This window comes from Spermophilus citellus (genome assembly GCF_964194105.1).
Source record: "Spermophilus citellus genome assembly, chromosome: 2".
In the NCBI taxonomy this organism is placed as follows: Eukaryota; Metazoa; Chordata; class Mammalia; order Rodentia; family Sciuridae; genus Spermophilus; species Spermophilus citellus.
Genome location: NC_138183.1, coordinates 239,312,751 through 239,384,839, shown reverse-complemented (window position 1 = coordinate 239,384,839; position 72,089 = coordinate 239,312,751). Strand labels below are relative to the sequence as shown.

Sequence of the window (72,089 nt, the reverse complement as noted above, 5' to 3'; positions counted from 1 at the left end):
AAAGATTCCCTGAAAATTCTAATGATGACCACCCCGTAATCTCTGTAGAGAAAATTTCATGCAGTGGTGGCCACAATGTGAAAGTTGTTGCCCGTTCTTCCTTGTATATGTAAGGTGTGGGGGAACATGCTCTCTGGCAGTCAAGCTGGTAATGTTCTCAGTGACTCACAATTGTGGTCTTGAACATGGACTCAGGAAAAAGAAAAATGAATAAGAAGGTAACCTCCTTGATCTCTAACTGGAATTTAAAGAGGTTTCCCTGAGAGCTCATGAATCTGGAGAATTGCTTCTCAGTTTTCCCTGGGGATTGGAAATTGGTTTTCCATTTGCTCACTTGTGTTTAAAATTTTATGTCCACCACCAATTAAAAGACTCCCCTGCCATTTTAAACTGCTCTTGGGTTTTTATGGGGAAATGTGCTCACTTTCCTTGATGCTCAGGAATGAAACACTGTGCACGTGGGGATGAAATGTAGGGTCTGATTGTAAAAGTGGGGCAAGATGCCAGTGTCCTTATTAAATGCAAGAACTAAGATCTAGAACAAGACAGCATTAATCCACGAGGACAATGTGTGTTGTACTGGGACTGGGCAGCAACATGTGCTTATTAAAGAGAAATATTTCTGTAAACATATGGAAACTTTTGTGTTAATCTAATTGCTTTTTTTCCTCTCAGAAATTGATTCTGAGATTCTGTAACTTTCAAACTAAAAGCACAATTTCTGAAGAATAAAATAATTATCTCTTTTCATTTTATTTGAAAAGAAGGTAGGATAGTTCTATTGGATGAAAATGAACATAGCTTTTAAAACTGAAGCTTCAGGGGAAAATGGTACCTAGCTCCTCAGGTCCCTTTGGGTTGGACCACACTAACACAATGGCTTCTTTGTATAGTCTTTGTATGAACATCCTACCTTTAAGAATATCCCTCTTTCATTTTTGTTTCAACATCTTTCATTTATTCTATTTTACCATGTTTTGTGACACAAGATGGTATCATTTCTATTTGTGTGTTTCAGCCTAAACTAGGAGACAGAGGCTGGCAGAGAGAAAGATTCCAGAACCAGAATCCAAGATTCTATACAACAGGGAAATCTCTAACACTCTGCCCCACACTGGCATGCAAAGTGTCACACTGCCACCTTCCAGGTGGAGCCAACCTAAACCCAAGAACCCACAGACAGACAATGAAGGAAAGCACTGACTTGTTCAGAACACCTACTGCATACCATGATGCAAGCTTCAGGATGAGTCAGCCTGACCAGCACGTCATATGTATATTTGACAACAATAACAAGGAAGACATAGGAATATTAAATAACAGTGGGAGAATTCAGAGCCAAAAGGGAAAAAATGTTATTTTCAGTGAAAGGAAGACAATGAAAAAATAATCAGGGAATAAAATAAAGAAAACCCCACAGTGCAAGGATGGGCAAAAGATTCATGGTAGGAATAAGAGTAATTTGAGATTAGAGAACACTATGAGACTTTTAGCAAAATTATGATTTTATCTGACTTGTGATGTGACACAATATAATTCCTAAGTAATTTCATTGCTTAAACTTGAAATACCAAATAAATTAAAATATTATCTTGTTTTAAAGTTCTTTTTACTCTCTGTTGCCTCTGAATTTCCTCTTTAGAATGGAGAGGAGTCAGCTCTCTATATCCACAGTCGCTCCTGGTTTTGTTGGCTGTGCCCTTCGTCAATTCCCTTCTATTGAACTTGAATAAGAAATACTCATTGCTGAGACCCCATGACATCTGCCACATCTTGCTCTCTGAAGTTGATTTAACATGAAGTTGTGCTGAACAAAGAGACACTCATCCATGGTAGGCAGCTCTGGGCCATGAGGGTCTATCTGTTATGAAATTCAAGAATGATTAAACCAGTAGAGATGGTAATGGACCCACCTTAAAGAACGTGGTCACAGCATACAGGAAATCCACAATGAAGGTTCCACTAATGTTCTTATGGATGCCTCTCCTGAGTTCTTGTTGGTTTTTCTCCAGCATCACTGAGATCAATATCCTAAATCAAAATTTCTTTGCACTTGAAATACTTTAAGTATCTGTCTCTAAGATACTTTTTTTAAAAAAATCCATGCATAAGTTTTATCAAACATGGAGTCAGCAGCCTGCAATCTGACACGTATTTTTTATTTCCATTTAAAAAATATTAGATTCTAAGTAAGCATAAAATTCAAATTACACAATAGGATGTTGACTTGCCAACTTGAGTAGATACCTGAAAAGATAGTGAACAACATTATCTCTGACCCCACAGTACTTATATTTTTATAGAATTGTGTTACCACTTTCAAGATAATGAGGGTCCCATTAAGTTTTTTGTTTAAGCCTATTTTGAATTTGTTACTCATTATATTATTATTTGTGAAGTTTAATAATTATGTTTTTCATCAGAAACCACCACTAATCTCTTCCACTTTCCTCTAGCATTTTTCATTTCCATTTTTCTAAAAGTATAAGTCAAAGGATTGAGCAAGGAGTATAATATGGTGTAAAATATTGCCACCATTTTGTCAAATGTAAAAGTAGAAGGAGGTCTTGCATATGTAGATATTCATAGGACAAAGAACAAAATCACAACAGCAAAATGAGCTTCACAGGTGAATAGGGCTTCCCTCTTCCCTTCAGAATCAAGGGTTCTCAGAGACAGTAAGATTATACCACAGGAGACAAGCAACATGGTGAATATTATAATGCAGATAAACCCACTGTTAGCAACCACAAAAAGTCCAAAGATGTGTCCGTGCAGTCCAGCTCCAGTAATGAGTACAAGTCACAGAAGAAATGATCAATGTCATTGGGGTCACTAAAGGGCAGCTGGAATGTAAAGAGAATCTGTATGATGGAATGCAAGAAGCCCCCTGTCCAGGTCATCCCAACCAGAATGCCACAGAGCGTTCAGTTTATAATGGAAGAGTAATGCAAAAGCTTGAAAATCCACATAGCAGTCATAGATTGTGGACATGAGGACAATCACCTCTGCTCCAGCAAGAAAGTGCTCAGCAAAAAGTTGAATCATGCGTCTTTTGTAAGAGATGGTTTTCCTCTCACACAGGGAGTCCACGATCATCTTTGATGTGTGACACAGGAGAAGCAGGCATCCAGAAAGGACAGGAATGTCTAGAAGAAGTACACTGCGGAGCCCAGCAGTTCAGGGATGAAGAGGATCGACACTACATTAAGCATTTTGCCCGCAACAGTTGTAATGTAGACCAACATAAACACAACAAATACTATTTTCTGAATTCTTGGATTATTCAAAAGCCCCAGGAGGACAAACTCAGTTACAGTGCTCTGGTTTTGCATGATTTCCAAGGAAAAGGTAAAGGTAAAACTGTGATCGTGTTAACCCACAATTAGCTATTTATAGTATTATTGTCATCAACTAGTTGGTGCAGGATTATGTGAACCTATTTGAGTGCTTTATTATCACTTAGAACATGATATTAGACATTTATTGAAGGCTGTTGTAGATCAGGCAAAGTTGAGTGGAGTCAAATTATTGTACACTTTAAGAAAGCCAGATTTTCAACATGGTGGAGGTTACATTTTATTTCAAAGTCAAGCTTTAACCATTGTGTAGTAGCTGCCTAGTGAATTATTGAAAGGCTTTCTGAAGCCACACTCAAGTTACCAACAAAGAAAGACTATTATTTGTATATTACACCTTCCATAGGCATGGAATGAGGCAGGGATGAGTAGACTACAATGTTAGATCAGAGAACTGCCTCATTTACCATTAGAAGAAGAAATAAGAGGCAGTTGAGGTGGTTCCTGAAAACCATGGCTACTCCTCAAAAATTTATTAAAAACTTTGGAAGGAATTGGTCCTGTGAATGATATGATTCATTCTTTATAAAACAAAAAGATGTATGAAAAAGTGTGTAGCTCTACTATCCTTGATGCATAAATATATACAATGTGTTGAGATTTTACTTGCAATTTATCATTTAAAAATGTGAACAAAAGTTAATAGAAATAATACCTGTTTTATGATGAATAAATGGAACAATGCAGGGAAAGCAATTGCTTGGGATCCACAATCTGTGTGAGGTCTTGTTATCCTTATTTATCGGAGAAGAATATATAATTAGAAATATCAATTTGAAGCAAACAACAGATGCTTGACTTAGAATTTTAACATAAAATCTTTAGCTCCAAAGTGCAATTCTTTTCAAGAAGGTCAACAGAGAAAGGAATAGGATGTTTTCTTTTCCAGCAGGAAGTACAGGGCCTCCATGGTCTCTCTACAGTTTCAATCCACGTTTAAGTTTAAAACATATTATTCCTTTGCTCATGTTTGAATAAGGAATCTTGATAAAGCAAACAGAGCACATCATGGAGCGTCAGCAGGCAAGCATCAGCAAGGCATATTGGCACCCTGCTAACCTTTCCTATGTAAGGAAAAAAAAATAACTGGGTGAATATAATTTAGAGTCTGCAGACTTTATTGTATGTTTATTATTTATACAATGAAACCCTATCTTAGCAGATAGAATCCTCCAAAACATATAGTTTCAAATTTATCTGACTTTATTGTAAGATAGAAATGGTCACAGTTTATGTACTAATTTCCAAGGATTAGAATGATGGTCACATTTGGAAATATTAAATTATAAATGTTAAAATGCCCTTCCTTGCAAAGCAGGTGGCCTCACCCACAGGAAGCTTTTCCATGAATTCTCCAGATAAATACTTCCAACTCTTGAAATCATTTGCCTCCATTTGACACAGCTTCAAAAAGTGACTGTGTCATTACCTGTGCATATGACAGAAATGCAAATAGCATTTGTGTCTGTGAATATTTATATGTACATATATGCATACATAAGGATTTTTGTTGTTAAAATAAGGGAACAAAACAATAATTGGGTATATTCAAGAATGAAAAATGGGCCAATTTTTATGACTTCCCTTTAGAGCCAACAGAAACAACTTGAAATATTAATAAAGCTGACATGCACATGTCCTCTGCTGACTTGACAGCAGCCACTGTCACTGTGCTTTCGTTTCATTCCTCACTGAGGTCTGTACAGTGAGCTCTGTGTCCACCACTCACATGGTATCACCCAGGAAACGAGAGTATAAAGCAAACGCCATGAGGTCACTGGATCAGACAACAGCCCTAGAAGATCAATATATAATTGAGCAGGGATCAGTTTGGCCAAGAACCAAAGCAGGAAAGGCAAAGGATGAGGAAGAACATCTGTTCCACTCTTGCAAAGACTTGGCTTTCAGACTTTCTGAGACTCAGACTAGGTTATTTATAGCTCTCAAAAAAATCTAAAAGCCTCAAGTTTATGCTTTGTGAATGAATTTAATAGGAAGGACTATCTGCCCAGTTCTTGTGAGAGTCTAATGAGGCCATCTGCTAGAAATATCAATGCAGTCAGAAATGCAGAATGTCCTGCCACAGCCAGGAACACAGAGCACAAATGACAACCTGAGTGGCAGAGATTACAGATATACATCACCATTCTCTGCAAAGTCTTGAATTATTTCACTTGGTAACATAAGAAAACAGTATTTAAGGAAATAAAGTGAGTAACATAGAACCCTCTACACCATCTTATTTCTGTTAATTTAAAAATATTCCAAGTAAATAATTAAGCAAAGGAAAAAATTTGTTCATTTTTTAAATAAAAAATGTAGCAATCCCAGTTTCATGGTTAATAGGAATGACCTACCATGCCTAAACTTTCTGATCTAAAAAAGAGAAGAGTAAACCAAAGGAAGAAGTGAGCTTTTATGTCAGCAATATTTTAAGAAGTGTTTGCATAAATAAAATGAGATAAAACTGAACAAGTCAAAACAATAAAACATCTTTGTAAAATCATCCTTTAAAAACTGACTCCTCAGGGCTGGGATTGTGACTGAGCAGGATAGCATTTGCCTAGCATGTGTGAGGCACTGGGTTCTATCCTTAGCACCACACAAAAATAAATAAACAAAATAAAGGCATTGTGTGCATCTTAAAAAAAAAAAAATGACCCCTCACTGGGTGTGGCTCACTCACAGTGTCTCAGGGCGGGTGAAGCAGGAGAATTGCAAGTTCAAACCAGCCTCAGCAAAAGTGAGGTATAAGCAACTCAGTGAGATCCTGTTCCTAAATAAAATGCAAAATAGGGCTAGGGATGTGACTCAGTGGCAGAGTGCCCTGAGTTACATTCCTGGTACACACCCCACAAAAAATGATTCCTGCTCTAAAATGGAAACGAAACTGATTCATTAATGTAATACTTCTGAAAAATATATTAATAAATGATTCAGAATCATAAGTATGCCTGCATTGCTTATACTAGTAGCCCCAGGCAGATAAATTTATTCGAATAACAAAAAGAGAAGGGGAAATTTTCCATTACAGTGTTAATATTGGAAATAGAGAAATATCTAAAATATTCAGCAATTAAGATGTTCATATAAATATGGCTATTACAAATTGTCATCATAGGATACTGTCAATAAAACATTCATAACATGAGGACATAAAATATGAAGTATTTTATAACATGAGAAATGCAGAAGAAAAAAATCACTGACAATTTATAAATATTTTAAATATATCTTATAATTTAGAAGGGAACCTATAACAATGGCAGACTCTATTTAAAATATGTTTTGTTACTATTATAGTAATATTTAGAGTTAAACATCAAGATTAAAAACCTAAACATCAATTTTCCTCAAAGTTCAGAAATAAAGTGTGAGCTTTATGGTTAATTTATTTGCAAAGGTGGAACTAACAAGCTAAAATAACACAGAGTCTTAAACTAAAATTTTAAACTACTGAAAACTTTCTATAAATGATCACACCATGGACCCAACCTTCTCTAACCTCCATATATTCTTCAATATCAATTTTAGGTATATTATAATGTAGGTCAAATTTTCATACATTTTATTAAATAATTATTTTTTACAAATTAACAATAAATTAAGATCCTACTTGTAATTAACATTTATGTTAAATTTCTTAAATTTAGCATATATTTGATCTAGGATTCTTCTTCTCCAATTAAATATTTATCAATTGTCCTGCCTAATCAAGCATGTCCTGTCTAATTAAGCATATTCCCTTTCCTGGATATCTAAGGTATACATTATTTTTGGATAGCTGCTTCTTTCCTTTCTCCTCAGTGTAGTTGTGCTGATTTCCCTGGATGTCTCAACATTTATAATTAATGTAGGTGAGAAAATATCCATTGTCTCTGGTTTCCTTCTTAACAGATGCCTGAACCTCTTTTTCTGTTGTCTGAGTGATTTAGCTAATTTCAAGGGTGAGACCAACCTATGACAAATAGTCTTGAAGCAGTTCTGAAATTCAGCCACTTGGATTTTACTGAACAATTCTGCAACAAGAGCCCAATGCAATCTATGACATCAAGCACACTTAGCAAATTACATAGTTAAATCAGAAGCTTCCAAACGAGTCCCTTTTTCTCATGTTTAATGTCCTTCCCTGTGCCATTTGTTAGTCTGTGGTTATGGCAATAGTGAGTTTCATATTTTCTCTATCAGTATCTATGGTTGGCACAGTAGTACTTAAATTTATCATGCTCCTACATCTGTACTTTGATACAGATTCATAATATTCACCTTATAATCTAAAGCATTAGGATGGAGGTATCCCTAGAGGATAAATGAGAATTATTTAGAAGGAACAAATAAAAGTTTATTGGAGAAGTAGCAGAAAAACATTCACTTGAAATCCTAAGTTATTCAGTTTTTACTCAAAGATCAAAAGCTGAGTATGAATTTAATTTCATAGGAGCTCAGAAAGCAAAGGAACGAAGAGGAGAAAGGTTTGAATTCTGTAACAACTGCTGTCTCTTGGGTTCTTTCAGATGTCAAGTGCTGTCCTCTCAGCTCCACCTGCAGTGTTTCATCCCCTGCCGCACCCCTTCATCTTGGAAGAATCCTCACTAAACATGAGGCATTTGGGGGCCACAGATGTTATACAGCTAACTCAAGTGCACACAGTTATTAAGCAACAGGACAGTGCATGACATTAACCATGAGAACATGACCACAACACCTGCACTTTGAAACACCTGCACATCACCACTGAAAAACCTTTCTGAAAACTCAGAACTGTGAATTAGAAATCTCACCCTGCATCAGTCCCTCAAACATTCTGGTAATGGCCAAAGAGTGATGCTCTTTTTTCCCAACTCTTCCTTCTACATTTAAGAGAGGAAGAACACCTCTGGCAGTCGAAGTGGAGAAGGTTCCCAGTGCTGCTAAAGTGCAGCCTTGAAACAAAGCAATATCTTAAAACAAAAGAAAAATGAAGTAAATTTTCTGCCTTGGCTTCTGACTGGAATTTAAAGAGACTCCCTGAGAGGCCATGAGCCTTCAGAATACCTTCTCAGTCTCCCAAGGGAATGAAATTTTCCCATTAGCCTGATTAACACAATTTTATGTGGCTTTTCACTTGCTCAAGCATTTACAAAATTTTTGTGCCCCTGCATAACAGGGTTTTTTTTTTCTTTTTTTGTTTTTAATTCTCTTGGGCTAATAAAAGCTGTTTTCATGTCCTATCTTACTCAGGAATAGAGTAGAGTGTTTAAGAGGATGGGACATAGTACTTCTTTGCAGTATTCAGGCAAAGAACTCTTATATTAATAAGTATAAGAGTTGAGTTCTGAATCGGAAATCCTTTCTTCAGTCCATGAAGAAAATGCATACTGTTGATGCAGTAATGTAGCAAGGAGTGCTTATTAGAGAAAAGCATTTCACAAAGAATATAAAAGGTATACATTAATTCAAATTTTTTCTTAAAAGCAAATCTGGAGAATCCATAATTTTAAAACTAAAAACATGATTTCTGGAGTATAAGGATTTTTTTCTCTTTGAATCTGGATGATAATAAGGCAGATCTGTGTGGTGTAAGGGAATACAGCGTGGAGACTAATGCTCAAGGGAAAACTCAGAAGCAGCTCCTCAGGCCCTTTAGGAGGACCCATGACAAACCATTTGCTACTTTATACAGTTTTAATCATTGTGTCCTATTTTTATTTCTGTTCGTTCCCCAAAGGGAAAAAAAATATAGAATCAAAGTGATTTATGAAAAAAAGTTAAGGCTCAGAAGCACCATTGTCAATCATTCATACAATTAAGAAGCAAGTGTTACTTTCTTTTAATTGAAATTCTACATGTGAGTACTGATATGGAAGAATTTCCTGACATGGATCACACTCCTGGTCAGGGTGATATTTCAAAAATGCCAGTCAGTGATGAGATGCTACCTACACATCTGGACTTCCACATGCCACTTCCACTGTAGTCTTTGCCCTGCTTTGCTTAATCCTTTATTTGTTTTTGTTAGAAAAATAGAGTTGGATAAAAGGGAAATTAGATCACAAAAATAGAATAGTGCAAGTCATGTAATGAACATTATTTGCCCAATTGTGAAAATAGGGTGATTTTTTTTTTAGTTTGACTCAGAAAAGAAACAGAGACAGAGGGAGGCACAGAGAAAGAAATGTGAATAAAAGGAGGTGTGGGGTAGCAATTTGCTCTTCCATGATTTAGCCAATATTTCATTCTTCCCCATGCATTTTATGCTCATTGGCAATAGATTTTATGAGTTAGATCATTCTGACATTCTTTTTTCTTTTTATGCTTTTGTTAGTACACTGTATTTAGATATACTAGTGGAGTTCATTCTGACATAATCATAAATGCATATGATCTAGTTTGCTCAACTTCAATCACAGTACTGCCCCTTTCCCTTCCTTCTTCTGTCTCCCTCATCCTCTTCTTCTATCTCACTGGTCTTTCTTCCATTTATTTATCATTTTTCAATTCCACCTTCAGCATAAAATTTGAAAATGATAAAAGATTTCTTCAGAAGAATTATTTAATTTGGGGGAAAATCTCTTCTTAAGAATTCTTTATGACTTACTTTATAGCAATAAGTAAGCAGTAAACTAGGTTCTGACATTAAATAGACTCAGTCCCTTCATTTCTTCTGACAATTTTTTTTTCTTTAATTACCAAGGCCATTTTTTCAAACACAGGCACACATCCAAAAATATTTTAGGACTGCCTGATCACTTTTTGTGAAAAGATGCTTTGTCGTTATGAGGGGGATGAATGGGTGCTACCAATTCATTAGAAAATGATTGTTGGTAAAATAGGGCCTCTCTTACCAACAATAAAAAAAATAAATAAAATAAAATAAAAAATAGGGCGTCTCTTGTGATGTGCAGGGTCAGCCAAATGTTCCTACAGGAGTGGTCTTTATATAATCAGCAGGATGTAAAGAATAACCAATAATGTGACTAAAGAGTGTATTTTTTAAATTCTTGAAACAGTGTCAGATGTAGTGATTTGTGGATGAACAGTGAGCAAACAGGAGGAATGAATCAGAGAATGTGAAGACTCTTCCTACTGAGCTGGCATGTCTCCATCATGTCCAGGAATCATCTCTTCTTTTTCTCTGCAGAATCAGTTTATGTTGAAATAATGACTCTGAAGCTCCTGTACAACCATTTTAAACTCCATTTTCATCACACTCAAGCATACCATCATTTATTGGGCTGCCCAAGATTACTGTCCTCCAGGGACTCTCTTACATATTATTTTTTGATAATGATCACAGACAAAAATACAATGACCACAGTATGGAAAAAGAGATGTGAACAATAACTCCTTTCTTGTTCATGTAAAATTGAGTATTTATAATTTTTTATACAAGAATAAAACTACACATTCTGGTCATATTGTTTCTTGAAATCTTTAGGCTTTTTTTTTTCTGCAACATGGTATTTTAATCACTGCATGCCATAATGCGATATTTGGTGAATGTGTCCACAGCCCTGCAGCCACACACTGCAACTAAAGCAGGAAGAAAGATTAGTCAGATAATTTAAAATCTTGAAAACTTTAATTCACATAATCAGGTTTCCAAATAGATGCTCATGTAAAAAAAATCATATTGAGAAGTATGTTATCTCAATGATCAGAATGTACTCTGAAGCCACACTTTCTCCTGTCAAACCACACTCAACTGCCCACCAAAGATCTGACATTCATCCAGCCCCTTGATCTTCACCTGTGGAACATCAATGATTCTAAAAACTACCTTTAAGGGATTCTAGGAAAGCTAGACAATTCAATATGTGCAGAGTATATAGAAGATGTGGCTGTGCACTGTGTGCAACTGGAGTCATTATGACTATTAGTACAGAAACAGTGAAACAGTGTTTTCCTAGACATAATTTTTATTTCTCAAAAAGGGTAACTTCAATTATTCACTTACCAATAATATATCTACAAAACTATTTTAAACCATGACATTCTTCTCATGAGTGACATAATTTATATTGGTACCATAGATCATCCTAGTTTTTTCACAATGATTAGAAGATACGAAAGACAGCTCCAAATACCTTTAGTAAATATAAAAAATAAAATTAATTAAAAGTGCCTGTCATCTAAATGATTGGCATGGGTAGAAAGAAAAATCATAATGCTTTCTTGAACAGATAGAGCAACATGAAAACTCTAATTAGGCAGACTCCATGGTCATAGAAGGAAAATTTGGAAATAAGTTGTCTTCTTAGCTATAGACAATGAAAACAAGGTTAGGAAATTTTTATTTATGTTCATTAGTAAAGGATAAAATTCAGAGGCATAGAAATATGTTAGAGTCTTCATCAAGATATCTGAGAGCAAAAATCAGCCTGACTTATTTAATCAAATTTTACCTTCCTTTAAAACCTAAATTATGCAAAATTGGACTTTGAGGTTATCCATAGAAAACAGCCTACCTCCTTCAGATGCCAGAGAACCACAAAGATATCCATCTTTCTGTTTCCTGCAGTTAGTAATTCAGTACAAAATACAAGCAGACTCATGGTGATCCTCATAAAATAAAGACTGGCATGCATAGCATTCCAAACATGATCCCTCAATGCCAATGTGTTTCTTATAGAAGACTCAAAAGAGCTTAATCTCAAGTCTTCTCTGTGGAGTAGATAAAAACTAATCCCTCAGCTTTAAGAGAATAGTTTATATTACTAAACACAGAAATGTTTTGTACAGTGTTAGGTAAGCATAAATTCTTTTAAAAAATGTTCACATAACTTAGTAGCAGGAAAAAACCTCTCAATTGGGGTGAGAAACCCATGTGATGTTATTGTGAAAATCAATAGATCATAAAGACCAAATATTCAAGCCAACATATCTAAATTCCAATATGATAGTCGCCAATCCTAGAATACTTTAAGTAATTCTCAGATGGCTTTGTTGAGATGCTTATTTTATTTCTCTAAACAAAGAAAAAAAAATCAGGTATTAACTATTCTCCTCTCTTTTTCCAACCATTTTTTTTTTTTTACTTCATTCCTATCATTTGAAAAAGAAAAGCGAGCTGGCACAGTAATGCACACCTGTAATCCCAAGGATTTAGGAGGCAAAGGCAAGAGGATCACAAATTCAAAGCCAGCCTCAGCAAGTTAACAAGGCCCTAAAAAAACTTAGCAAGACCCTGTTTCAAACTAAAAAAGGAAAGAAGGAAAGAGCTGAAGGTAGGGCTGATCAGAGATCCAGGACGAAAACCTGCATTTTCAAACTCCCTGAAACGACTCTCTTAATACACCACGCCTATGCCACGCATAGCCCACATTCTAAGCATCCAGGTGGGGCCAATATAAATCTAAGAAACCATAGAAAGATTAGAGAAGAAACCACTGGCCTTTTCATTCTGACTACACTATTGGATGCAACCTTCAGGATCAGTCAAAAAGAATATCAGTTTATACACATATTTGAAAAATAATGGAGAGAAAATATTTAAATGATTAGAGTACAAGGGGAGAAGTCAGAGCCAAAAGGAAAATGACATTTTTAATAAGAGCCACAGAAGAAAGATAATCTGGGAATCAGAAAGAATATTAACCACAGTGCAAGAGTGAGCCATGATCCATAGTAGACAAAGCATAGTTTAGGAGGGAAAACCTAAATAAGACATTGAACAAAGTCAAGAAGGTATCTGACTTCTGATTTCACAAAATGTCATTTCTGGAATAATATTTTAAAATTGGGATCTTGTTCTATGTGTATTGTCTTCTCTCAGATATTCAGAGACATTTTTCTTAATTCACACTTTTTACATAATCATAATGTGTTTCTGAAAACTCTTTGAATGATTACAAAAACTATTATTACTAGAATTATAATTAGCATAACATTTTAATGGTCTAAAAGTTGAAAAGATTGAAATGAGCATCACCATGCCAAAGTAATCAACATAGAAAACAAAATGGAAAACCAAAGCAACCATTGTTCAGGGGAGAATTTTGAATTACTGTTATTCAATAAACTAGTGGGAATGAAAGGGTTGGGTAGATGTCTTTCAGTATTTGTTTATTCCCCTCCTGAATATTAGTGAACTTTCACCTTGTATATAACTACAAAATCCATGATGAAATAAATGTTGGGCATTAAAATAATTTTAAAATGCTTGAATTTGAGCATATGGTGGAGCAGACATGAATTGGTGTTGGTCAGTGAAAGTGGCCAGAATAGTGTTTTATTTTATAGCTACATTTCAAATCTTGGCTTCACGGGTACCTAAAGCAATGGAGCCAATCTAGCAGATCCATGATTCTTGAGCTAGTTCTTAGGGATAAATGAAGTCAAATATGAGGAACTTGGAAGGCACAGGGCATGAAGAAGATAGTCCTACTCTGAAGACAGGCAGATATGAAGAAAGGAAAAGGTGAAGGAGAAGCACACTTGCATGTCTGAGCCTTGTCACACCCTTAGTCTCCTGCAGGACACCCACATTGTCCAGGTGAGGTTTTAGACTAACAATGTAATACTTGAAGTACATTTTCAGGGGTGATCAATGAAATTACTAATATCATTTGCATGTCTATTATGAGAAAGACTACTAATATGGTCTTTTACTTTGAGGATGGCATGAAAATTTGAGAAGAGGGAAAAAAAAGAGGTTATTTACTATTTTTACCCATAATACTAAACTGGCATGCAATGAGTGTTTTGTCCATTTTTTGTTTTTGTTTTTGTTTTCCCGGAAAAAAATAAATAAATATTAAACTCTCAATAAATTTACTACCTGTTACACTTGACAACCTGAGACTAATAAAGCATAGTAATAAAACCAAGTATTTTTATAAATTGGAATGATCTCTTTATTGATAATTGCTCAAATGAATTATTTGCACTTGGGAACATGAACTCAGGAAAATGAAAATCACCAAGTAAACTGTAGTCAATCCTCTTTTGAAAATCTGCATTTACATCTGGTTCTTCTGGTTTCTATTCCCTCTGTGGGAGTGTAGGGAAAGTGTGCCCACTACACCTGTAGCTTTGACCTGATATACCTAGTAGTGCATTATCTCAGAAGTTAACTTTGATTGTAATGCTGACCCTCCTGTGGAATATCTCCAACTTCTCTGCAGTAGCTGATTGGTATGAGGTGGTCACTTGACCCAAGCGACCACTACCATAGGCAGCAGTGGACCAATCAGATGTTATCTCTCAAATTCAAGAAGTGTCTCAACTCTAGCATATGATGCTGCATCCACATTTAAGATAAAGTGTGCCTTAAAAGAGCGTCTCTTTGATATTCTTAAATCCTGATGTTCTACATCAGAATCAATGACTTCAGTATCAGAGAACATTCTGATACTGAACATTCTTTTCACTTCAAATGTTCTAATTTCCAATATTTTCTTCCACAAATCTTTTTCTATTTTACAAAGCATAATATAAATGGAAATCATTTTTATAAATTAAATTCTTTCCAATTTTTAATAAATTTAAGAAAATATAAAATTGAACTATCTTTAATTTTCATATGACAGCTATTTAGTAGGCAACACTTACTCCCCCTCTCAGTATAATATCATCTTAGAATTATGTAATCTCTTTCCATATAAGGAATATGCCAAAAATTGTCTAACTAAATAATAACTTCTTTATACTCTACATCATACTTTTTGTACTGTAATATAATATATTTATCAGAAACCACCAAGTCTCTTCCACAATTTCCTCATGGCACTTTTCATTTCCTTGTTTCTCAGAGTATAAACCAAAGGATTGAGCAAGGGAGTAAAGACAGTGTAAAACATTTCCACTTCTTTATCAAAAGAGAAGGTAGATGGAGGCCGTGCATATATAAAGATGCATGGGACAAAGAACAAAACCACAACAGTAATGTGAGATCCACAGGTGGACAGAGCTTTCCTCCGCCCTTCAGCACTGTGTTTTCTCAGGGAGAACAAGATGACGCCATAGGAGACCAGCAACAAGGAGAAGTTGATGATGCAGATTAACCCACTGTTGGCGATCACCAGAAGGCCTAGGACACGAGTGTCAGTGCAGGCCAGCTCCAGTAATGGGTACAACTCACATATGAAATGATCGATGACATTAGAGCCACAAAAGGGAAGGTTGAAAGTGAGCAGAACCAGTGTGATGGCATGTAAGAAGCCACCTATCCAGGACACCCCCACCAGAATGCCACAGAGCCTCCAGTTCATGATGGCAGAGTAGTGCAGAGGCTTGCAAATAGCCACATAGCGGTCGTAGGCCATGGCTGAGAGGATAATCACCTCTACCCCACCAAATAAGTGTTCAGTAAAAAGTTGAATCATGCATCCTTCAAATGTGATGGTTTTCCTTTCATGAATGGAGTCCACAACCATCTTTGGTGTGATGACAGAAGAGTAGCAGGCATCCAGGAAGGACAAGATTGCCAAGAAGAAGTACATGGGAGAGCCTAGCAGTGCAGGGCTGCAGAGTATGGTCACTACAATCAACATATTGCCTACAACAGTCGCAATGTAGACCAACAAAAACACAACAAATAATATTTTCTGAATAGTAGGATTTTGTGAAAGCCCCATGAAGATAAATTCAGTTATGAAGCTTTGATTTTTCATGATCATATGAAATGGTTAACATAAAACTGATGATGTGGTTCTGCAAGTAGAATAAAAATTGCATCAAACTAGTTTTAATAGTAATAGTCACACCAACAAGCTGTTATTTACTTATGATTTATTTTTATACCAGTAATTAAACCTTGTGGTATAAAAGCACTATGACACACTGCCAGCTCTTTTTTTTAATTTTTTGAGACAAAATCTCACTAAGTGTCTTAGGGTCTTGTTAAGTTGCTAAGACCAGCTTTGAACTTGCAATCCTCTAGCCTTCACCTTCGGAGCCTCTGGGATTACAGGAGTATACCACCTGCAGACTACTTATAAGTATTTTAATATTATTGTGAGTACAGCTTATTGAGTTATTATCACTGAGAACAAAAATGTGACATTTGTTGAATGTAGTTATCAGAGGTCAGAAAAGTGAGGTGGGGATGAACTATAGAATACTTCAAAACGTCCGGCTTTTAATAAGGGGAAATGAAAGCATGCACATATGTTAAAGAAGAAGAATATTTTTTTCAAGTGACATTGAAAATTTATCAGCGATTTCCAGGGCAAATGACTGGGAAACATTCTGAAATTAGAAAAAGACAGTGATTTATTAACCATGACTGCCATAAGCATGAAACATTGGAGAACAGCATGACAATTGTTAGTATAGAAAGTCTTATCTACAAAAATAAATAGAAAAACATGCACTTTAAGAGGTACTAAAAAATGATGACTACTCCTGCTATGTTTCTTTAAAAATCCAAGTTTAATTGGCTATTAAATGAATTAACTCATTCCTTAAAAAAAAAAAAAGGAGAACTCATGGGAAATATTCTAGCTCTAAAATACCCATGAAACATATATAAGTATATTGATATTGTTATTTATTATGTTAACTCCTGAGGGTTATCATGATCCCTGAGTGAATTCAAGGCCAGCTCCAGCTCAGAACTCATTGTCTAGAAGTCAGTCTGTGTTAGGTGGTATTATCTCATTTTACCAATTGGAAACTCAAGCTTAAAGACCTTATGTTCAAGTAAACAACAGATGCTTGATATGGGATGTCACACACAGCACCTCTGTCCTCATGCCCAAACCAAGTCCTTTCCCCCGGATCAACAGGAAATGGATGGGAATTTTTCTTTTCCAGCAAGGACTTCACTGCAGGTTGATCTTTCTAGAATTTCTGTCCACTTGTAAACTTGAAACCTCTAATTCCTTGTTCAGGTTAGAATGAGGCAACTTGGTGAAGGAAATCCAACAAGTGATGAGGAAAGGCCACTCCCCTAAACATGCAAATCAGCAACAACCACCTAGGTAAGGAAGAGAAGAGGTTAACTATCAGCCAAAGTCTAGAGGCTTCATTCATCCTTTGCCAATGCTTACTACAACATGATCCATTCTCATCAGGTATGACTCAAGATAAATATTTCAAATTGATGAGACTATCTCATCAGGCAGAAATGTTCATTTATCTCACCTCCCAGGGTTATCATGAGGTCAAATTTGAAAGTGTGGAAATGTTGCTTATGATAACAGGCCTTTACCAGTTTGTAGTTACTTCTTTACGTACTTCTTACATAAAGAAGCCAGCAGCCTTGCCTGCAGAAAGTTCCTCCACAAATCCTCCAGGTAATTACCTGAATTCTTGACATCAGTCCACAAACACAACTTCAAAGAATGAATGAAAGTGTCCTCACCTGCAAGTCACTGAAATATATCAGTGAAATAGCAAATGTGTGTGTCCATATACTCTTTTCTACATATATATATATATGTAAATAAGTATGTATGTATGTATACATATATATTTCAAAAGATGAAGTATAATGGGTTTTATGCAAGAATAAAAACTCAACTGTGTTTGTGTCTCCCATTTAGAGTAAGCAGAAACAATTAAATTTTTATAATGAACTTTTTTATTGTGTAAATTAATACTTATTTGTTTGCTTTCGTTAATACCATTTTAATTGTGTTCTCAGGTCATTCCTGACCAACATCTGTACTTTCAACTTCATAGCCACTAAAAAGAGAACAATATAAATCAAAGTCTGAATGTACATTGGATCCATTGGAAACCACTTATAACACAATAAAGAATAGCAATGCCTAAACCAGGAGTGTTCATCTTACTCTAGGACCAAAGGAGGAAAGACAGAAAGGAGATGCCTAAGCACATCTGGGCCAGATTGTGTAAACCTTGGTTCAAATCCAGATCCTTCTGTTTGTTCTATGGCACAGATCAAGTTATGTAAAATGCTTAAAATTCTTTCAGGCTCAGGTTGTATTTCTTCTATTTATGAGTTTTCTATTAATAGGTTTCTTATGAAAATCAGAGAAATGCATAAGCATAAAAATATGAGTGTTCATTAGTAGGAACAAATAATATTTTGAAATGCACTGCACTTTTGAATGTCCCTAGTAGCCCCTGATTATGTTATTGTGGACTCAGACCCACCTGTATCCACACCTCCTTCAGACTGCTTCACTGAGAAAGAAAACCAAATGGAGAAAGAAGTTGAAGAAAACAACATAAAATAAACTATGAAAGTCATCTGATAATTATAGACATCTTATCTCTCCACTTCTGTTTTCTGGGTAATCTAAGAGTAATATTTCTGGGTAATCTAAAAGCATAATTGAAATGTTTTTCAAAGTAAACATACCAACAATAGTGGCAAAATTAGTGAAATTTGAATAAAATTTGGTTTTTATTTATAAAAATGTATCTATGTTCATTTCATAAATCGACAAATGCATCCATAATAATGTAAGGTAATAATATTAAGGCAAATTGTCTATTCTGCTGGAATTTTACAGAAAATTTATGAAACTTTTTGGTTTATCTAAAATTACTCCAAATGAAAAGTTAATAGAAAGAATTTATGAATTTCTTCTATCAAATCACTACAATTCCAGCCTCACTGTCTAACAGCAATGTGACATTAAACAAAACCCTGTGCCTCCAACTGCCTCACCACAGTGTCGAATACAGAGAAATTATGAACGTGGGGTTCACAGTAGAAGTCAAAATGAATACAAGAAATACTGACATCACCATTTTTCAGCAGCACAAACATAAACAAAGTGAAGTAAAAAGCTGAATAAATCACAAGAATATCAATTTTAATAAAAATTATTAAAATGTAATCTTTTTGACAACAAATTGGCAAATACTTCCAGCTTCATATATGTGTTTGTATTCTTTCTCTTAATTATCCAAACCCTAAAAATATATAATGAAAGCAAAATGATATGGGCATGTTTTATAATGGAAAATGCTGCAGTAACATAAGAAACAAAAACACAGCTCAAATATTCAATGAGAAACATCTCTGTTTACATCATACCACTGCACTCATATCACATTAAGTATTGAATAAATCCATAATTAATGATGTAAGGAAATAAAAGGTAAAACATTTTGCAACATGTTAAGGAAGAACTAAAAACATTATAATCACTCCCCTCAATTTGCATTGATAGTTTATAAATAGAGTTTTACCATCTGGAAGATTAAAAAAATTATAATGATAGAGTCTTATTTTGCAATAAATGCTTGAGTACTAAAAATGAGAATACTTACAATTGAATATAATTAACAAACACCACACAAGATTCTCCATCAGGGGCTGGGGATGTGGCTCAAGCGGTAGCGCGCTCGCCTGGCATGCGTGCGGCCCGGGTTCGATCCTCAGCACCACATACCAACAAAGATGTTGTGTCCGCCGAGAACTAAGAAATAAATATTAAAAATTCTCTCTCTCTCTCTCTCTCTCTCTCTCTCTCTCCCCTCTCTCTCTTAAAAAAAAAAAAAGACTCTCCATCATAAGAACAGTTCAGAAAGAGGACGTGAGGTTTGAGGACAATTCATTTACAAAGGTGTAAGCAACACACTTCCATAACAAGAAATCTTAAGTTAAATTTATAACGTGGTAAGGTTTACATTAATGGCCCTACCAGAGGTCCAGCATTCCCTGCCCTTTATACATTTATTGATATCAGACTTAAGTTTACATTCCTCTGTAGGTAGAAGTTTACTGTGTCTGCATTTGTCCTAGGAAATTCTGTGATCTTTCCCTTTCTCAGAAACCATATCCTCAAATATGCTGGAGCTGCACCTGAGATTGCTGAGGGCCCCTCACACATAACCTGCATGAATCATGGGCACTCCACATCTCCTGGGTAGTAACTTTAAGAAGTGTGCTTCCCTTTGCAGAACTATGCACACTGTCCACTATTTTCTTTCTATTAATTTTGACAGCAAAATATTTTTACCACGATTCAGGAAGAAATAAAATTTCTTCCTTAACTGTCAATGACATTCAGACCCCCCAAAAAAGATTAGTAGTAAGATCCTCATTAAAGTACTATTTAGTAATTACATACAAAGCAATGAATTTTATATGCACCTACATGTACATATGTGCGCATATCAGTTACATTTGAATACATTGTTCTAAATGTTGTTATTGCAAACTGAGAGAGAAAAATTCTGTTTGAAATTAGCCTCCCTGTTACTTCTTGAAATAAACCACAACTTTTTTTTGGTTCTTTTAGTTATACTTAACAATTTGATTCATTTGAGATAAATACAAAAGCATGAAATATAATTTGCTGTAATTTGGTCCCCAGTACCTTTCCTTCCCCTTCCTTTCTCCCTCCTCCACTCCTTTTCCTCTATTCTACTGATATTTCTGCTATTTACTTCTAGATAATTTTTATTGTATTTTTGATCCAGATAAATAGCCTAAGATTTTATATCTTTTTTCCCCTCAATTTTGCTCTAATGATTTTCTAAATTTTGAAACTTTTATATATCACATACAGATTAAAACACACACAGATATGTGTGTGTGTTTGTGTGTGTGTGTGTGGTGCTAATGTGTGTGTGTGTGTGTGTGTGTGTGTATAAAGGTAACCCAGTTTATATATATATATATATATATATATATATATATATATATATATGTATGTATATATATGAATGATATGCTTCTGGAATTTTAGAAAAATCTTTGTTTCCACTGGTGCCCTTCCAGATAAACCCCTGAGACTTCTTTTCTGTTGTCTCAATGCTTTAGCTTATTTTAAGGTAGAGACAAAGACACAACAGTAAACACTAAAGCAGTTCAGAGCTTAGCCATATAGATTTTTCTGAACAATTCTGAATAAAACACCTAATGCTATTTATGACATCAAATGCACATAGGGACAATTCAGCAGATGAAGTTAAAATCTAGAGGCTGCATTCTGTGGCGTACTCACTCTTTTTTAGGCTTACTGTTTTACCCTATACTTTATAATAGTGTGTTCTTGTAGAAATAGTGAATATTACATTCTTTATCAACAAATCTGTGACTGGTCTTGGGAGACTTAACATTTACCATATTAAAACATTAGTATTCTTTGTACGGCATCTGAAAAGACCACTTTTCATTCTAAACCATCACAATGGTGCAAACAAATAACCTGTGGTCACTTATATGTGGAAGCTAAATGAGTAGATCTCAAAGAAGTAGAGAGTAGAATCATAATTCCAAGTGGCTGGGAAAATTGGGGTGGGAGGAAAAAGGATGCTTAATTGGTGCACTGGCGCTGTTGGATAGAAATCATAACTTCTACTTTAGGATAATTAGGGTTGAAACCAAAATGATTTTATATTTTGCTAAGTCAAATAAATGATAAATATTTGAGTGACAGGCAAAGTCAATTACTTTGATCTGATCAAACTCTTCCCATAAATATGTACAATCCTCATGTGCCTTTAAAAGTAAATACCAAAATATTAATTAAAAGTTATGAAATAATCTACATATTTGAAGAGGTCTTCCATATTCATTGGGTGCTGCACATCTCGTGGTGTGGTCACCTCGAGAAGTGTGCTTCCCTTTACCCAACTATGGACTCAGTGAAATATAAATTCTCCCAACTACTCTCACAAAAAAAAAAAATATGTATTTGATGAGTTTCTAAGTGTTTGGATTTGCCTTGAAAATAAAAATCTGAAAATGGGTCTTATTTCGTTCATTAGAATTAACGTTATTGTGCGCCAAATCTCTCCCACGAGTAAAGATGCATTCTAAGAGCTGCTGCTCATTGGACACACGTTTTGTGTCAACAATGTACTGTCTGTTCCACATGTATTATTTTATTGACTTCCACATCCCTTAAACTTGCAAATATTATAATTCTTTTTCAACATGAAAATTCTGAGGTCATAAAGGTCACTCAGTTATAACAAGGGCACAGTTGTTGAAAGACACCTTCTGTTCACAGAGCTCAGCACCCCTACATGACCCACCATTTTAAGCACTGCATCACAATTTGAAATCATCCATGAAAATTCAAAAAGTTAAACTATAAATCTCACCATGTGTCAGTTCTTTGAGATTTCTAGTAATGGCCTCTTTTGTTCTCTATGGAGAAATTTTTACTCGTGCTCCCAAAAATGTGACGTCTATATCCAATATTTGCTCAACACCTAAGACAGAGAGGAAGAACCTCTCTGACAGTCAAAGTCCCCAGTGATCCTCCAGGGCAGTCTCAAGAACAAAGAAACAAAGAGGAGCAAAAGTTCCAGTTGGATTTCTATCTGGACTATAAAGAGGTTTCCGTCATAGGTCATGCACTTGTAGAATTACTGTTTGATTCCCCTGAGGGAGAAATTATTCTTCAGCATGATGTGCCAAGACACAATTGTGTGTGGGTTTTCAATTGCTCAAGTATTTGCAAAGCTTATGTCCCAAGCAATTAGAGATTTTGTTTTTCTGTTTTCGTGTCTTACTGCTCTTGGGTTTCTAACTGCACAAGCTTTCATTTCCCATGATACCCAGGAATAGAGAAGTGTGTATTGGGCAAAGAATATACTTTCCTTTGCAGAATTCAGACCAAATGCTTGTGTATATAGGAAATGTAAAAACAGAGTTCTGTGATAAACCATCCATCCACCAGTTCATATGGAAAACATATTTATTAAAGAAAAATAGGAGTACTTATTAAAGAAAAATATTTCACATAAAATAAGTGAAGAGGTAAGCATTATTTGAAATGTTACATTTTTATCAGGAATTGATCTTAAAAAAACAATAATTTTAAAAACAAAAACAAATTTAAAGAGGAGATTGAAGGAACTTTTCTCTTTTCATTTGTTTGGAGGATATTATAGCAGACCTAATTAATGTCAAAGAACATAGGATTTAAAATGATGTTTGAGGAAAACTTAGACATAGCTACTAAAGCTCCCTCACAAGGACCCACATAATCAATTTTATATTTTTTCAGTATCTAAATATTGCATCGTGTCTAATTTTATGTCTATTCACACTTCACAAAAAGTGCCAAATTTAAATGATTCATGAGAATGGAAGAGATACTAATGGACTTTCACATTCACAGCGGACTTAATTACTGAATTCCAAAATGTGATATTTGTTGACTGTCCAAGTCCTGCAACCACAAAACTGTAACACTGTAATCAGTAGGAGGAGAGAGTGGTCAGGCAATTTAAAACCTTGCAAACTTCAATTCAGATAATCAGGTTCTCAACTAGATTCTGAAACACACAGATATAACCAGACTGTGAAGTATGTTATCTCAGTGATCAGCATTGAGTCTGAAGCCACACTGCCTCCTATCAAACCACACCCTACCCTATTACCCACCAGGGATCTGATATTCATCCAGTCCCTTGATCTTCCTCAGTAGAACATAAATGATTCTGAAACCAACCTTGAAGGGATAGCTGGATGGCTAGATAACTCATTATATGCAAAGCATGGAGATGATGTGACTGTGATCAGTGTACAATTAGGGTAATTACATTCATTATGATTGTCAGCTCTGGCTTTCCAAAAGGTGGAATTTCATTATTCAAAATATTGATTTAAACTGTTCACTTTCCTATAATACAGACTCTTGTACAATCGCATTAAAACACAGAGTTCCTTTGCTGAGTTACATATGTTATGTCAGTACCAGAGACGGTCCTAGATTTTTTTTTTCACAAAGATAAGAAGATAGGAATGACAGATCAAAATAACTTTAGTAAAGATAAAGAAACAAAATGTCTGAATATCTGAATGAAGAAAATACAGAACAAGATCCTAATTTTAAAAATTATTCAGAAATGAGATTTTGTGAAATCATAAGTCAGATAGTTTTTTACCTATTTCGCCATGTTGCAATGGTTGTCCTTCCCAAACTACTGTCTTACCATGGATCCGGCTCACTCTTATATTGTGGGTATTATCTTTCTTTTGTGGCTCTAAGGAAAAAATTCATTATTTTCCTTTTGGCTCTGACTCCTTCTCCTCTAAACATTTAAATATTTTGTTCACTATTATTTTTAAATACACATATTCTCTTTGAGCCATCTTGAAGACTGAATCCATTTTTATTAGTCAACAAATTTCATGAACATGTACATTTTTCTCTCTCAATTGTATATGGTTTCTTGAATTTATGTTTGCTCTCCCTACATGGTTGGACTGTGGGACTTAGTGTGGCATGTGAGATGTTGTATTAGAGAGTCATTTCATGACATTTGAAATCTCAGGTTCTCATCCTGGATCTCTGACTTCTCTCTACAAAACACTTATCACCCAGTTTAGCCTTCTCTGGGAAGATCGGGTATATTTTAAGTTGAGTCAACTTATATATTTTCCCCACAGTTACTAAATGCAGGGAATAGAAAGATAGATATCTTCAGTGGGTGTCTGGCATCTGACAAGGTGTAGAATCTTCATTTTGGATGATTTCTAAGTCCAATTGTATGTAACATAGGGAGAGAGAGAGAGAGAGAGAGAGAGAGAGAGAGAGAGAGAGAGAGAGAATTCTATTAAATAATTCTGAGTAATGTTTGTTCTTTGGCTTTCATATATATGCATCTATTAAGATAATTGTGTGATTCTTCTGTTTATGTCTAGTGAAGTGGTGAATTACATTTATTGATTTCCATATGTTGAAACAACCTTCTATCTCTGGAATGAACCCTGTTTGAACATGGTATACTATCTTTTTACTATGTTTTTGTATATGGTTTGCCAGAATGTTATTGAGAATTTTGCATCTATGTTCATCAGGGATATTGATCTAAAGTTCTCTTCCCTTGAAGTGTCTTTGTATGGTTTTGGTATAAGGGTGATACTATCTTCATAGAATGAGTTTGGAAGTGTTCCCTCCTTTTTTCTGTTTCATAGAATAACTTGAGGCATATTGGTATAAGTTCTTCATTGATGGTCTGGTAGAACTCAACTAAGAATCTAGAGACTAGAGTGTCTTCCAAAGTAAAATAAATCAGACAGAAAACCCAGGGTTGAGTGTTTTCTTAAATATGCAGAACCTAGTACAAAATAACAGAGAAAAAAATAGAGAAAGAGAAAGGGATAACAGTGAGGGATTCCATTAAAATAGAAGAAAGACCCAGGAATTAGATGAAGGGGACTGAGAGGAAGGGAGAAATGATGATATAAGGGAATAACAGAGGAATTAATCTTACATAATTTTCTAATGTAGATGTATAAATATGCCACAGTGAATCTCACCACCATGTATATCCAAAAGACCCTAATTTGAAAACAAAAATAACTAAAAGTAAATGGCATAAAGATCAGTAGAATGAAAGGAACATGTGGAGGGCAGAGAGGAGAGAAAGGAGCAATACTGGAGAAAGAAATAGAGAAAATTATATTCTGTGCTTTTTTAATTATGTCAAAAAGAATCTTCACATTATACATAAGTAAAACAAACCTATTGAACAAGAGAAAAGAAAAAAGTGACAAGGGGGAAAAAGATTCCCTGTGTTCACTGGGGTCATAGTTCATCAGGAGAGTGCTTGACTAGAGTTCATGGGACCCTGGGTTTATTCAACAGCACTGCAAAAAGTAGTAATAATAATAAACAGTAATAACTTTTAATTTAAAATACACTCTGTTTGTTTCCTGAATATTTAACATTTTTGTCTATCCTCCACATATTTTCTTGGAATTATACAATTAATGGCCAACAATCTAACAGGTAAATTTTCTATCTATTCTTTCATTGATTATTAGAGTCTATATGTGGAAAAAATTGAATTCTCCTTAATTTACCTATTGGGATATTTAATTACCAACTCAGAGTAGATATCTGCTGTGAAAGTAATAATATCTCTGACCCCATGGGGTATTGCCATTTTTATAGAATTGCTTTTTTACTTCATAGATAATAAGCTTCACATAAAGGTTTGGTCTAATACCACATTGATTTCTTTATTTTTTACCCTTTTTGGTAAACTATAATGTTTTATTTTTCATTGGAAACCACCACTAGTCTCTTCCACACTTTGCTCATGGCACTTTTCACTTCCGTATTCCTCAAAGTATAAATCAAAGGATTGAGCAAGGGAGTCGAGATGGTATAAGATATTGTCACCATTTTGTCAAAGGGGAAGGCAGAAGGAGGTCTTGCATATGTACATATGCAGGGGACAAATAACAAAAGTACAACAACAAAGTGAGATCCACAGGTGGACAGAGCTTTCCATTGCACCTCAGCACTGTTTGTTCTCAGGGAGAACAAGATGACGCCATAGGAGACCAGCAACAAGAAGAAGTTGATGATGCAGATTAACCCACTGTTGGCGATCACCAGAAGGCCTTGAACATGAGTGTCAGTGCAGGCAGCTCCAGTAATGGGTACAGGTCACACATGAAATGATCAATGACATTAGGCCCACAAAAATGGTGGCTAGAATGTAATGAGAATCTGCATAATAGAATGCAAGAAGCCCCCTGTCCAGACCACCCCCATCAGAATGACATAGAGCCTCCAGTTAATGATGGAAGATTAGCACAAGGGCTTGCAAATGGCCACATAGCTGTATAGGCCATGGCTGTGAGGATAATCATCTTAGCAAAGAGTGCTCAGCAAATACTTGCTTTATGCATTCTTTATAAGAGATAGATTTCCTCTCATACAGGGAACCCACAATCAACTTTGGTGTGATAACAGAGGAGAAACAGGCCTTCGGGAAGGACAGGACAGCCAAGAAAAAGTACATGGGGGAGCCCAGCAGTGCATGGCTGCAGAGGATGGTCACTACAACCAGCATGTTGCCTACAATAGTTGCATACTCATGACATCTCCCCTGTCTTAATTCATAAATGCAGATAGGGGTTATAATTTCAAGGCACTGGATCCTTGATAAGGACGTCATGATCTACTACTATGATATAAAGACTATTAGTAGAAAACTTCTCATTTCAATAACATACCATGTAGAGTGTTTCAACATGTTTTTAGGATAGGAGCCAATTAATTTACAAAGTATTCAACCAGCTAGAGAAGCAAAGCCCATGAGTGGCTGATAACCAGCAGTTAAGCAGTTCAGAACTTCTTCACAGTTCTCCTGAACTATTCCTAGGCAGCAATCTGATGCTCTGTCTGGCATCCAGTGAACTCAAGGAAAATCAGGAGAACACAGTAAATCAGAATATTGTACTCTGACAATATTCTGACTTGGGTCACCCTTTCTTATGTTTAATGTCCTTCACTGTGGCACTGGTTAGTGTGTAATATAGAATACTAAATGCTATGTTCTCTACCAATAAGTACGAAAGTCAGCCTGCATATGCATTTACCATATTCCAACAATGGTATGCTTTATATAGCATCAACATTCCACTTCATAATCTAAAACATCAGGATGGGGAGAAGAATGTTAGAGGTTAAGTGATAAATGAGCATATATTTCAAAAGAATAAAAAAATGCTCTTTGGAAGAAAGTTCAAAAGTACACACTTGTTCTATTTCTAATTTATTTATTTTAATTTGATATAGAATTCTAAATGCAGGTCTAATTTGAGTAACTAGTACAAATATATAGTTTTGGACAGGCCTAGGCACTGCATTAAACTCGATGTCCTGCCCACAACACCCACAGTTTTAATCACAACAATACAACTTGAAATCCTCCATGCAAAACTGTGAATTATAAAACTCACTTATCAGTTCCTTAAAAATGTTAATGACAGCTGTCTTCTATTCTCCATAAAGTAATGCCTATTCAATGGTGGCCAAACTATGAATGTTGTTTCCAAATCTTCCTTGTACATCTAAGGGAGAGAGAAAAAAAATGCATCCTAAGCACTGGGGATTGGGATTGTTCCCACTGCATCACAAGTGCTGCCTTCAACAAGGTCAAAGGAACAAAGAAAATGAGGAAGGAATAGGTTCCTCCTTGATTTCCAACTGCAATTAAAGAGGATTCTCTGACAGGTCCTGAATCTATAGAATTGCTTCTCAGTTCCCCCCAGAGCTTGGAAATTTTCCAATAACATAATTTGCCAAGACATAATTTTGTGTGGTTTTACACTTGCTCAAGTGTTTATAAACTTATTATATTCCCAATAATTAAATACTTGTTTCCCCTTTTCTTTTAACTTCTCCTGGGTTTCTATTTAAGGATGTGTTCATTTTCCCCATCATGTTAGAATTAGGACAATGTTGACGTGGGGCTGGAAGATAGTGTCTGCTTGCAGAAGTAGATCAAGATCCAGTGCACTTACCAAGCGTAAGAGCTGAGTTCTGCAATAAGGCAGCAGCGGTCCATAGGACAGCACATGGTATTATGAGACTGTGGCAGAAAAAAAGTTCTTATTTTTAAAAATGTATGTATGTTTAGGGAAAGATTTATATTAGTTAGAGTGTCATTTTTCATCTCATAAATTGATTTTAAGATTCTATGACTTTAAAAAACACAATTTTTAGAGATTAATTTTTCTCTGTAAATATACTTGAACAGAAGTTATGAAAGGTCTGTTTAATATAAGGAACTAGAGCACTGAGACTGAAACTGGAGGGGAAAACTGGGACATAAATCCTCAGCCCCCTGAGGAGTGTCCAAAGTCTTCTGATCCACATGGTCAGTTTAGTCACAGCAACAAGCCCATTTCTCCTTTAGTTAGCTTTGTCACTGTGACCAAAGGACCTGAAAAAAAAATAATATAGAAGAAGAAAAGTTTATTTTGGCTCAGGGTTTCCAAGGTTCAGTCCCTGGTTGGTCTACTCCTGAGCACTGGGCCTAAGTTGAAACAGAGCAGCATGGTGCAAGTGTGTGAAAGAGGAATTCAGCTCAGAACATCACAACCAGAAAACAGAAAGAGCCCTACACACCAGGGACAAAGTGACCCCCAAAAGCATTCCCCCAGTGACTTACTTCTTTCAGTGACACACTGCCAGTCTAAAGAAATGACCTACTTAATCCAAATCAGAGGATTAATTTGCTGATTGGGTGAAGACTGTCATAACCCAATCATTTCACCCCTAAACATTCTTGCATTGTCTCACACACGAGCCTGTGGGGGATACTTCATATCTAAATCAGAACATTGAATAAAACTACATTGAATAAAATCCAACTACATTGAATAAAACTACTTAAAAATGATCTCTACACTTCCATTAAACGAAGAAAACAAAAGAAGGACTAATAATGTAGAATAGGTTGAAAAACTAGGCATTAATTCAACTAAAGTTAATATTAAAATATAGAGAAAAAGTAAATAACATAAGAGGAAAGAAAGAAAAAAGAACAGATTATAAGAGAAAGAAATAAAGGAGAGTAGGGAAGAGAATTGAAATAAGTAAAAGAGAGAAGATGGAAAATATTAATTAATGATTTTTTTAAAATATATAAGTCACTTAAATGTGTGAAGAAACAATGAGGGGAAACAAAGCAAAACAACATAAACACTATACAATGAAAACAAAAGCACAAACAACAAAGGCTGAAACATCTCCTTGCCAAGATATTTAAGATGATGAGATCTCTTTGAGGATTTCTGGTCTGGAACCCACCAGGTATCCAGGGTGGCAAATGTCCAAGCTACAATACTATATCTTTTAAATGGGTGTGCGTGTGGAGGTGGTGACCAAGTCAACCAGACCAGCACTGGGCTGGAAAACTATGTGTTTATTTTTTACCACATCTAGACCAGCATCTTGCTTCAAAAATTGGGACACATTCATCCTCCAGAGCCCATTCACAAAGCTCTCAGCCTGCCCAATTCTGGCACAACTGGGGTGATTCTAGCAGCTCAGTGAGCTCAGTAGCTCCCTCCTTTGCATGAGTGGCAGCTCTATGAAACCCGCCCCTCTCTCCCCACCACATAATCATCAGTTCCTAGGGAAAAGCACAATATGTCCAGATGATAGAGGACCTTGGCTTCATGGGTAGCCTAGGTGGGCTTTGATGGCCTTTGCTCTCAGACATTTCAATGTACACATTACTCAGACAGCTTGTGTTTTAGGCACCTTTTATATCACTGTGACCAAAATACTTGACAAGAACAACTTAGAGGAGGAAAAGTTCATTTGGAGCTGAGATTTTCAAAAGTCTCTGTCCTTAGATGGCCAATGACATTGCTCTGGATCCAAGTGAGGCAGCACATCATATGGCAAGGTCCTAGCAGAGAAAGGCCACTCCCCTCATGGCAACAAGGAAGCAGAGAGCTGCAGAGAAGGACCACAGGGAAGATGTCGAGCCTTTCAGGGAACACCCACTGTGACCTAAATCCTCTGGGTCTACCCCACCTGCCTACAGTTACCACCTAGTCATTCAAACTAGGATGGACTGATTGTTTCAACTCTCACAATCCACTCATTTCTCATTGTTGCATTAATAGCAGGAGCTTTGGGTATGGCCATCTCATATTCAAATCATAACACCTTCCTTCAGTGGCATTCAAACAGGACCATACTGTGCCACGAGGTGGATGCTGGCTGTGACATATAGCAGTATTTTCTGTAATCTCCAGGGAAAACGAAGATACAGAGACTTTGTTTCCCAAAGCCACAAGCTCAGGCATGACCCCACAGGATGGCTCCCCACAGCAGCTTTCCATTTGAAGTGCTGAATCTCAGAGCACTTCTCACACATCCACCTGCTATGCAACTCCCGAATCAGTTAAGTTCAAACTTACTTTCTGTTCTGCAAATATTTTTCTATGCCAATATTGTTCTCTGTGTCTCTTTCTCTTTCCATTTTTGTCACTAGGCTCCCCTGCCTGGCTTCAGGTCTGCCAGGACAGGATTGGTGCCAGTGAGACATTTCTCACTCTGTTCTAATAACCAGAATCTCTATCTCACTGTCCAGTACTAAAGCTCACTGCATCCCCTCAGTCACCCACCTGGCTGAGTAGCTCCTCTCCAGTTGTTTCAAGTTTGCATCATGGAGGAGCTGAGAGTGCTACCTTGTTCTACTCTGCCATCTTGACCTCCACCCAAAAGAACAGCATTGGATATGTGTGTTTAAAATATTATACTGAGGATAGCAGAATGGATAGAGAGTGGTGGGAGAAGTCAGAATCAAAAGGAAAAATGTCTTTTTGAGCAACAGCAAGAAAGGAAGAATAGCAGGGGAAGAGATAAGGAAAAACCCACCATCCAAAGATTGGAGAGATCCATGGCAGAAGTAAACTAGAGCTGGGAGGGAGAACTATTGCAAGATTTGTGGTAGAATGGTATTTTTTTATCTAATTTATGATGTAGCAAATAAAATTCCTGAATCAATTAAGTTATAAAACAGCTCTTCAATGACTTATCCCAGATATCCAACTGCACTAGTTCCCACATTTTGTATTGAAATGGCATTTCTGACTAAATTAATTTCATGAGCCAACAGTCACTAACACAACAGTTACATCTAAAGATAAATACATTGAAATGAATGTCAACATGGCTAGGCAAAAATCAATATTGAAATAGAATGAAAAAGAACTAGTATAGCCAGTATTTGGCAAAATTCTGACAAGCAGACTTATAAGAATAAAAAAAAATGGTGGGTAGATGTCTTTTGATATTTGTGTATTTCTTGACTGAATATTATATCTTCTTACCTAAGGATCTGATAAGAGGTTGGGAGTTAAAATGATAAGTGTTTGTACTCAAGTGCATGATGGATCAGATATGAATCTAAAGTGATCACTGCAATCTGTCCTGAATAATGTTTGAAATATTAGATTCATAGTTCCATAAGTTAATTGACCCAGTGTGTCTGTTCCTCATTTCTCAAGCTGGATCCTAGAGGTACATGAAGTTTTTGATGAAGAGAGCTGAGTGAAAGGAAAGGACATGCTATGAGAACAGACAGCTAATGGAGAAGAAAGAGAACAGTGAAGCACAGGTGCACTGGCATGCCTAAGCCTTTGTGACACACCTGGTCAGGTGCAAGCCCCAAACTTTGTCCAGATGGTGTTTTAGACCAAATTTCAATACCATGAGGACTTACCGAAAGAACAATTAAATCTTATCTATATTCTGCCTCGTCTATTCTTAGGAAGACAACTATTATATGCACTCTTCCACTTTGGGCCTGGCCTGAATGATTAAGAAAATGAAAGAAAAATTCAGCAATTTTGCTCACAATACTCAGTGGGAAGAATGAAATGGTTTTTTATTCTAGAAGCCACATGGCAACCTTATATTAAACAACATTAACTATGGGAATGACAAATAAGATGTGTCTAAATTTGAAAGATCTCTTTATTGACAATGGTTCAAGTAGAATTATTATCAATAGGCAGCCCAAACTCACAAAAATTTAAATTTCCAACTAAATTGAGATGTATTATTTTGAAACTTCCTCTTATTTTTTGGTGCCTCAAGTTTATTCCTTCTTTGGGTCAACTTTTCACGTCTGCAGCTGGTCTGCCTTTGCAGGTAATGAGGCATCTCAAGAATTCCCTTTGGTAGTGCTAGAATAGGAGATACTCATGGCTGACTCCCCCGCTGAAATCTGCCTCCTCTTCTCTTGAGCCTGATTGTTACCCAGGAGGACTTCCCAGTAGGCAGCACTGAGCCACACTCAGGCTTTATCTGTCCAGAAATTCATGAGGCTACATCAATTCTGTAGAAATGGTAATGGACCCACCTTCAATGTGGAGTCATGTGATGCAGAACTTCTGCAGCAGATATTCTGTTATTGCTCTTCTCTATGTTCTCCCTGAATTCAGGTTGTTTTTGACTCAGAATCACTGAGGTCACCATCCTAAATAAATCTTTTTTTTTTCATGAAATAGTTTGAGCAAGCTTTGAATCTTCATGTCAAAGACGTGTTTGATTTGCCTACCCAAGTTTCTGGAAAGCATAAAGTTAATGTCTAACATTCTGACAAGTGATTTTTCTCTCCATTCTTTCTTACTATTATTAGTTTCTAGGTAAGCATAAAAATCAACTGCCTTTAATGTACATACTGACTTACCAACTCAGAGTAGATGCCTGCTATAAAAATGAAAACATCATCTTTTGATGGCTCAAATATTTGTTTTTTTTTCTGTAAAAGTGTTTTACATCTTAATAGGTACTGAACATCCCATAAAGTTTGTGTAAGAACATTATACTATTTTTGAGTCTAATATCTTATTTTTCATCAGAAACTAATACCAATCTCTTCCACATTTTCTTTATAGCATTTTTCACTTCCCTATTTCTGAAAGTATAAATTAAAGGATTGAGCAAGGGGGTGAACATGGTATAAAACGTTTCCACCAGTTTGTCAAAGGGAAAGACAGAAGGAGGCCGGGCATTTATAAATATGCATGGGACAAAGAACAAAACCATAACAGCAATGTGAGACCCACAGGTGGACAGAGCTTTCCTCCGCCCCTCAGCACTGTGTTTTCTCAGGGAGAACAAGATGACACCATAGGAAACCAACAATAAGCAGAATATTATAATGCACATAAATCCACTAGTGCCAATCATCAAAAGGCCTAGGATGTGAGTGTCAGTGCAGGCCAGCTTCAGTAATGGGTGCAAGTCACAAATGAAATGATCAATGACATTAGGGCCACAGAAGGGCAGCTGGAAAGTGAACAGAACCACTGTAACGGCATGCAAGAAGCCCCCTGACCAGGCCACCCCCACCAGAATGCCACAGAGCCTCCAGTTCATGATGGAAGAGTAGTGCAAGGGCTTGCAAATGGCCACATAGCGGTCATAGGCCATGGACATGAGGATAATCATCTCTACCCCACCAAAGAAATGTGCTGCAAAAAGTTGAATCATGCATCCATTATAAGAGATGGTTTTCCTCTCATACAGGGAGTCTGCAATCATTTTTGGTGTGATAGCAGAGGAGAAGCAGGCCTCCAGGAAGGACAGAAATGCTAAGAAGAAGTACATGGGGGAGCCCAGCAGTGCAGGGCTACAGAGGATGGTCACTACAATCAGCATGTTTCCTACAATAGTCGCAATGTAGACCAACAAAAATAAAACAAATATTATTTTTTGAATACTAGGATTATGTGAAAGCCCCAGGAGGACAAATTCAGTTATGAAGCTTTGGTTTTGCATGATTTCCAAGAAAAGGACAAAGGTACAACAGTTATCATTGAAGTTTGCAGTTATAATAAAGATTTGCTTCATATCAGTTTATCGTTTTAGAGTCACCAATTTTTTTTTTTCCGTGCACCCAAATACACTATTGTCTTTAAGGCTTCCTTTGTCATTGCAAACACAAATTTAGACATTTATTGAGGATAGGAGCTTTGGATCAGACAGAACTAAGGTGAACATACAGTAGTCAGACATTTGAATTGTTAGAGCTTCTATAAAGATGAATGGCAGAGAAGAAGAAGAAGAGATTTTAATCTCAAAAGATGGCGTTGATGTCTTACTAGTGACTTCCCTCAGTGGATCATTGGGTCAGATTCTTCACCTCATTCCCATGTGAGGAGATGAGGACTGTAGCTCTATTGTTCCTTTCTACCATTGTCATGGAACAAGGCAGGGTTGACTAATAAGCCATCTCTAATCTGGAGACCCTCATGCCTAGAAGAAAAAATGATACGGAATTTAAGCAGTCATTTTAAAGCATGGCCACCGTAAAAACGTTCTTTAAGATCTAAACTGAATTTGGTCTTTTCATGATTCAATATCTTTTTTATCAAAATGAAGGATCTATGAAAAAGTACCAAGTGACAGAAAATACATCACACCACTGCACCAAATGTTTAATTATCTCATTAGATACTAGAGAATTTCACTGAAATCATTATACCTACCTCCAAATGTTGTAATAGCAATTAAGTGAAATAGGTACAGGAGAGCGATTACACAGGACTCACTGCTCTGGGAACCTCTAGGGTTTTTATCCTTATTTCTTTGTGTTTTAGTCAGCTTTTCCACTGCTGCAACTAAAAGGTTTGACCAGCACAAGTAGAGAGGAGGAAAGGTTTATTTGTGAGCTCAGTTTGAGAGGTCTTAGGCCATAGAAGGGAGGCTCCATTTCTCAGAGCTCAAAGTGAGGCTGAACATCATGGCAGGAGTGTGTGGCAGAGGGAAGCAGCTCTCACAATCATGGTGATCAGGAAACAGAGAGAGTCCACTTTCCAGATACAAATATATACACCAAAGCCACGCCCCAATTTCCACCTCCTCCAGCCACACCCTACCCCTTCAGGTACCACTCAGTTAATCCCTATCAGGGGATTAAATCACTGATTGGGTTAAGACTCTCACAACCCAATCATTTCTTTCCTGAACATTCTTGCCTTGTCTCACACATGAGCTTTTTCTAAACCATGACACCTTGATAGGAAATTCATGCATCAGGAGATTAAGTTCAAGCAAACACCAGATGCTTGATCTGAGATGTTACACAGAATGTCTGTCTCCACAACCAAATCCTTTTCACTGGATCACTCTGGAAAGGAGCAGGGATTTCCCTTTTCTATCAAGGATTTCAGGGCTAGGTTAACCTTTCTAGAGTTCCCACCCACCTGAATCATTAAAGCCTCTGATTCTTTGTTCATTAGTGAATGGGCATCTTAATGAAGGAAACAGGAAATGATGAGGAATCAGAAGATGATGGCCAATCACTTACATATGCAAATAGGAAACCACCCTCATTCAGAGTCTTCAGACTCCATTAATCATTTTCCCATAACTTATACTATGTGACTGCGGCTAATCAATGAAACTCCCCAATATATTCATATATAGCTTACACATTAATCTCCCAAATTCATGTTGACAGTCATTTGGAAACTAGAAAGTTTCTTATGATAATAAGCTTTTACTAAGTATAGTTATTATGTACTCCATGAAAAGCCAACTGCCTTTTCCACTGAAAGCATTTCCCTGAGTCATCCTGACAATTACTCCAAAAGGTTACTTAAAATTCTTATAATTCTGTAAGTTTCACACTTCTGTGTGAATTTAGTTAGAATGTCAATCAACAGGACTCCTGTGGGGATCCAATTAGACCCCATAGGTAGAAACATTGATGCACTCAGAACACAAGGGAAGGTGATATGTGGTGAGAACAAGCTGCCACAGCCCCTGACCCAGAGCAGAAATGATAACATGCTTATTCCTAATTCATGCTTCAGGGTAATAAGTGTGTTACTCATCTTCAAATGTATAACATGTTTATTATTCTATATTTATGAAAATGAAAATGAAAAAATATATATTCTTTAGCGAGTAGCAGAGAAGAAATAGCCTATTGAACTGTATAACACATTTACTATATTTGGTAGACCTTGTGGCCCTCAGCCTCACATGCATTCATTCCTGTTTCAGATATACTCTTTGTGCAAAGGAACCAAGTGGAGCAGGAGGTTAAAAGGAAGACAGGCCCTATGTTAATCTAATAGATAAATAAATCTTGCCCTCTCACTTTCTTTTTTAAGGATGTTTTTAAAACAATGCAATTTTAATTTTTAAATTTTCATTATATATAAAACACTTTTATTTTATCAAATAAAGGAATTTCCTAAATTCAGTGTCAGAACATTGACAGTGGAGAACACAGTGGGCTAATGGCTTTGAGCACAAGGCTTATCAATTTAATTTTTTTGAAAGGTAATTGTCTTAAAGGCAATGGTTTATAATGGATTGAATCCTAGAACAGAAATAAACACAGTAATAGAAAAATTAGTCCAATATAATTTACTGTATAGTGAAGAGTAAGTTAGTATCCATTATTATTTCATATTCTTGATAAATATTTCTATGCTAATTTAATATGACAAAATTAGGGGAGAGTGAGTAGTACACAGGATATTTCTAAACCTTCTTAACATTTCCATTTACCTAAATTTATGCTAATAAAATGTCAATTTACATTTTTTTTCATGTTTGCTATTGGAAAACTATCAAGCCCAGGGAAATCATCCAATAACCATGTGTCATTGAATAAACCATCATGTTCCCACCTCCTGGAGTATAAAATAGAGAAACACTCATCAACTACCTAACCCAAAAGAGTCAATTGCTTATAAATAATATGTTTTTCAAAATATAAATTGAAGGCATGACATAAAAAATTGGTATCAGCAGAATTTTTAAACAATACTTATACATACAAAGTGAGATGAAATTGAATCTCTCTAAAAATTTATCTTTTTAAATCTCACTATTTTAAATTATTCCTTAAAATAGGAATAAAACTGGTTCTCTCATGTATTCTTTTGTAAAACATATTAGTAAATATAGAATACTAAACATGTCAGTAATTTTCATATTAGCAACCTCAACCATAAACATTTATTCTGAAAGTGAAATGAGGAGAGGAAGGGAGATTTATGGTAGTAGATGGTACAGTGCCCTGTGTGATGGAGAAAAGGGAGACCTACCTAAAATATTCAGCGACAGAAAGATGTTTATGCAAATCAGATGGTTAAAAAATAATACTGTATGATGGGAACAAAAATGATTAAAAAGCCAAGAATGATGGTGTACTCCCTTAACATCAGTGGCTCAGGAGGCTAAGGCAGGAGAATTGCAAGTTCAAAGCCAGCCTCATCAAAAGCAAGGTGATAAGCAATTCAGTGAGACCCTGTCTCTAAATAAAATAAAGAATAGGACTTGGGTTGTGGTTCAGTAGACAAGTGTCCCTGAGTTCAATCCTTGATACAAAAAAACAAACAAAAAAACAAACAAACAAACAAAAAAAAAAACAGGTGAAGAACTTTTAAAGTATGATAAATGAGAAAAACAAGAAAATAACTAGCTTATGTAATTAAGCAAGGCTATTAAATTAGATAAATTGATTATAATATATCTGAAAGGACAAAATGATAAAAAATAATTTAAAAACGTTTAAATTATAATTATATCTTGTTATGGTTTTAACAATACTTAAAATTGATCATAAATTTAACACACAATACCAGATTTCCAACCATCTAGTTCAGCCAAAGAAGGTGAAATTAAGGGAGATTGATTTGTATAGGAGGAAATTACTGGTTAACATAACAGAATTCATATCAAAAATTTTAAAATATTATTAACTTTTCATAAATGCTGTCCCATAGACAGAACCCTTCCTGTCCTATCTGCACTAATTTGATATCAATTTTGAACAGATTCTCCTACAATAGCAGCTTGTTCTGTCCATATTTTTCCTGGAACATTCTGTGGTCTTTCCTTTTCTTATTGCTATACTATTGAATTTGCTGAAGCTGTACCTGAGATTTACTACCCACCCCGCTGAACTGTGTGGATCATACTGGACCATCTTCTGGAGGTGACCTTGGGAAGTTTGCCTCACTGTGTCCCACAACCCACATTGCCCACTATTTCCTTCACTACTCACATTGCCAACTATTTGTTTTCTACTCATTTTAGCAACAAACCTAACTCTATTACCAATTATTCTGAAAATAATAGAATTTATGTTTCAACCTAAAAGTACATATAACATTCAAAACTAAAAAAGGAGTTAGCAGTAAAGTTGTCATTATAAGTAGTGTTTTCCAACTATATTCAAGCTGTAAATTTCAGATGCAGTTGCAAATACATATAAGTGCATATCAGTCACACTTGCTTCTATTTTACCCAGTAAATATTGTTATTGCAAATTAACAGACTGAATTAAAATCCTGCTTGTAATTACCTTTCATGTTAAATGACTTAACTTCTATATTCTTGATCCAGGATTATTATTCAACTATAAAAGTTTTATTGCTGGTCTATCTAGCTAAGCATATTCTTTTTTTTTTTTCTTTTTGGCCAGCTGAGACATGTTCTTTTCAGATTTTAGTGTCCTTTCTCAGTCATCATGATGTCCCTAAATATCTCATTATTTATACACTTAATATTTCTGGAATTTGTAAACATTTCTTTGTTTCTACCTTTGACCTTTCTTATGGGTGCATGCACCTTCTTATCTCAGTAATAGAGCTCATAAATTTAAAAAGAGACTCTCTTGTCAATTAGCACTGATGCGGTTTAGAAATTCAGGCACTTAGATTTCCCTGAACGATTCCAAGGAATGAAACTAAAGTAATTTTTTTTTCTTTTTTTTTTTTTTTTTAGGTTTTAAAACATGTTTACTGTTGGGCTGGGCTTGTGGCTTAGTGGTAAAGCACTTGCCTAGCATGTGTGAGGCACTGAGTTCGAGCCACACCACCACATAAAATTAAATAAATAAAATAAAGGTACTGTGTCCATCTACAACTAAAACCAAAATTTTAAAAGTTTACTGTTTTGCTTTCATTCAATTCACAATAAATACCAAAAATTTTAAAAGAAAAAGTAAGATTATTTGCTTTATCACAGACACATCAGGACCCTGAAACCATGTAGGAGTTGCGTTTTTGTAAATGCTTGGGAAATTCAGAATATATTGCTGCAGGCAAATAAGAACTAACTTACAATACATTTGTATCAGAGCATATGCTGAGTTTAATGCGTTAATACATAATTTCTGCCTGTATTTGTTCAAAACTTTCTATGGCTGAGCCATAGACAATTAAACATAAACAATACAGTTTGTGCTGACAAATAATACATTTCATTTTCCAGTAATATGTAAACAAAGATGAAAATATTGTCCTGCTTTTTCAAAGGTCAAAAACTCTATTTTAAAAACATCTCTTTAAGACTAATTCTAAGGCATTTGACCATAGTTTAAGCCAAATTTTCTTTTTGTCATGGTTCTTTCTAGTGCTGTAGATTTATGACTTCTAACACCCTTAGGAAAAATTAAATGGGCACTATTAGAAGACTATACTCTCTGACTTGAGTCCTTCTTTCTGATTTTTTAAAAAATATTTTTTATTTATACATGGACACAACATCTCTATTTTTATTCTTACATTAATGTCCTTCCCTGTGCCTCTTGTGAGTTGGTAGTTATATAAATAATAAAGGCTATATTCTACATTAATAATTGTGAATGATTCATCTGTACTTGTATTTACCATGTTCCAGCTTCAGTATACTTTACTACAGAATCAGAAAATTTCACTTTTTGACCTTAAAACCTCCAGATGGCGAAAACATTAGAGGACAAATGATAAATAAAATTTTTTCAGGAACAAAGAAAATGCTGTAGGAAAACTAGGACACAAATATGAAGTTGCCTTTCTGAATTATTTATCATATTTGTCATTATACTTGAAGGAACATATTCTCCCTACCACCATATCCTGATAGAAAGAAATAATTGAATCATTTAAATAGCTGTTGTTATTATCAAGTGCTGTCTTATAGGATCCACATGTATTATTAATTCCCCTTCACTATCATTGAGCTTGGTAATATAATGTCTATTAAATATGAGAGTTTGACAGCTACAATGACTAAGTAATTAGTCCAAATATGCACAGTATTGATAAGCCCAGGCACTGCATTAAACTTGGTACTCTGACCACAACACACACACTTTAAAATATTACTTCACCATTTGAAATCTTTCTGAAAATGCAAAAATGTGAATTATAAAACTCACCACATATTGCTTTCTTGAAAATTCTAATAATGTCACCACCTCCTTTCTATGGAGAAAATTTCATTCAGTGGTGTCCAGAATGTGCAGGTTTTTTCCTGTTCCTCCTTGTGTATGTAAGATGGGGCAGAAGAGCCACTCTGGCAGTCAAGCTGGAGAATGTTCTCAGTGGCCCACAACTGTGGTCTTGAACATGGTCTCAGGAAAAAGAGAAATGAAGAAGAAGGTATCCTCACTGATTTCCAACTGGAATTTAAACAGTTTTCCCAGAGAGCTCATGAACCTGTAAATTGCTTCTCAATTCTCCCTGGGGTTTGGGGCTTGGAAATTTTCCATTAGCATGATTTCCATGACAAAGATTGCATGGTTTTTCATTTGCTCAGGTGTTTTTAAAACTTTATGTCCAACACCATTTAAAAGACTCCCTTGCCCATTTTTAAATGCTCTTGGGTTTCTTTGTGGAAATGATTTTACTTTCCTTCCTGCTCAAGAATGGAACACTGTGCACCTGGGGATGAAATGTAAGGTCTGATGGTAAAAGTAGGGCAAGATGCCAGTGTCTTATTAAATGCAAGAACTGAGACCTAGAACAAAGCAGCATCAATCCACAAGGACAATGTTTGTTGTACTGGGACTGGGGCAGCAACATGCACTTGTTAAAGAGACACATTTCTGTACACATATGGAAAGTTTTACATTAATCTGATTGGTTTTGTTTCCTCTCAGAAATTGATTTTGAGATTCTATGACTTTAAAACAAAAGCATAATTTCTGGAGATTAAAACAATTTTCTCTTTTCATTTTATTTGAAAAGAAGGTAGGGTAGTTCTATTGGATGAAAAGGAACATAGCTTTTAAAACTGAAGCTTGAGGGGAAAATGGTACCTAGCTCCTCAGGTCCCTTTGAGTGGGACCACACTAAAACATTGGCTTCTTTGTAGTCTTTATATGAATATCCTTCCTTTAAGAATATCCTTCTTTCATTTTTGTTTCAACATCTTTCATTTATTTTATTTTGCCATATTTTGTGACACAAGATGGTATCATTTCTCTTTATTTGTTTCAGCCTAAAATAGGAGATAGAGGCTAGTAGAGAGAAAAATTACAGAACCAGAATCCAAGTTTTTGTACAACATGGGAATCTCTAACACTCTGCCCCACACTGGCATGCAAAGTGTCACACTGTCACTTTCCAAGTTGAGCCAACCTAAACCCAAGAAACCACAGACAGACAATGAAGGGAACCACTGACTTGTTCAGTACTCCTACTGCCTACCTTAGATGCAAACTTCAGGATGAGTCAGCCTTGACCAGCACGTCATATGTATATTTGAAAATGATAGCAAGGAAGACATGAATATTAAATAATAGTGGGAGAATTCAGAGCCAAAAGGAAAAAAAAGTTATTTTATGTGAAAGCAAGACAAGGAGGTATAATCAAAGAATGAAATAAGAAAAAACAAACATAAAACCCACAGTACAAGGATGGGCAAAGATCCATGTAGGAATAAACAGTAGTTTGAGACTGGATAACAGTATGAGATTTTGAGAAAAAAATATTGATTTTATCTGACTTGTGATGTAACACAGTATAATTCCTAATTATAAAAAAATAAGTATTTTTCCCACAGTACTCAGTAGGTATTTTATTAGTGTTGATGGGCTAGGTAAAACTGAACAATTTTACTGTAAATACATTTATTCCACAAGGCACATTGCAGCCTGAAATCAACCAACATTAACTATAAGAATGACATAAATAATTTCATTATCTCAACTTGAATCAGCTCTTATTTTCCTTCTTGTATCTAGTTTCTTAAAAGCTTCACTTTTTATATTGGCATTGATTCTGAAAATTATTTTGAAAACAACAGTAAGTCTATTAGGTTGAATTATAATGAACAAAAGTTACATTGCCAAAGATAAAAACATTGGAATGAATGTCACCACACCTAGACAAAATCAGCATAGACTACAAAAAAAAAAAAAAAAGACCTAAAGCAATAACTGTGGAAAATAGGCTTCTGCAAAATTCTGTTAAGTAAATTAGAAAAGATGAGCATCCTAGATATCTTTCAGAATTTATCTGTACAAAAATGTTTAGTTTCCTTTAATTGAATGATTAATCTGTAGGATGTTTTGTTTTCTTTAACCTTGTGCCATTACTAGAGTATCCAATGAGGAGTTTAGAATTAAAGAGAAAAAAAAAATTGGTGTATCTCATGTTTATGATGGATCATTTAGAGATCTGTAGTCATCGCTGCAATCAGTCCAGAATAATATATAATTTTATATATTTCAAATTTTGGATTTACAGATTCTTACAATAACTCAGCCAATTTTAACAGATCCACATTCCTTGAGTTAGCTCTTAGAGATGAATAAACTGATTTGAGTTTGTAGAGATGAATGTACCTCTGTGTGCATGGAAATGACATGATACCCCTACTATAAGAACAGAGAGATGATTGAGAACAAGGGGAATGGTGAAGAACAATCTAAACATTTGTCACACACCTGGTCTGCTGCAGGACACTCACATTGTCCAGATGAAGTTTTAGACCCTAAATCTTAATCCTTCATGGATTTACAACAACAGCAAAATCTTATCTATCTCTGACCATGTTTATTCTGGAGAAGAAAACTATTATCACACACTCTTTTACTTTGGGCCTGGCAAAGGAAAGAACAAAAAGATTAAGTATTTTTTCCCACAATACTCAGTAGGTATTTATTAGTGTTGATGGGCTAGGTAAAACTGAACAATTTTACTATAAATACATTTATTCCACAAGGCACATTGCAATCTGAAATCAACCAACTTTAACTATGAGAATGACATATAACATATATAAAATTGAATGTTCCTTATTGATATTTATTAAAATAGGGTTATTTTACTTGGGTATAGGATGCCACAAAAATGAAAACACCAAATAAATTGAAAATTACCTTATTTTAAATTTCTTTTTACTCTCTGGTTCCTCTGAATTTTCTCTTTAGAGCTGGGAGGAATCAGCTTTCTACATCCACAGTCGATCCTGGTTTTCTTGGTTGCACCCTATGTCAATTCCTTTTGATGGAACTTGAATAAGAAGTACTCACTGTTGATATCCTCATGAAATCTGCCTCATCTTGCACTCTGAAGTTGATTGACATGAAGTTGTGCTAACTGGAGAAAAATACAACCAGGGTAGGTAGCTCTGGGCCATCAGGGTCTACCTGTCATGAAAATCAAGAATGACTAGGTCCCATAACCACCTCCACCTACCGGCAGACCCCACCGCAGCTCAAGCCCAGAGTAGAGCCAGGACAACCTCTCCCCCATCCTGGAAGCCCAGTGCTAACCCACTTCTATCTTGGGACACTGTAGCCCTTGACATAGCCCTCCCCATACAGTAGCCTCTACCTTGCAACAACAGCCAGGGCCTATAAGCAGCTGCATCTGGGAGCAGGCATCCAAAAGCTAGTGTAAGGCCCACTCTTTCAGCCCCAATCTGAAAGATGTTGCATCCATCTTGGACCTCCACTTCTATCTCGAGTTACCTCCTCTATTGCCACCACCACCTTTAGTTGCAGTAGCATCCATCCTGGGGCACCCAATACCAAGTTGAGGTACAGATAATGTGCACAGATACTGCAAGATTATAGGGTAGAAACTGTAATACCTCAGATCCATACTGCAATAAACAAAATCACATAGACAACATACAAAACAAGGGGAGAAATGTCCCCAAACAAACCAGGATACTACAATAACAGAACCCATGGAAAGCACACTTGATGAAAAGTGAGAGAAGGAGTTCAGAGTGTTCATAATTCAAATGATCTGTGAATTAAAGAATGACCTAAATGAGCAAACACAGGCAAAAGTTGATCATTCCAACAACGAGATAGATAAGAGAGCAAATACAGGCATCCATTGATCACACCAACAAAGAGATACATAAGGAAGCAAATACAGGTAGCAAAAAATACAAACCAGGGTAGGTATCTCTATCTCAAGAAAGAGATAGAGATTCTGAGAAAAAAAAAATCAGAAATCCATGAAATGAAGGAAAGTAAACCAAATAAAACAACTCAATAAAAAGCATCACCAACAGACTAGATCACTTGGAAGACGGAATGTCAGATAATGAAGAAAAATTATACAATTTGAAAAATAAATTTAACCACACAGTGAATATTGTAAGAAACCATAAACAGAACATCCAAGAATTATGGAACAGCATCAAATGACAAAATCTGAGTTATTGGGATAGAGGAAGGCACAGAGGAATGTGCAAACCAAAGGAATGCACAATCTCTTCAATGAGATAATATCAGAAAATTTCTCAAACATGAAGAATGAATTAGAAAATCAAATACAAGAGGTTTACAGGACCCCAAATGTACAAAATTAAAACAGATCTACACCAAGTCACATTATAAGGAAAATATCTAGCACACAGAATAAGGATAGAATCTTGAAAGCCACAAGAGAGAGGAATCAGATCACATATGGGGGACACCAATTCGTATCTCAGCAGATTTTTCAACACAGACCCTGAAAACTAGAAAATCCTGGAACAACATATTCTAAGCTCTGAAAAAAAAAAAAAAAAAAAAAAAAAAAAAAAACGAATGTCAACCAATAATCTTATATCCAGCAAAATTAAGCTTTAGATTTGATAATGAAATAAAAACCTTCCATGATAAACAAAAGTTAAAAGAATTTACAGCTAGAAAGCCAGCACTAGAGGACATCCTTGGCAAATTATTCCATGAGGAGGAAATGAAAAACAATAAGGACAACTAGCAGACAGAGATATTACACTGAAGGAAAAACTAATCAAAGGAGAAACCAAGTCAGTTAAATATAAAAAATAAACAAGACTGGCTTGAAATACAAATCATGCCTCAATAACAACCCTGAATGTTAATGGTATAAACTCACCAAACAAAAGACATAGACTAGCAGATTTGATTTAAAAAATTAAAAAAAGACTCAACAATATGCTACCTCCAGTAGAGTCATATCATAAGAAAAGACATCCACAGACTGAAGGTGAAAGGTTGGGAAAAATCATACCTCTCACATAGAGAGTCTTTGGTGTGTTTAGAGAAGCACTGTGCTTCTGGGCAACAGAGTGAGCTTTGCCTGCAAACTCCCTCTTTGGGCAGCAATCTTTGCAGATTTTAGACTTGCAGTGATTTCACTGTATAAATTATTCTGAAGTCTTGCTAAAAGGTCATTGTTCCATAACAGTATTTGTTTTTTTTTTTTCTCCAAGACAGATGAAGCTGCAAGGGATTATGCTTTCCTAAGATGAAGGTTTAGATATCCCCAATAAGGCTGCTCCCTGCCACAGTTCTCCATATATGAATGGGAAACGTTTAGTATTTCTCACACAGTGCTTATCAGTTGTGGGTTCAGCTGAACCCAGAATGATTTCCTCCTCTGGCACTATTTCTGTCATAATTTTGCCAGACATGTCTCTCTTTCTTTATGTGACCCTTCCTCTAACCTGGCATTGGCTAGGATGCCAGTTAAGACCTGATTAAAATTTTCTCACTCCTTATTTCAATAACCAGATGCTCTGAGTCTTTCAAAGGTACCTCTAAAAGTGATTAGAAGTGGTTGAATTTGGAATATATGTTTCAAGTTGATTCCACATGATTTGCTGATGGACTGGATATTATATGTGAAACAGACAGATCAAATGTGCCATCAATTGACAGAAAATGTTATAGGTAGAATACACTTGGGGATAAAGGTAGGACCAGAAGGAGAGCCTTGGACTTGTTCATTGTGGGAAATTATCTCTTCCAGTGAGAATGTCATGGAAACAATTGGATTTCCACATCATAGCAGCAAGAAATAAGTCTAGGAGGAAGATATTAATTTGAGAATCTTAGTCTTATTAAGATGGTATGTCAAAAAAACTTGGTTAAAAATTGCAAATGGATTTATTTTATAGGTGAGAAGTGAGCGATGGCTGTTAAATTTGAGGACATAGGGGTCATTTGTTATTCTTCAGAAGAGACTTTCAGAAAGCCTTAGATAATGAAGCATGACAGAAAAGGGTTTGTAGAAAAACAGAAAGAGAGAGATAAGAGACAAGCAATATAGAGATCTCTTGAGTTTTGCCGCAAGGGAGAGGACAAAAAAGCTGACTAAGACATTAACTCTTATTTGAGTTTTTAATTTGGTTTATAATTTCCTTCTTTTCTAGGATTTCTGTTTGATTTTTTTTATATAATCTCTATCTCCCGGTAGAGTTGTTCTTTTGCTTCTTGAATTTGTTTATGTAATTCATTGTCGAAGTGATCTTCTCTGCATAACATTTTCTCTTCCCATGGGTATGTCTGAGGGTGGTTCTTCCAACATTCAGATTTCAGCTTAGAGATTCTTCTCAGAAATTTCCCTTGCCCACCTCCTCTGAGTTCCCCAGTCACCTTTCCACTATTCCATTACAATTATCTGAGCATGTAACTTTCTATGATTTTTTATTTTCACTTTCATAAGTTGTCTGTCTTCTGCACTAGCATATAAGATCTGAGACATAAGGAACATGAGGTTTCTGATTTATTGTTGTATCCCAGCTCATAGTAAATTATCTGAACTTTATACAAACTCAGCAAATATCTTTCAATGCATCTTGAAGTTACAAATACAGTTGGGGATTAATAAAGCTACTTGTTTATTGCACATAACATATTTTATTTCAAAATAAAACTATTTGAGTTAAGTGCTGCTTTATTTGAAACCATAACTCATGCTGAAATTATTGTCTTCACATATATCATGAATATTTGTTTTAATAAGAAAACAATTTGGTAAATCATACTAGGACCTTAGTCTTCCCATACACCTCATCAAGGGAGGTGGCTTGAAACATCATAGGTGCATTTTAGTATTTTTCATAGAATTTCAGAGAAAATGAACATCCATCGGATTTGGATATACACACCTTGAGGGTAAAAGCAAAATCATTTTCCCACAGTTAATAAAAATAGGTCTAGGAATATATAACTAAAAATAACCAATAAAATTAAAAAATGTATACAGTTGCTTTAGTCCCATAGAGAATGTATAACTTCAAGATAGACATTTGATTTTAAAGCACTTGACTTGGAAACTAGTGGCTAGAAGAATCTTGGCATGCTCATGGCCTCTGTATAAAAGCACTCTAACAAATAAAAAATGTCCAAAGGGACAACTGGAAGTATGCCAAAAAAAAAAAAAACTGGGGGAATTCTAACCCCCTAAAGTACTTATAAGTATATATATTCCTCACATATTTATGTTTATTTGAAAATATTTTAAACTCCTAAGTCTCTTTTGGAGTTGTAATCATCCAATAATATTTATTAAGCACATACTGGATGACCAGGAGTGTTCTAACCCCTGGGGCTAAGCACAAAGAAACCCTGCATTGACAAGAGTTATGATTTGGGGAGGGAAAAACAGAATATGGACCTCGAGGAATATTTTCAGGTACTATTTGTGATTGAAGATGTTGAGAGTACAACCTGGGTGAAGAAGTGGAGGACAGCTGAAAGGAAGCTCTGAGAAAAGTCATCAGGAAATACCTTTACTTTTCTTCTCAGGTAGGAGTTCATATGGAAATAGGAAAGGAAAAAAAAAAAAGTCAGGGACCCAAACAAGCAAAGGCTTTGGTAAAGATAATCTCAAAAAGAAAATAAATTAATTAAAAACCCTAAACTTGGTAAGATTAGGGTTGTTCAAAATAGAATTTAATTTAAAATTGTGCCTAGTTGTTTGTGGGGAAGATGAGATAGTACAAAATATACCTGTGTGAGGTCCTGGAGGTATATCCTGGTTGGACAGGACACTGTAGTATCTTGACATCTTCACTTGTTTTTTTAAGAAATGGATTCTACTGTCATGTGTAACCAAAAAGAACCAATAAACAAAATAAAACAAAGCATCTGTTTGCCTGGGCTGAACGGATTGGTGTTATGGGGACGTTAAGACTCCCCTGGCATTGTAAGGCAAATTTGTTCCTTGGTCTGTAATTCAGTGACTACCCAGGATCCCTCATTTCACCCATAGTTTCCTCATGGCATGTTTCACCTCTGCATTCCTCAAAGTGTAGATCAAGGGATTTAACATGGGTTCAACAATGGTAAAGGACACAGCCATTGCCTTGTCTATGGGGTAAGTGACCACAGGCCTCACAAACAAGAAAATACATGGCACAAAGAATAACACCACCACAGTGAGGTGGGAGCTACACGTGGAGAGGGCTTTGCGTCTTCCTTCAGAGCTATAAGACTTCAGGGAGCAGAGGATGACCACGTAGGAGGCCAGTAGGAGAAGGAAGATGGCCATGCACATCACCCCACTGTTGAGGATGACCAAGAGACCCAGGACGTGGGTGTCCATGCAGGCCAGTTTCAACAATGGAAACAAGTCACACATAAAGTGGTCGATGATATTGGGGCCACAGAAAGGTATTTTATACATGAAAAGAAGCTGTATGGTTGCGTGCATGGACCCGCCCAGCCAGGCCCCTCCCACCATCAGGCAGCACACTCGGGGACTCATGATGCTGGTGTAGTGCAGCGGCTTACAGATGGCCACGTAGCGGTCGCAGGCCATCACAGTGAGCAGGATGATCCCCACACCACCAAAGAAATGCTCTGCAAAGAGCTGGGTCAAGCAGCCTTTGAGGGAGATAGTGGTGCTCTCAGAGAGGGAGTCCATAATCAACTTGGGGGCAATGACGGAAGAGTAGGTAACATCCATGAGGGACAAGGAAGTAAGGAAAAAATACATGGGAGACTTCAGATTCTGACTTGCACTTATGGTTACCACAATGAGGAGGTTTCCCAGTACTGTGACCACATACATGACTAGAAACAAACCAGAGAGTATTTTCTTCAACTCTGGGTTCTTTGTAATGCCCAAAAGGATGAATACAGTCACGTTGTTTGGAGTCTCCATTGAATGTGGGCTGAGGTCAGCGTGTCCCTCTGCACTGGAAAGTCTGCAAAAGGAATATAATTTTTAATTAGCAATCACTAAGTGCTCGGGACATTTTTGGCAAGTTTTCTCATTCTCTCTACTTTATCTGAGGTGCTCTAAAAGCAATACCATTTTAGAATTGAAATAATTGAAACATGAATCAGATCTAAACAAACCAACTCTTCCATTAATCAAATAAAGAAATACTTAAAATTAGTGTCAACATATTGGCAATGGAGAAAATAGTGTGCTCATGGTTTATGATTTAAAACCTTTTAAAAGTAATTGTTTTACATTCAATGAGTTATGATGGATAGACTCCTAGAGCAGAACAATCACAGTAGTAGAAAAATCACTTATATATAATTCATAAAGTTATTTAAGATTACTTAAAATTAAGAGTACTGTATCCTTGTTTATCTCATCATCTTGATAGATGTACCTTTCATAATATAAGAGGATAATATTAGGAGACACTGAGTGAGAGGTAGGTAGGAATTTTCTACACCCTCTGAGCAAGGTTTCTCTTGATCTGAATTTATTCCAAATAAGAATTCAATTAAAAAATTGTTCATTTACTGCTACCAAATGGCTAGTGAGTTCAACTTCATCATGTAATAGACAAGTGTCCTTAAACCAACTACCCTGCTCCCATCTTCTCTACTGGACAACAGCAATAGTACCACTGGCCCAGCTCCCTGACCTGAAGGAATCAAGTGCATGGTCATTATGAACAATTTTACTAAGAGTGCATCAAAAGGAAGGTAGAAAATATCAATGTTGGCCTTATTTTTAAGCTGTATCAACAAACATTAATGAGCTGGATATTGGATTGGCATAAGAATAAAATATGCATCTTAAAAATCAGGGTGTTTATTAGTTATGCCAACTAAAATTGCAATGAAACTGGCTCATTCATGTAATCCTTTTCAAAACATGTTAAAATACTTCCAGAATCATAATCTTGTGCTAGGAACCCCAATCTTAAAATTTATTCTAAAATTAAGTGACATGGAGAAGTTTTATTACAGAAGATAATGCAAGACGGGTGTGGTGGCACACACCTGTAATCCCAGCGGCTTGGGTGGCTGAGGCAGGAGGATCACAAGTTCAAAGCCAGCCTCAGCAACTATGAGGTGCTAAACAACTCAGTGAGATCCTGTCTCTAAATAAAGTACACAGTAGGACTGGGGATGTGGCTCAGTAGTCGAATGCCCCTGAGTTCAATCCCAAATACCAAAAAACAAACAAATAAACAAAAAAGGTAATGCATTATCATATGAAAGAGGGAATATCTAAAATACTCAATAAGAGTAAGCTGTTTTTGCAAATCAGACTATTACACGTTAATTTCACATGATGCTATGAATAAAGAATAACATGAGGATTGAAAAGGTAACATTTTGCAGTATGATGTGTGTGTGTGTGTGTGTGTGTTAGTTATTGGGAATTGAACCCAGGAGCACTTTACTACTGAGCTACATCCTGTCCTATTTATTTATTTGTTTGTTTGTTTGTTTCGAGACAGGATCTTTCTAAATTGCCCAGGCTGGCCTTAATCTTGTAATCCTCCTACCTCAATCTCCTAAATCACCGGGATTACAGGTGTGTGCCTTTGTGCTAGCAGCACAGAACAAAATTTCTAATGACTTTTCCCATTTGTACAGATATTTCACATATAATTTTACAATCTTTAATAAAAAATATAAACATGATAGAGATTTTAAATTTATATTACAAATTGTTTATGGTTAGAAAAATATTTAACATCACACATAAATTTTAAAACACAGCACCAGATTCTTCATCTAAACAGTTCAGAAAGAAGATATGATATTTGAAGAAAATTTGTTTGCAAAAGATGAAACTAACATGCTAATGTTTAAAAGAATCTTATATTGAAATTTTCAACTATTATCAACTTTTTTTGTACATTTTTCATTAACAGCTATACCATGGCCCAGCCCTCCCCAACCTTTCTGCATTTGTTTTGATATAAATTTTAAATATTCACATTCTATTATATTCTGTTCATTTTTCTCATTAAACTTTCATGAACTTTTTTTTTTCTGGAAAGTCATGGCCTGGAATATGCTGGAGCTTCCTTAAATTGCTCAGGCCCCCTGGCAGCATGAACTGTGGACTCTGGGCCATCTCCTAGGGAGGTGACCTGGCGAAGTTTCCCTGCCTGTGCTGCACTGCCCACATTGTCCACTGTTTCCTACTTATTCATTTTAGTCAAAATCTATTCTACCACTCATCCTTCTGGAAATAACAGAATTTGTGTTTCAAGTTGAAGCACCTATAATATTCAACCCCAAAAGGAGGATTAGGAGTAACTTTATTATTGTAAGCAGTTCTGTGTAACTCTATTCAACCAGTAACGTTCAGATGTATTTATATGTGTGTCATGTGTGTCTATCAGTCACATTTTCTTTCCAACTCTAAATAAATGATTTCTAAATAAATATTATTACAAATTAAAAGAACAATTTAAAAATCTGATTCGTGATTAGCCTACCTGCAAGTTCATTCAATCCACCATATTTTTTGATTCAACATTATCATTTACCAATAAAAGTTTTATTTCTCATTTCTCTTTCTCTAAGCATATTCCTTTTCATGACTACCAGGAAAATATGTTCCTTTCACATTTCAGTATTTTTTGTCTTTCTTCAATGTAGCTCTATTCATTTTCCTAATGTCTCAATGTTTATACTTTTATTATTTCTGGATTTTGAAAAAAGAATTCCACCTTTCTGTTTCTACCTTTCTTTTCCAATGAATGCATGAGCCTTCCTTTCTGTTGTCTTACTGACTTAGCTCATTTTAAGGGAGAGACCAAGAAACAACAACTAGCATTAAAGTGGTTTAGAATTCTAGCCACTGTGATCTTTCCTGAACAATTCTCAGGCAGAAACCTAATGCTACTCATGACATAAAATGCACATAAAAAAAGTTAAATGGACAGAGTTAAATCAGAAGACTCTACTCTGAAACTTCAGTACCTCTTTCTTACCTTAGTGTCCTTCCCCATTCCATCTGCCAGTTTGTGGATGTAGAAATAATAAATAACACATTCTATATCAATAACTGTGGAAGGTATGGTAGAGAGCACTTGAATTCACCACACTCCCATATCAGCACTCATTATATGGCCTCAGAGAATTCCATATTTTAGTCTGAAATATATGGATTGAAAAAACATTAGAAGAATAAAGGATTAACAAAAATATATTTAAAAAGAACAAAGAACATGCTGTTGGAAACCTAGGACAAATATGTGCACTTGAAACATTTCTAAGTCACTTGGATTTGACTTGAAGATGAAATCTAAATACAGTTCTAATTTTATTAGTTTTGAAGGAATAGATTCTCCTAACCACACCATCCCATCTGGACAAAGATTTGATTCTTCTAAAATAGTTGCTGTTGTGAGCTTTTGTTTTTTGTTGGGGAACTTTTGTGTATCAAATGTTATTCTCTGGGCTCCTCCTGTATTGTTTAATTTGCATACACATTCTTTTAACTTGGAAATGAGGGGTCTTTGAGCCAGAAAAAATAATAATCTAGCTCAAGTACACACAGTTTTTGGCAGGCCCTGCACAGTATTAAACACTGTACCTGGTCACAACACACACACTTTTAAGCACTATATCATAATTTAAAATCCTCTCTGAAAATGCATATATCCGAATTAAGAATCTCACCACAATCAGTTCCTTGAGAGTTCCCGTGATGATAATTTCTCATGCTCTATGAAGAAAAGTCCCTTCAGTAATGGCAAAAATGAAAAGGTTGTTTACAACTCTTCATTCTGCATCTAAGGGCTAGAGGAAGAGCATCCCCGGCAGTCAAAAGGGACAGAGTTGTCACTACTGTTTGATGCTGGCTTCAACATGTCTCAGGAATAAAATAAAGAAGCAAAGCTTCCTCCTTGATTTCCACTGGAATATATAGAAGTTTCCCTGAGAGATCACAAACCTGTACAGATGCCTCTCAAAATCCCACAGGACTTGGAACTTTTTCATCAGTATGACTTTCCATGACAAAATTTTGTGTAGTTTTATACTTGCTCAAGTGTTTGTAAATCTCTTATGTCTCAAATACTAGTTTGTTTTCCTTCTTTCTTTTTAAAATGTCTCTATTTTTATTTGAAGATTTTTTCATTTCCTGCCTTGTTCTAGAATAGAACACTGCATACAATGAGATGGAGCAGTGTCCCTTTGCGTCATGCCCGTGCTCTTATTAAATTTAAGATCTGAAATTTAAAAAAAAAAGAGTTCTGAAAGGGGACAGCATTAATTCATAGGAAGATGAGCATTGCATTGGCACTGGGGTGATAAAGAGTGCTTACTAAAGAGAAATACATATGCATATGGAAAGATTTGTTATTTTTAATCACAAAATACTCTCCAAAGTTGATTTTGAGATTCTATCATTTTAAACCTTAAAACATAAATACTAGAGATTAATTTTGCACTTTTTTATTTTTTACTTTTCTTTTGCTTCTATTGGTGTGTTATACTTGTACTTAATAATTGAGGTCATTTTGACATGATCTTGCATGAGTGAAATTTAATTTATTCCATTTCATTCCCAGTACTCGCCTTCCTTCCTCCTTCCCCACATTCCCCTTCTTTTACTCTATTGGTTTACCTTTCACTTATTTATATATTTTTAATTTCAGGGATTGATATATATAAGGGTGGGATTTACTGTGGTATTTCCATATATGCACATAATGTAATTTTGTGAAATTCATTCTCTAAATCCTCCCTTTTCTCTTCAGTCCTTTCTCCCACTCAATCACCTTCTACTCCACTGATCTTCACTTTTTTATGTTATCCATCCCTCCCCCCACTTTTCCCCTCATGCTGCTCTAGCTTCCACATATTAGAGAAAACATCTGACCCTTGATTTTCAGAGTCAAGCTTATTTCTCTTAACATGATATTCCCCAGTTCCATCTATTTACCAACAAATGCCATAATTTCATTCTTCTTTTTGGTTGAATAATATCAATCGTATATATAGCCCATTCTATTGATCCAATCATCTGTTGATGGTTACCTGGGTTGGTTCCATAATTCAGCTATTGTGAATTGTGATGCTATAAACATTGATGTGGCTGTATTACTGTTCTGTGTTTTTTGAAGAATCTCCATACTCCTTTCCAGAGTAGTTGTACTAATTTGTAGTCCCACCAACAATGTATGAATTAGTGTACTATTTTCCACCAGCATTTATTATTGTTTATATTCCTGATGATTGCCATTCTGATTGTTATGAGATGACGAGATACTGAACATATTTTTCATATATTATTTGGCCATTTGTGTTTCTTTTTGAGAAATGTCTGCTTCATTCTTCTGTACCATTTATTGATTGGGTTGTGTGTGTGTGCTTGTGCGTGTGTGTTGTATGTGTTAGGCAATTTTTTAAATTCTTTCTACAATCTTGATATTAATCTTCTATCACAGGAATAGCTGGCAAAGATATCCTCCCATTGTATAGGCTCTCTCTTTAGGCTATTTATCATTTCCTTTAGTGTGCAGAAGCTTTCTAATTTGTTGCCATCCCACAAACTGATTCTTGGTTTTATTTCTTCACTTTGGGGGTCTGAGCCAATATGTTGGAGTACAGAGCCTGTTTTGTGATAGCAGAGGAAAGTTTCTGGTCTAGTTCCTACTAGGTCTTTTATCTACTTAGATTGGACTTTTGTACAGGGTGATAGATAGGAATCTAGTTTCATTCTTCTACCCATGAATATCCAGTTTTCTGATGTTTATTGGTTAAAAAAGGTATATTTTCTCCAGCATAGATTTTTAGCACCTACTTCAAGTATGAGATGACTGTGTCTATGTGGGTTTGTCTCTGTGTCTTCTATTTTATTCCAGGGTCTTCATCACATTTTTTTGATGCAATATCACATTCTTTTTGTTATTATACCTCTATATTGTAACTTGAGATCTGGTATTGTGATGTCTCCAGTATTACTATTTTTTTTTTTTTTTTTGGTACTGAGAACTGAACCCAGGAGCAATTAACCCTGTGAACTGCATCCCCAGGCCTTTTTTATTCTATATTTATCACTAAGTTGTTAGAGCTTTGCAAAATTACTGAGGCTGGCTTTGAATTTGTGATCCTCCTTTCTCAGCCTTCCAAACTGCTGGGATTAGAAGTGTGAGCTACTGTGCCCAGCTCCAGCACTACCCTTTTTGCTCAAGTTTGCTTTGGATATTCTGGGTCTTTTGTTCTTCCATAGAATTTTAGTACTTTTTTACTAGTATTTTTTTAGAAATTTTTTGAAAAAAAGAAATTATTTGAAAGGAAGGTATTATAGGTCTCTTTAATGTTAGAGAACACACTATTTAGAAAGAAGCTTGAGGGAAGAAGTGGACTTACCTCCTAGAGCCCCTTCAGGAGGGTCCATAACAAACAATATGGTGATTCACACAGTCTGCAAACATTTTGTAATGTACGTATTTTATGTCTATTCACACCCCAAACAGAAACTCAGAATTGAAGTGATTTATAAGAAAAGCTAAAGCCCAGAAGCCCAATACTTCCAATTTTTATAGAATTAAAAGTCTTATTTTCTCTTAGTTAAGATTTTAAATGTGTGTCCTGACACAGAATAATTCCCTAATATGGATCACACACCAAGTCAGGGTGATGTTTTAAAAATATCACTCAGAAACAGGGCTTCAGTAACACATTATGGAACTCTGCCTGGCTCTACCTCCCAAACTGCACAACATACTGCACTCCGTTCTATGCCCTGCTTGCTTAATGCTTTCTTTTCTGTTTCTGTGAGTGGAACAGAGCTGGATCATAGTGAAATAAATTTGGAAATGGAGTAGGAAAGGTAATGTAAGAAACATATCTGCTCAGTTGTGAAAAAATAAGGTAGTTTTTAAAAATAGTTCATTTCAGAAAAGACAAATTAAAAGACCAAGAGAGCCACAGTCAAGGAGATATAACAAACTCAGGATGAGAGAATAACCATTACTCTTCCAAAATTGACCCAAGATTCCCCACTTTTCTAGTGATTACATATTATTTTATCATCATTTAGTAAAGCACAACATTTATAGTAAGTTAGTAAGTTTCCAGAGAGAGATGGCTCAACATCTGAACAATTAGTCTGTTCTTTGGAATTCTTCAGTACTCAGTCTATAGAAAACATTTTGCAATCAAAGGTTTACTATATGTTCAGTATCTAGTACTCAGTACTCTAGTACTCATTGTTGTTCTCATATTGTTTTACTAACAAGCCTGCTATTTAAACCCAGCACATACCCATATAAGTTTTAGCATTGTCTTATAAATTTCTCTGAAAAATGTCTTGTTATTATGAAAGGAACAGTAGGGAGTCATTAACTTGTCATAAATTTATTGTCTGTAAAATCAGGCTTAACCCAAGGGTGTTTGTGCAGAACCAGCCAAATGTATTCATTTGTTTTCAGGAATCCTGTTTTACATTCAGTTCAACATAAAAATAAACCATTAGGTAAACATTGTAGTACAAAATTCCTAAGCCAGTGTCTCATGTTGTGATTTATTAATGAAGATTTAGAATTTTAAACACATTGGAGGTACGCGTGTACTTGTTTATTGACTAGCCAGAGCACAGGAGGATGCGTCCTGATGTCCAGGCATCTCTCTCCGTATCATGTAATGGAATATTCTCTTATTGTTCTCTGCACAGCTTGTTCATGTTAATACAGTCCCTCTGCAGTTCCTTAGTACCACTTATTTCACTCTTATTTTAATTCAGTCCTCGTCACGCTGCATAATTTATTAGATGGTCCATATTACTAGCTTGACTTCCAATGACTCTCTCAAAGACAATTTCTTTTCATTGTTGTTGCTTTTTTTTTTTCAGAAAAACTATCCAGTTACCCTTACTCATTCATATTTGTGCATATTAATCATACAGAATAGGGAGGAATTTCTATACATAAAAAACTATTTGAAACATATAACTCCCCTAAACCTCTCCCTCCCTCTTTTGCTACTTCCCCCATTCTTCCTCTTCTCTACTGGTCTTCCTTCAATTTCAGGATTACAATTTTGTTTGTGTATTTGATTTTTTTTCTTTTATCTTCTACATTTGAGAAAAAAAATTGACACATTTCTCTCTGACTCTGTTTTGCTTAAAATTACGGTCTCTACTTCTTTCCATTTTCCTGCAAATGGCAAAATTTTGTCTTTCTTTAAGGATGAATAAAACTCCACTGTGTGTGTGTGTGTGTGTGTGTGTGTGTGTGTGTGTGTATCTTTTAGTTTTCTCATCCATTTGTGGGTGAACACATAGGCTGATTGTGTAAGTTGGCAATTGTGAATTGTGCTACAATAAATGCAGATATGCACTTATCTCTAAAACATGCTGATTTCTTTTTGATAAATACCAAGGAGTGATATAATTAGATCTTAAGGAATATCTTTTTTTTTTTTTTTTTTTTTTTTTTACTTTTTGAGAAACCCATACTGATTTCCATAGTGGCTGCACTAATTTAAATTTCTGCCAATAGTGTATTAGAGGTCTTTTTTTCGCCTACATTATTGCTAGGATTTATTTTTTGTATTCTTTATGTTTGCCAATCTAACTGGAGTGACATGAAATCTCACTACACTTTTGATGTGCACTTCCCTATTTAATAAACCTGTTCAACCTTTTTTTTTCATATAGATATTGGTGATTTGTGCTTCTGTTCAAAATTGACTCTTTGGTTCATTTATCCATGTAGTGATTGGGCTACTTGTTTTTTAATGTTGAGTTTTTTGAATTCTTTATGTATTCTTGATATCAGTCTTTTGTCAGAGGTAAAAAGATTAGCAAAGATTTTCTCTCATTCTCTCAGCTATCTCTTCACTCTACTTTTTTCTTTGCTGCGCAGAAGTTTTTAAATTGAAAACATCCAACTTATTAATTCTTTCTTTTATTTCTTGAGCTATAAAGGTCTTGCTCAGGAAGTTTGTCTGAGCCTACATATTGAAGAATTTCCTCTTTTTTTTTTTTTTCTAACTGATGCAAAGTTTCTGGTCTTAGACATTTGATGCCTTTTGAGTTTAAATTTGTACAGGATGAGAGATACGGGTCTGCTTTCTTTCTTCTACATGCAGTTATCCAGTTTTCCCAGGACAACTTATTCAAAAGGCTGTCTTCTCCAAGATATGTTTCTTGGCACTTTTGTGTATGATCAGATGACTGTATTAGTGTGGGTTTGTATCCTGTCTTATATTCTATTCCATTGATCTAAATGTCTGTTCTTATGCTAATATCATGCTGTTTTAATTATTAAGGCTGTAGAATAATTTGAAATTGGGTATTATGATGCCTCCAGAATTGTTATTTTGGCTCACAATTTCTTTGGCTATTTGGGATCTCTGTTCCTCCACATATATTTTAAGATTTTTTTTTTCTGTTTCTGTGAAGAATATCATTGGTATTTTGATGGAAATTGCATTGATAAGCAAGGGTCCGATCCATAGAATGGAGGAATTGAAATGTTAATTCCTTCAGAGTCCTTCCTCCACCCTTATCAAAATAACCTGCCCCTGCTCCAACCTGTTGTAAGGTAACCTGTCCCAGGGATTGCCACTTCCTATAGGGAGTTGTTAATTACAACCCTCCTTCCTGCCTGGATCACTCCACCCTGGCCCCTCCTGCCCTCCTGTTTCCTACCTTTTGGTCATCCCACTGAGCATTTCCTGGGCATAATCGGGTACACAGGAAGGAGAAAGATAAGGGGAAAGAGAGTAGGAGTAAAGGAAGCCTAGGACATAAAAACAAGGCAAAACACCCTCCACTTCTTGGGATACCAAGATGCCAGCTCTGGCCCCCTTCTGCCTCCTGGGGAAAGTCTATATTACCCCTTTTTAAATAAACCCTGCTTTCTATGCTTGCCTTGGCATGCTTCTCTAATGTTCAAACCTCAACATGTGAGGAAGCAGGACTCGTCAAGATAACCAGTAACCAGTGGTATCACCATCCTCTCTAATGTCTTCTTTCTTAGAGTTCTACAATTTTCACTATAGAGGTCTTTCACTTCTTTTCTTGGTTAGGTTTATAGTTAGGTGTTTCTGTTGTTGTTGTCTTCGTTTCTCTATTAGCTATTTTGAATGATTTCTTTCTCAGCAGATTCCTTATTGCTGTATTGAAACCCTCTTGATTTTTGTATGCTAATTTGATATCCCCTTACTTTGTTGAATATGTCTGTCCACTCAAGAAGTTTTAGAAAGGATCATATCTAATGCAAATAGGAATAATTTGAGTTCTTCCCTTTCTATCTGCATCTCTTTTATTTATTTCTGTAGCATGATTTCTCTGGCTAAATTTTTAAATACTTATTATTGAATAAGTGGTGAGAGTAGGCATTTTTGTCTTGTACTTAATTTTAATGGAAATATTTTCAGTTTTTCACCATTCAGTATGATGTTGGCTTTGAGTTTTTCATCTATAGTCTTTAGGATGGTAAGTTCTTTCTATCCCCAAATTTTTAAATGTTTTTTTTTTTTTATCATGAATGGGTGTTGAATTTTGTCATAGGTTATTTATGCATCTATCGAGATGATCCCATGATTTTTTTTTACTTGATCCCATTTATGTAGCATATTACATCTATTAATTGTGTTATGTGATAATAAAAAAAATCTTTGTACACTTAGATGAAACCAAGTTATTCATTACAAATAATCTTTTTAAGGTATAGTTGAATTTGATTTGCTGATATTTTCTTGAGGATTTATTTTATTTATGTCCATCAATGCTTTTGGTCTGCAGTTTTCTTACTTGAACTATCATTATCTGGTTCTGGCTTCAAGGTGATATAGGCCTCATAGAATAACTTTGAAAGCATTTTCACCCTTTCAATTTCATGGAATAATTTGAGGAGCAATGGGGTTAGTTCTTTTTTAAAGATTTGGTACAATTAAACTGTGATTTTATCAGGCCCTGGGCTTTTGGTGGGTGGGGATAATGAGGAGGCTTTTTATTACAGATTTTTCTTATGACTTGTGTTATGGTTTATATGTAAGGTGTCCCCCCCTGAAAATCTCATGTGTGAGACAATGCAAAAGAATTAAAGCAGAATTGATTGAGTTATGAGAGTCTTAAGACAATCAATGAATTAATCTCAGGATGAGACTAACTGAATTTGTAAGTGAAGGTAGCTGGAGGAGGTGGATTTCTGGGGATGTGCTCTTGCGGTATATATAGTTTGTATTTGTAGAGTGGAGTCTCCCTCTCTATTTCCTAATCATCATGTGAGTTGCTTTCCTTCACCACATTATGATGTCCTCCCTCACCTTGAGCCCCAAGGAATGGAGCCAGCTGTCTATGGACTGAGACTTCTGAAACCATGAACCCCCAATAAACTTTTCCTCTTCTCAAATTGTTTTTCTTGGGTCTTTTAGTCAAAGCAGTGAAAAAGCTGAATAAAACAACTTGTTAATGTTTTTTTTTTTTTTTTAGGTTTTCTATTTCACTTTGGTTCTGCTTTAGTAGGTCATGTGTGTCTAGAAATTTGCTCACTTCTAGATTTTACAATTGATTGGAATATGCATTTTCAAAGTATTCCCCAATGTTTCTCTGGACTTGTCTCTTCTTTTTAAATTATTCTCTTAACTAATATGTAATGACTTTTTTTTTTTTTGTCCCTTCTGATTACTTTTAACTTCAAGTCTGCTTTGTGTGATGGTAGAAAAGCTACTGCTGCTTGCTTTTAGATTCCATTTTTACATGCAATATCCTTTATTTACTTTTTTAGTTTATTCCTTAGATCTGTTAATTCATTGATCATTTTAACACTCAACTTCAACTTCTTGAATCCCTCATCTAACATTCACTACACTTCATTATCTCTGAATTTAGTTTTGGGGGAGTTTTGAGCTTTTGGAGGCATCCTATTGCCTTTTTTTTCACTTTTTATCTTGTTTAAATGTTGAAATTTGCTCTTCTGTGGGATGGATATATCTCTATAACTGTTATGTGAGGTGTGTGTGTGTGTGTGTGTGTGTGTGTGTGTGTGTGTGAGAGAGAGAGAGAGAGAGAGAGAGAGAGATGCTCTTTCTTTCTGATGTTCCCTGGCTGGAGCTTGGGGTTCATGTTAACCTGAAAGCATCCACTCAAGGTGTTCAAAGTGCTAAGTTCAATTCCCATCACCACTTTTAGAGGATAGGATAGCCAACAGGAACAGCTGAAACTCAAAAGCAAACCATATGTTAACATACAATAAAAATGTATTAGAAGTGATTTTATACTACTCCATTAACCATGGGATAAGAAAGGTTGAATGAGTATATTGAATTATCTTTTAAAATAAGGTAATAGAAAAAATAAAACTAATGTTAAACTAATATGGAAGAAAAGGAAATTGAAAGGAGAACATAACAAAAAGAAAAAAATATTGGGGAAGGAAGTGGGGAAGAGAAAAACACATGAAAACTATGGTAAAGAAAGAAGAAAAAATAGAATTTAACAAAAAAGTAAAACATTTAAATTTATTTAAAAGTATGAAAATAAGAGGTAAAATCAAAATACACATTTAAAAAATACTAAAAAGTTTTGTTTTTGCCAAGGTTTTTTACATGTATACTTTCAGGTCCTTCCAGACATGAACCAGATAGGTACCAGAGACATGACCAACGTCCAAGACTTGGTTACATACTATCTGAAAGGCTCTTGGATGGAATGGAGTGTCAGGGAGACAGCATCCTAACACTATGTTCATCATTGAAGTGGTGGTTCTATATTTGATTTTTCTAGGATCAGGATCTTGCTTCAAAAACTGCAAAGTTCAGCCACTGTAGCCTTTGCATCTTGCCTTCCACCTCAGCTACTCATCTGGTATGAACACAGGCAATTCTAGATGTTTGATTATGGTCCTGTGAACCAGCAGACCACGTGGGGACTAGCTTTTTCAGCTTTCTGGCTGGATCCCTCTCTGGTGCAGGCAACAGTTTTGTCTGCTCTTGCATTTCCTTGGTGCACAATGGGAAGAACCAAGACCTGGGTTAATCATAAAGACTTCACCCATCCTCTTCTGGTGCAGATCCAGATAGCTCCAAAGGCTCCATGGTTGTCCTAGGATGCTGTGGGCCTCCACTTACTGCAGAGGAGCCAGTGCAACAATGTTTTCTGCCTAGTGGAACCCTCTCTGATGTGTGTGTGTTGGTGGTACTATGTGTGCACTTAGAATCCTTCAGTGTGTGAGGACTAGCTGATGTACATGGATAGTGAATGAGACCTATCTCTGTTCCCCCTGCTAGGTGGTGTTTTGCAAACTTTAGACCTGCAGTGATCTCACTAGTATAGGCAGAAGTTTTGTATGCTCACAGGGGTTTTTTTGGTGAGCAGAGAGAATTACTGGGGACTCAGAGTTCATCAAAAGATCAACACCCCTATTTCTGCACCAGAGAAGGAACAAGTTGGCTTTGAAAATTCAGTGACTGGTCTAGAAACTTGTAGGCCCCCTTGTACTGTAGAGGGTTGGTGTCAGAGCATCGCCTAAACAGCAGAATGAACCTAGTTGGACATGGGAAGGGCACTCTGTGCATCTGGGAGTCCTCTGTGTATTAGGAGAAGCATTGTGCTCCTGGGCAACACTGTGGGCCTTTTTGCTCCATAACGTCTGTTAGGCCACAGACTTTTGCTGGCTTTAGACTTGCAGTGGTTTCACTCTATAAATTATTCAGATGTCTTGCTAACAGGTCATTCTTCCATAATTCTATTTGCTGTTATCTCCAGGGAGATAGAGATGCAGTGAATTATATTTTTCCTAAGGTGCAGACTTAGGGATCCCCAACAGGAATGTTCCTTGCCACAGTTATTCACTTATAAATTAGGAAATGTGGAGTATTTTTCACACAGCATTATGTAGTTCTGGTTTCAGCTGAATCCAGACTGACTTCACTTTCTGCCACTGTTTGTCATACAATTCATCAAACGTGTCTTCTTTCTCTTTTGTGATCCCTCCCCTCTAACCTCCCTTGGCACTGGCTGGGGTGCCACTTAAGACCTGATTAAAAATTTATCACTCTATTCCAGTGACCAGAGCCTCTGAGTCTCTCCAATATGGAATGTCATTACATTCCCTCTATCATCCACCACACTGAGTAGTTATTGCTCAGCTGTTTTGATTCCCACCTGCCGAGGAACTAAGACTTGCAACCTACTTCTATGCTGCCATCTTCATAATCCCCTCAAAGATATTTTCTTGATAATGATTACAGATATAAATCTAATGATAAGTTAATGCAAAAAAAAATGTGAATTCCTTTTTAGTGAATATCTTTCCTTGTCTTCCCGTAAACTTGTAAGGTCATAATCAGATACCTAGAAGGCACTCTTCTATTTTTTTTTTCACTTTGTCCACCTACCTTCCTTTCATTCACTACAACCAGCAGATAGAATAGAGGAAGACTAAACTGCTGAACAAGTAAAGTGTTCCACTTCATGTGAATCATATCCCTCATTCCCACGACTGAAGAACACAGAACACATAATGCCATCGCATCCAATGGAAACCAAAGAGCACATCAATTTAGGATGAGGAGAAGGGTGTAGGTCAGCATTGCAGAACAATGATCCTGAAAGGCCTTGAGGGTGGTAAGCACAGCCATCCCTAGGGAAGTGTCTGGTTCTTGCCGTAGGGACTGTGGAAGGGCTGGGTGACTTCCCTCAGTGCCTATATATAGTACAGTACAAACTCAGTCCCAGTACACACAGGATAAAGGACACCTGCCACAGTCCCGCCTTTGCCCATGGTATTAGAAGTCTGAATAGAAGCAGGGAAAAAACTTGTGAGGGCCCCCACACACATGACCAATGGCAAGAGAAGAAGGGGGCCTTTGTATCCCAGAACCTTTCACTTCTCCTACATGAACCCCAATCTGTACATCAATACCACTTTAGCAACCAATGTAGTGCACTCCTATCAAAAATAATGAACTATCCTTGTAGAATGGTTCTGGCCATTTGAACAGGGATAACTTCATAGGTACAGTAGCAAGGGCTTCTGAAAACATCTGGTAAACCCCATGGGTATACTATTGAAGGACACCTTGTACAGTTTAGATCTAGAATGTCACAAAAAGCTCACATATTGAACACTTGGTCCCTAATGCAGCAATGTCCACAGATGGGTGGGGATTGAGGGAAGTGATTGGATTATGGAGGCTCCAACCTCATTGGAGGATTAATCCTTTGATGGATTGATAATTTGAATGGACTACTGAGAGAAAGTGGAAAGTGTAGACAAGTAGGGCATGGTTGGAGGAAGTAGATCAGTAGGGACGTGCCCTTGGTAAACATATCTTGTCCTTAGCCCCTTTCTTGCTCTCTCTCTCTCTCTCTCTCTCTCTCTCTCTCTCTCTCTCTCTTTCTCTTCTCTCTGTGCTTCCTTGCTACCATGAGTTGAGCAGTGTTTCTCCACCATGCCCTTCCACCATGAGGTTCTGCATTGCCTCAGTCCCAGAACAATGAAGCTGGTTGACCATGGATCAAAACCTCTGAAACCATGAGCCAAAGTAAATTTTCCTTCTTTGTTACTACCAGGTGTTTTAGTCACAGTGATTAAAAGCTAATGCACACCCCCAAAGGGAAGTCCCAGAATGTAGGCCAGACATTTGAGTGTTGGCTGAGATACCTCCTGAGAAACCACTGCTCAATTCTAGTTGCTTAACAAGAACTTTGAAAATTTCAACGAAGTTACTCCAAGATATGGAGTCAAGCCCCCCTGTCCTAGGTGTAAGGCAAAAACTTTCTAAGGTATTCTCTTCCAATCAACTAACGTTTATTAAGTTAGCAATGCAAAGGGTTGGGGGGGTGTGGTATTGTAGGCAGACAATAGAATGGTCTATGTAAAAGCCCTACCTCAAGAGCACAAACTCACAGTGGTGCACACCTATAATCCCAGCAACTTGGGAGGCTGAAGCAGGAGGATCACAACTCCAAAGCAAGCCTCAGCATCTTAGTGAGGCCCTAAGCATCTTGGGAATATCATCTCAAAATTAAAAAATAAAAGGGGCCAGGAAGGTGACTCAGTGGTAAAGTACCCCTGGGTTCAATTCCTAAGTACCAAAAAAATAAATTTTTTAAAGGATAATCTTAACAGTTGGAAAACCCAGAATTTACCAGAGATATCAGTGAAATTGTCAAGGAATCAGTTGTAAGAGAGGAGTTCAAAGAGAGAAAGGGTTAGCTATATTTTGGCTGTCAGAACTTGAATAATTGTAAGGGCTTTTATCCTGAGTTTCATGAAGTGTGATGTAACTTGACCTATGAGTTTGAAAGACAACTCTGCATACTGTGTTGAGGTCAAATATAAGAGCAAGGAATCTGACATAAAAGTAGGCAGAGTAGGCGATAGTTCAGGTGAAAGTTGCAGGTGGCTTTGAAGTAGGTGATAGCTCTAAAAGTGATTAGAAGTGGTTGAATTGAGGATATATGTTGCAATTTGAGTCCACAGGATTTCCTGATTGAGAGCATGTTACATACACATGTGCCATCAACTGACAGAAAATGTTGTAAGTCAAGGCCTGGGGATAAAGGTAGGACCAGAAGGATAGCCTTGGACTTGTTCAGTGTAGGAAATTATCTGTTCCAGTGAGAACACCATGGACAAAATTAGATTTCCACATTATAGCATCAAGAAATAAGTCTAGGCCGGAGATACTAATTCAAGAATCTTAGTCTTGTTAAAACAGTATTCCAACAAAAACTTGCTAATGGATTTTATTTTATAAGGCAAGAAATGAGCAATGGCTATTAAATTTAATGACATAGGAGTAATTTGATATTCTTCAGAAGAGACTTAGAAAGCATGACAGAAAAGGGCTTGTAGAAAAATAGAGAGAGATGAGAGACAAGCAATATAGAGATCTCATCAGGAGAGGACATGGGGAAGTAACTAATGAAGGAAGTGGGGGTCACGGGGGAAGATTATTTTGAGATGGATCCTTTTTTTTTATTGGTTGTTCACAACATTACAAAGCTCTTGACATTCTTGCTACTATAAATGATCTAGTGAAAAGGGGGATGTAAATTTAAAAAGAGCATTAAAGCAAGTTTTAGATCAGTGCCCTTGTGTAAGCAACAAGGAGAAACCTTAGACCAGTGCACAGGTCAAGTGGCTTCACTGGCTTTGAAGTGGGACACAGATGATCCCTGTACAGTAGTAGTAGGTGGGTTCTGAGTGGACAGAGGCTGGCTGATCAATAGAAGCAGCTGTTGGGGTGTGGGGAGGTTCTTCTCTGATGGCTTAAGTTGTCTCAGTGAAATAGGAAGCAAATCCACCTGAGAGTAATGTTTTAGTCACCTTTTGTTCTTGTTGTTGTTGCTGTGAATAAAAACAACCAAGAGGAAAAAAGTTTATCTGAGACTCATGGTTTCAGAGGTCTCAGTCTGTAGTTGATTGACTCCATATCTCTGGGCTGGCGAATGGGCATGGTGGAGGCCAGCAGTTCAGGACGTGGCAATCAGCAAGCAGATGGTTCCTCACTCCAGGGATAAAATATGCACCCTAAAGGCATGCCCCCAGGGACCTACTTACACCAGTTACATTTTACCTGCCTACAGTTGCCACCAAGTTAATCCATGTCAATGGACTAATCCACTGAATAATCCAACCTTACAACTCTCATAATGGAATCCTTTCACTTCTAAACAGTCCTGCATTGTCACACTTATGAGCTTGGGGGGTATGTCTCATATCCAAACCAGATCAGTTACCATTATGTTTGATGTGGGCCCTTTTCTAAAGATGGATGTTATTGTTCCAATTAAAGTCCCCTTCTATCCCTACTTTTCTATGCCTTTGTTTCATAAATAGTGTTGAATTTTTCAAATTCTCCTATGTAGATAATCATGTGGTTTAACAGCTCTTATTGGTAAGAACCAGTTACTATTAAAAAAAAAAATTAAGACTTGTTTCAGAAGTGAATGTGTAAGAAAAAGTAAACTGTTGAACTACTAAGGAATGTATGTACTGAGTAAAACTATTTACTATGAATTAATACAGGGGAATCTATAGAACATGGAAGACAAGAAAATTTTGGAATCTAAAAGTCCAGCAATATTTTCAGCATTAATTACCAGAACATGAATTACCATACAATTATCTTGTCATGTTAATAGAAAAACGTAGATTCTTGTCCTACTTTTTACACTTAAAAATTATCAAGCTGATTATAAATGTTTAAAATTAGGGATCAAATTTTGATTCTTTCACTTTAATTTTGCAACTAAACTAAGAAAATTCTATACATAATTTATTACATAGGACATTTATCATAATATCAAGATAATTTTCTTCTTCTGTGAAAATGTAAAGAAATATAAAATGAGGGCTGGGTTGTGGCTCAGTGGTAGAGCACTTGCCCAGCATGTGTGAGGTACTGGGTTCAATCCTCAGTACCACATAAAAATAAATAAATAAAATTAAAAAGTATACAAAAATACAATAACAAAAAAATTTAAAAGCTGGTAAAAAAAGAAATATAAAATGAATCTAGATATTTAAATCCAAAATATCACTATCATGCAGTAAATATTATTTTTTACACATGATACAGTAAGGGGTGAATGAAAGCTGTGTGAAAAGATTTTCATGCTGTTCCTGAATTCATCTATAAATCCATGTAAGATTTAATTTTTAATTGTAGTTTAATAGAGTATCTTTGATGTCACTTCTCAGTTTTAACTTAAGGATTAAAAACTAATAGCGTTATCTGATCAGGGCCTGGCATGATTTTCCTGTCTCATCTTGCACCGCAGTCCCATCCCAGCTACAGTGCACTGATCACCTGCCCATTATTCACTTCAGACTTCTCTCTGCATAACATTTTCTCTTCCAAAGAGTATGTTTGAGGATGGTTCTTCTCATCATTCATATTTCAGCTTTGAAATTCTCCTCAGAAATTTTCCTTGCCCACCTCCTCAGAGTTCCCCAGTCACCTTTGCACTATTCCATTACAATTTTCTGAGCATGTAATTTTCTATGATTTTTTTAAATTTTCATTTTCATAAGTTTCCAAGATCTGAGACATAAGTAACATGAATTTTCTTGTTCATTGTTGTAACCCAGCTCCTAGTAAAGTATCTGAACTTTATACAAATTTTGTAATCTTGAAGTTACAAATGTGGTTGTGGATTATAAAAGTTAGATGCTTATTTTTTTATTGATTTTTTAAAAAATAAATAAATAACAGTGGAATGCATGCATTACAATTTTATTACACATATATACCACAAGTTTTCATATCTCTGTTTGTAAATAAAGTATTTTGACACCCAATTAGTGTCTTCAAACATGTACTTTGGATAATGATGTCCATCACATTCCACCATCCTTGCTAATCTCCTGCCCCCTCTCTTTCCCTCCCACCCCTCTGATCTATCTAGAATTCATCTATTCCTTTCATGTTCCCCTCCCTACCCCACTATGAGTCAGCCTCCTTATATCAGAGAAAACATTCAGCATTTTTTTGGGGGGATTGGCTAACTTCACTTGGCATTATCCTCTCCAACTGCTTTCATTTACCTGAAAATGCCATGATTTTATTCTCTTTTACTGCTGAGTAAAATTCCATTGTGTATATATGCCACATTTTTTTTATCCAGTCATCCACTGAAGGGCATCTAGGTTGGCTCCAAAGTTTAGCTATTGTGAATTGTGCTGTTATAAACATTGATGTATCATTGAAGGTCTCCTACCATTTCCATATTCTTACTATCTACATGTCTACCTTCTAAATCTGAATAACTAATATTATTATTATTGTGGTATAGTGCTGATATTCAACTAGTCTCTACTCTGTTTCAATATCCCATGAAATATTATCTTCCTTTTAGAGATTAGATAATAAGACTTAAAGAGGTGAAAATAATGACACTAAGTTCCTACAACTAGGAAATACTGAGGCTAAATTCAAATCCAGATTTTCCAAGTTCCAAAATTAATACTAATAACAATCCATATTGTTTTATCTTATGATAATTTTAAGTGCTTGATATCTGTATTTCTATTTATTACCTATCTATTCCAATTCTAAAACGTGGAAGTTGTAACTATTTGCTAAGTTTCCAATTATTCTAATCATTTTTCAGATGTACTTATTAAAGAAAGTGAAGCCTTAAGCTTCTTTATCAGCTCCAGAAACCCAGATCTACAACCTAAGGACACCATCCCTATGTAGCCTGAGTCGGCCAATCTCTGTAACCTCTCAGCTTTCTATTACTTCTGCCTATACCCTCTGTTAGCAAATCTACTACTCTGCCTTCTCCAACCTTTACTTTTTCCCCTCTACCAGCTTCATCGCTGTCATCCTGATCTTTATAACATACAACTATATAAATCATATTAGCAACAATTCACTTACCTTCTTGTCTCATATCTTTTTTAAATTGCATGTTGACTTTATCTTCTTATAAAGATGTGTAATGATGGCTAATTTATTATCTCTTCATCATATTTCCAAAAATATGCCACACTAGTACACACTGGTCCTTTAATGAATTTTAATGAAATCCATAATATGGAGTTCCTGCATGGGAAACTGCATTGGACCATGAAGCCTAAGGACTGCTGGTGTCAGTTCCTGTCTGCAGAAATGACAGCATCATCTTCCAAGCATGGCTGCTATTATTCTGGCATCCTGGCCCTAATATCCTATTTACCATATTGCATCTGTATCATTTGCTTTCTTAGACATGCACTGTACCTTGAACTCTGTTAATTCAGGGTTGAATCACTGCCATCAAATCCTCCTTGTAATATTAATTTTGGCACCTTGCCAAAAGAGATTAAAGTAAATCAAGCTGCAAATTGTTGATAGCTCAAGGTTCTTTATCCTGAGATCAATTTGTGCACAAAAATAAAACAAACAGATGAAATGCTGACACATTTAAAACAAAATCATCAGGGCTGGGGATGTGGCTCAAGCTGTTGCGCGCTCACCTGGCATGCGTGCGGCCCGAGTTCAATCCTCAGCACCACATACAAAGATGTTATGTCCGCCAATAACTAAAAAAAAAAATAAATAAATATTAAAAAGATTCCTCTCTCTCTCTCTCTCTCTCTCTCTCTCTCTCTCTCTCTCTCTCCCTCTCTCTTAAAAAAAAAATCATCACAATGGTAGGTGGTTTCAATTATCTCCCCAACTTCAACTTGTTCTTAAAATTAATAGGAATATGTCTAATACTCAAGTAAAATTTCAAGACTACCTTCTAGGTTCAGTTTGGTATCTGATGATCCAAGTAAGTAGAAGACAAAAATTGTGCAAGTAAAAAGTCTATGATCACATAGGGGAGACAAAAGATGTAGCCCCTTCCAAGATGTACTCACATGAACTTTCTTCTACAGAATGAGGAATCATAACAAATTAGAGGTCCAAAATAAGGCAGAACCTGCACAGAAAACAAACAAAGCAATCATTGGAGGGCAAGGGGAACATTTCAATAGAAATAGACTTTCTAATGATTTTTAAGAAAGATTATAAAAAGGTGCTGTAAGTATCCACACTTAAATAATCCACTGTAGTTATCAGAAAATTATATTTCCTCTAAAAAGGATAAGTTGACAAAAAAGAAAAAAAAAGGCAGTCAATAAAGCTACTTCCAAAATGACTGATGGCACTGTGCCTACATGTTGCAGCATTTTGAAATTAATTTATAAACAATTTCCAACCCACATTTTAGAAGAAACACCATCAATAAAATGTTGTCCTTTGGGTAATAGACGTGGAGGAAAGGAATACTGAGTGCCAGTTTCAAAATGTGCATATTTGCTTAATTCCAAGTGTATCCTTCATGGCTGCTTCTCCTCAGACTGAGAGCTAATCACTGCACCAGCACTTCCCATCTGCTCTTGCAGTGATTGGTCTTTCCCCAGAGGCAGAGCCTCACCAGAACCAGGCCAAGCTGATGATCCACATGCAATAAAAGAGATCATAGTACTAACCACTCAGTTACTTTGCTCTAAACTAAATTCTCTTCAATACAGAATGGCCACTCTGTGACCATCTGTTCATGACGTTTTGTTTTGTTTTGGGTTTGGGTTTAAACCGAAGATTGAACCCAAGGGTGCTTAACCACTAAAACAGATCCCCAGTATTTTAATTTATTTATTTATTTTTAATATTTGAGACAGAGTTTCAATAAATTGCTTAGGGCCTCTCTAAGTTGCTGAGGCTGGCTTTGAACTCTGATACTCCTGCCTCAGCCTCCAGAGCCTCTGGTATTACAGGCATGTGCTATTATGCCTGATTCACAATATAAATTTTTAAAAATAAATAACATTTGGTACGTAGCAAGTACCAGATTTAAATTTTTCTATCACTTAGTCTGCTACTCCATCTTTTCAGTCTATTATTGAAAAATGGGTCACATCTATATCTGTAGGATAACTGCCATTATTAATTTTTTTAAAGTACCTCAGCCAG

The 72,089-nt window shown here is 36.0% G+C and overlaps 2 protein-coding genes and 2 pseudogenes across 4 annotated transcripts in view; all 4 read right to left on the bottom strand.

Moving 5' to 3' along the window:
• The window catches only part of LOC308639391 (olfactory receptor 4C15-like), a 24,268-nt pseudogene extending 20,933 nt beyond the window's left edge, over window positions 1-3,335 (bottom strand). Inside the window, exon 1 of the transcript in view lies at window positions 3,264-3,335. The product of the transcript in view is annotated as an olfactory receptor 4C15-like (transcript). The remainder of the gene's footprint in view (window positions 1-3,263) is intronic.
• Window positions 3,336-15,028: 11,693 nt separating this feature from the next.
• On the bottom strand, window positions 15,029-15,952 carry LOC308639242 (olfactory receptor 4C15-like; the record flags this gene model as incomplete). Its single annotated transcript, XM_081277450.1, has 1 exon — window positions 15,029-15,952. One exon carries the CDS (start codon window positions 15,950-15,952, stop codon window positions 15,029-15,031), a length of 924 nt encoding a protein of 307 aa, XP_081133576.1.
• Window positions 15,953-26,230: 10,278 nt separating this feature from the next.
• Window positions 26,231-34,282, bottom strand: LOC308639401 (olfactory receptor 4C15-like; annotated as a pseudogene). Its single transcript has 2 exons — window positions 33,770-34,282; window positions 26,231-26,652 (listed from the first exon to the last, which is right to left on the bottom strand). The product of its transcript is annotated as an olfactory receptor 4C15-like (transcript).
• Window positions 34,283-48,711: 14,429 nt separating this feature from the next.
• On the bottom strand, window positions 48,712-49,620 carry LOC308639434 (olfactory receptor 4C6-like; the record flags this gene model as incomplete). Its single annotated transcript, XM_081277685.1, has 1 exon — window positions 48,712-49,620. The coding sequence occupies one exon, from the start codon at window positions 49,618-49,620 to the stop codon at window positions 48,712-48,714; it is 909 nt and encodes a 302-aa protein (XP_081133811.1).
• Window positions 49,621-72,089: the final 22,469 nt, after the last annotated feature.